Genomic DNA, 72,089 nt, shown 5'->3' on the forward strand with positions numbered 1-72,089 from the left:
GGTGGGCTTCGTGTTGCTAAATCCATAGTTTCTATGTTGTGTCTTGTGTACTATTTTTTGTCTGTTTGTATTTTCTTGTTTAGCGATACAAAACCCTAAGACTTAAGAAAATGTTGTCATTGAAAACTACGTCAATTTTTGTTGTCCTTTGAATATTCTATGTTTATCCAGACTAACACGTTAATGGTGGGGTAATCTTTATCATGTCGAACAGAATTACATTACAACTAACTTGGTGACCAATTGTGTTTGCGTAATTATGTTAATTAATATTCTTATTCATTTATCCAAAAAATAACCCTGTCACCACTATAGAGATCTCTTCGAGGCAATTTGTGTCATATCATAAGATGGACCGAACTTAAGTTACTGATACACACAATTAGGCATCGTGCAATGCTGTAAGTACTGTTTTATTGAATACTCCTGTTACATTTGTGGTATAGGTATATCAATGTTTATACTATATTTTATAATATTTTTTTCAGTCTGTGTTGACAGTCCGTTTTCCCCCAATGCAGTCAGTGATGAAAAGTTTGGACCATATAGAAATATTGGAGCTGCAATCAAATTCAAATGTAAACATAACTATGAAATGAATGGAAAACCATTCTCAGACTGTCTGCCTTCAATGCAATGGGAAAGCTGGTTTTCTTGCGTTGATAAAAGTAAGATTATAATGTTATGTGTGGTGAAAGATAAAATTGTAATGCTACATGTGAAGAAAGTTAATTTTATAATTAAAATATTTTTAAAGTTAAGTATTTAAAATCAGACTCCTACGCCTTTACAACAAAACCATAAATACATGAAATTAAAAAAATAAGTAGAACCGTAAAATGGTAAACATGGAAAATCCTAACTTTTCTGAACAGTACAACAATGCATTACTTGTGAACACGAAGTTATGTTAAATGTTGTATTAAAGTGTTTACTTGTGTTTTAGGGGAAGTCTGTTGTTTAAAAAAGACATAACAGAGCCATTTACAAAATTAATACAAATAACATGATGATAAATAAAATTTAGCGGATAGCATGTTGTATAGTTAGTTGAGGACCGAGTGGTTGTGTTTGTGTAGTTTTATTATTACTCGGCTTATGTATGTGTATGTCATATTTGCTCAAATTGCTCAAATTGAGTAAAAAGAGGCAGTAATATTATAAAGATACACAAATTTACAAGTCGAAAAACAAACAGACAGAGTTACAGAAAGAATCACGTTTTGTTCTGCATGGTTTAAATGTATTTCTATACTGTTTCAGAAAAATGCTTTGATGGCTGGACCTTTGTTTCAGACAAATGCTATCTATTTGTATACGAAAAGGTTAATTGGAAACAAGCTGTGGTATGTTTTGTTTTCATAAATGGCAAATTCATTCCATAGAAACGTTTATAATACATACTATAATATGTTCTTAAACTTGGTTCTATGTTATCATATATTAGAACTTTAATAATGTAAAGCGCTTATAATCGATTTTAAAATCATAGGTGTCCAATAACGTAAATGTGAATCGATTCAACCTCAAACGATGCATGTCCCTTATGCCGTTTTTCATGTAGGAATATCTTGCTATACAATAACGTGTATCGCTGAGATGATTTGAACTTGAATTTCCAAATAGTAACATTTCCGGTAAAAAGTTTTGAATGAATACGCTACGCCCCGGCTGGAAAATATTCATATACGCAATAATGATAGGAGGGTGTTATTATCCTATTGTTCATATCAAAAGCACCTTGTTGTACTACCATACGTCTTAGAACCCGTGTACTCTTTTATGAAACCTAAGATATGTTATATAGGCGTTAGCACAAGTCAGGCTAAGGAGGGTTTTTGATTTGATTCGATTACAATTTAATTTGAACTAAAAACACATAGAAATGCTTGCTTGAAATGTTAAAACTTATTATAGATAACATTGGGGCTAGATAAAGGTTGTGTTCCTCCTATATCTTAAGATGCATTCAGAATAGTTGTTTTGGCATTCAACGAAACCATGAGAGTCCCTTCCCTGAACGTGATATCACATGTAAAAATAAGTGGGAATTTTCTACACGAATGTAATCGGTTTATCTGCTATTGAGTTCAAGCGAATCTCTAATGTTTGTAGGGTTTAGATGGATTTTCTCTTTGTTATCGATGTAGAAGATTCTGATATTAGTAGACTTTCGTCGAATTATTTTATAGTTGAGGAGAATTCATGAAGATTATTGGTGAAAAGGTATAAGTAAAAGAGATTAAACAAAATATAAACGGACCTACTTCATTTTTCACTGAACATAAGAGTATATCATTTGCATAATCATGTAGTTCGTTACTATTTGAGGAGTATTTTGACGTGAAAGTAAATGTTTAAAATCTTAGTATATATAAGTATTATTGTAAAAAAAATACGGCGCTTTTAAATGTGTCCTTATTTTGTAGCCCCTACCACCTGAAATAAATGTACAAATCAAGCATGTTAATATTGCTTCACATGGTAACAAATATTTAATATCAATGAATTTGTGAGGTTTAATCTGTATTTTACGATACTCTAGTGCAAATTGAGTAGATTGAGATCGTTAGGTATTCAACAAAACGTGCTAATCACGTATTGATCCAATAATTAATTTAATACACAACTCCGCTTTGCGCAATATTGTACACGGACATTGCTGATGTGTTTTATTTTTATTTTACTTTTATTTCATACATCAACGATGTATTTACAAACGAGTGAGTGGTTTGTTGTTCAATTCTCTCAAATTAAAGTAAAAATAGAAAATCCCTCCGTGAGCTACATTTTTATTGTTGCAGATTAACTGTGAAGAATATGGAGGGCATTTGGCAAAGATTGCGAATGAGTTTGAAAACACATGGTTGATATCTCAATTAACAGGTATAAAAAAAAATTGATCATAAAATAACAAAATATCTTATACATGTTTCAGTTAAAATCACATATAGAGTTCATCGTGCGCTAAGATCAACACGTTAACAGCTGGTCTTAATAAACTAAACACAAATATTTCAATAGTCTTTTAATTTTTGAGATCTTGATATACATGTATCATATATATAAATCATGTTTGAGACATTATAAGAAAGATAAATGATAACTTAAAGTTTATCTGAGCAGCATTCATATGTTATATAATATGTAATAGTTTGAGTCCTTGCCAACATGGATAAAACATTGTCGATAAATAGTGTTATTCTTACAACTGCCGAATTAGCTTTATTTCACACAATGTTAAATTGTATGACGTATCGAAAATATTACCTTTTCTATTATCAAGCACTACTTACAGGTCTCATTCATTCATAAATAAACACCATTTTGTGAAAGCAAATATTGAAAAAAAAAAGTAAATTGTACATCTTACATTTTACTTATAAATGTGCATGTCCTTTTGTAAAAATTACTCCAAAGGCTCCTATCATAACTCAGTACCGCATGTACATGTATCAACCATGTTAATCTTTATTTAAGATGATGCATGGATTGGATTAAATGATATTACAAATGAAGGCCAATGGAAATGGATTTCAGACGGTTCTGGAACTAACTATACCAACTGGTTACTAGGAGAACCTAACGGGTTTTATAAAGAAAATTGTGTCAATTACTGTAAAGAGTATTGCAGAAAGACATTGTATGGATGGAATGATGAAGAATGTCGCTCGTTGCTAGGATATGTATGTGAACGTTGTATCTATTGAGTGTTCGTCTGTGGTCAGTATTTTGAAAAAAATAAGGACTTCTTTTTCAGAACGTAGAGGCATTTTAATGTGTATCAGCTGTGTACAATTAAACATTTTTTGTCTCCGTTTCAAGGGGACCGTTTAAAATTTTCATTGTCATTTTAAAAAACAGTTTATGATTAGAACAAATGATTGGTTATAATCAGGTTCATTCTCATAACAATAAAAAACGTTGTTTTAGAATGTGTGGGCATAGGACAAAAACAAATGTAGGAAGCGCTTAACTTTCTTTACCAGTCATGGAGGAATATCTTCTGAAAAAAGTTATTGCACTGTAAGAGTTAAATGAACATGAAACGCCTAGTCGTATCTTAAATAAACTGATTGAGTTGAAAAATGTAATAGCTACATGAACGTCATTTAAAAATTTGGCATGGTTATTATAAGCAATCATTTTAAAAATACATTTAACTGAATGTTATAGTGTTTAAATGGTCTATATATTTGAGTTATAAGAAAAGTATAAACAAAAGGACGAATATCAATAATACCATTCAACCGTTAAGCACTAAAATTTACCGAAGAACGGGACGCATGGAAAACAGATGCCATATTTTTTTTACTTAGAACAGATACTTCCAGAAGGAAATGTTGATTAAACCTCGTTTCAGAGCTAGAAGAACAACAAACATGACTAGTTGTTGTTTACTATATCTATTTGATTACAAAATTTTGTGAGAACTGACCCAATTTGTTAATGTTATAATTTTAATTTAGCTTTCTAGGGTATTGACGTTTTACGTTTTTTGTCGATTAGTGGTGTTATTTATATTTGTGCTTAAGACTATAAGGTCAACAATGCAAATATTCACTCGTTTAAGCAGATACAGTGTGTGAAAGGTATAATACTTCATAACGCATTAATGTTGAGGAAGTGTGTTTATCTCATCTTTGAATGTACGTTAATCTCCTTAACATATTTTAAAATTCTAAAATTCTGATAGACATTTGTATATTTATTTGTTTGGTTTTGATAGCACTGTCAACATTTTTTTTATAATTGTTTATTGTGTCTTTTTATTTAACTTATACATACACAACACTAATATATTACGGTATGCATATATTTGTCATATAATTGTTATTCGGAAGAATGGCCCAACTTTAATAATTTATGTTAACACTGTGAAATGGGTATCACTGTTCGTATCGATAACAAGTGATACTACTTCTACCACTACTACTACTATTGTTTCATTTAACGTGGCTCGGTACTTAGACATCCCGTCAATGTGTTTGTATTATCTTTCATTTTTAGCTGATGTGTTTTGTATATTAAGCGACTTGTTTGTGTTTCGTTGGATCTTATAAAGTGACTGTGTACTTTAAAATATCCCGTCAGTATGATATTGTTCTTGTATATGTCATTATGATATATTTCTATTATGAATTAGAAAATACGTTGAACCACAAACGTCAAAATTATTCAATCGCGTAGTGGAACGAACTACATGTGGATTCTCATAAATTCTATATAATCGATGATGACTGCGGTACCCATAGTTTTACTATTTTATTTAGTATGCCTGTTTAGTTCACGCATCATTGTAAATATAACGAAATTTGATGAGACTGTCATCAAAGTGATAGGTTTAGCGCTTTAAAGTCAGGTTTAATTCACCATTTTTTACATTTTAAAATGCTTGTACCAAGTCAGGAATCCCATTCGTTTTTTGATGTGTTTTGTCATTTGATTTTGCCAAGTGATTATGGACTTTCCGATTAGATTTACCCCTGAGTTCAGTATCTTAGTGATTATATATTCTAATAATAATAAACAATTATACCTTTTATATGAGGTCGATACAAGGATATATGACCTGACGGAAGTATATTAACTGAGGACGAAGTTAGAGATTGACATTATTCTTTGGGTCGGTATATCCTGTATTTACATCATACGAATGCTATAACTTTCTGGCCATATTTTTATCAAAATCTTCAGTTCCTTAATTATATTTTCTTTTTTGATATCATTTTCTTTTCGTTAGAAATTTATAGGTTTCATATTGGCACTTTGATAATAAAAAACATTTTAGCAGTTATTTCAATTATTATTATGGCTTATTATTTGTTCGTATACTTCCTGTGTATTTTATTCAAATGATCGATCATACATACATGTATTTAAAACTTTTACCACTAGTATGACAATCACACAATATATCTGTCTTCAGATATTCTAGAAATAACCGTGTATAAACAGTTTTTCTTTCCGCCGTTTTCTATGTACCTTCGAAAATATAGACAACATGTGACTACACTAAAGCGACTCAAGTGTCTGTTTGGTCTTTTTTTTCTTCATTTTTAGCCATAGCGTTGTCAGTTTATTTTCGATTAATGAGTTTGACTGTCCCTCTGGTATCTTTCGTCCCTCTTTTGAGCTACTGGTAACCTACATGTACATATATCGTCATACTGATGAAATATTACCAGACAAACTTACAAAGCAAAATATGAAAATAAAATACATGTACATAAAAAAAGTCATTATATAAAACCAATTCCAATGCATCTGTTACACTTAAATGTATTTTTAAAAAATACATTTATGAATATACGGATATACATTGCTAAATGATAGACATCAGTTTATCTGTTTCAATTCAATATAATATTTTTTTCACAAATATCATGTATAAAATCGGGGGGGAAATAAGACTGTCCACGAATTAGTTTACATGTTCCTTTGCATACAATAAAGTTTCAGACATGTATTGTAACGTTTTTTCGTATTTCTCCTCCTAGTCATTTTCAAGGTATGTTGTCCCTGTAACCATTTTTGTCAGACATTTCGTTGTCCTTTTTACTTTTTTTTGGCCATGTAAGTCGTCCCTCAACTGATAGAAAAAAAGAAAAAAAATATCGGTATTAGTCCATTACACAAAATGAAAAAATATAAATGTATAGCAACAAAACAAACACGCATATACAAGAAAGAAAGAACAGCGCTTTTTTCTGATCGTCATACTTAGGCCTTCAACACGGAGGAAAAAACTTTCATTTCATCGAAAAAATACATCACAAAATATTCGTATCAGACGGTCCATATAATGGGTTTGATCGGAATTATTTGCAAACAATTCAATATAAAGTGAGAGTAGTAGCGCCACCAAATAGGCCTGGTTTATGTAGTATAATGCTAACATAAAATCTTATGCATAGGCGTACATACAATACTATGTAGACTGTTTTTATAAATTTGATGATTTTATGAAATATTGAAATTGCAATATACTACGTTGGATAACAAAACAAGACGATGATACCTAACTGACAATAAAAACCCACACTTTAAAGATAAATCTGCCAAAATAAACCCAACTAAGACTACGAAATATTGAGCAACTCAATCCCAACAAAAACAGAACAAGGGAGGATGGAAGATGATACGTATGGAACTAAGTTATTATGTAACATAAGAATAATGTAACATACAAATGAGAATATCGTTTTCAACACGAAAAAACCATACTGTGTACATATTTAGTACACTGTATCATAATGACATACATAATTCAGTTACAACTTTTATCTTACATGTTCAAATTTCACCGACTTGAAATGTTTAGATCATTGGCCTACTTTAAGAGTAAGTCATTTTCCTAGTTCGAGTGAATACAATATGACTTGGAAGGTTCTCTTGATAGTTTGCGTGTTTCAAAATAACGTTACTTACCAAATGTGTTTTATATAAGGAAATCAACAAACACAATAACCCGTACCTACAAAATATCCGTTGATAGATAAAAGTTATTTTAACTTCTTTACATTTTAATACAAACACAAAAAAGTAGCATCAATACGTGGTGACTGCTTCCGAATACATAAGTCTTCAAACTATAATGTGTGTTATAGAAGTGTCCTTACATACGGAGAAAACTAGTTCAATATATCTTTTGTCTTTGTTTCCATGTTTTTGCGTCCCTTTTTTCACGTTTTTTAATTAATTTTGAGACATGAAGGATTCGATCAAAGTACTGTGTTGATCCATTGTGTGCATAAGTGTATTTAATTATGATCAGAGATGGAATTTATTGACTGGGTTTTGTTTTTGTCGTCGAGCATATCCATGTTTCATTACGTTTTCAACATCGACTAAAACGTTTTGTGTTAAGACATCATCTAAATTGCTGCAAGTTTGTAAAGGATAATGTTTTATATTAGTATTGTATTTCTATTCATCGTTTAGCTTAAATATGGGGAAAATGTTAACAAAAAATTCAAATATTTGCATGATTTGGTGGTTTTCACTAGTAATTTGTGAGACCCTAATAGCTTACTGTTCGTTGTGAGCTTATGCTCCGTTTTGAAGATCGTCAATTGACCTATAATGATTTACTTGTACAGATTGTGAATAGGATTGATTGTTGTTTCATTGGCTCTCGTACCACATCTTCTTATATCTATATAAGATGCTTATTTTTTTTGTCTTTGCTAACGTATTTCTGACAGTGGCTTTATGTACTGAAAAAAAAATTAAATATAAAATTATTCATAAAAATATTAATACATGTATTTAACAAATTGAATATTGATCAATTGTATAATTAACAAAATGCCATAGTAATAACACAATTTGTTTCTTTATTTTGAACCTCAACAAAATAATATCTAATGAGGAAACATCATATAAAGTAAATAGATTTAATTTCACGTTAAAGAACACATCAAACAAAACTTAATTATTATTTTTTACGATCTATAATAATAGAAAATATATCATTCTTGATCTAAAAATTTCAATTACGACACATTAAATTATTTTTAGATCTAATTTTTAAAAAAAAGGAACGCATACAAATAGTTATTAAGTTATGTAAAAAGATATTAACATGATCAAATTAGAAATTGTATTTCTGTATATTTTAGTTTTGTAATATAAAGTAATATAACATGTCTTTTGTAAAATATTATTTGATAGCCATGATAACAGCAACATAATTAAATACACGAGACATTACAAATAGTTATGCATAGTACAATCAATACCAGATAACATACTTAAGTCATCAAACGCAGCTTAAATCATTAATCAAGCATAAATCAAACTCTAATACTACAACAATGCATTAGGTGGTTAAACATAAAGCTACGACATATAATAAACACCAAACATAAAACATATAGTAACAACAAAATCAATTATGAAATGAAATATAACAATATTGTTATTTGTAGATGGTGAAATGTTTGTAATAGGTTTCACATAGTGTTAGGAGATAAGATAAAATATTTGAAAAACAAACTTTGAACACACCATTATTTGAAAAATGTTTATAGTTTTAAATTTGGTTTTACTAACTTGATATCTCGTATTGTGACATTATACTTTAAAACTATAACTTTCCATGTATACATAACATTTTTTAATAATAATAAAGGATTTTAAGAAATTTCTATATATTTACCAGTGCACTTGATGTCTTGTTCGTTCCTGCATATCACTTCTCCAGTATAGTTATAATAGCAATCGTTCTGGTTGCATACAATCGTCGAACATTGAGGTCCTGTTTAGTTATATTTTGATGTAAGTTAGCTTCTACATTTGTAGATTATAGTATAACATGTAAATATGTTATTTGTCGCTATCTTTTCCATATCAACTGTGCATATGTCTTGATAATGTTTGCATGTAGTTGTTATTATTACAAACGAAATATAAAAAAGAAGATGTGGTATGATGCCAATGAGACAACTATCCACAAAAGACCAAAATGACACAGACATTAACAACTAGAGGTCACCGCAGATATGGCATACATGTTTGAAGACATGAAAAAGCAGTTGTTTAAAGATATGTGTCTACCGAAAACACATGTTTTTTAGAATTTAACGTTGGACCAATAAAAGTTATCTCATTCATGCGGGTCATATGTATACAAATAATTTAAGAGAACATTTGCCTAAATATTGCAAGAGTAGGGTTCGATTAAAACCGATTTACTTTTTACAATGATATCTGTCACTTAGACTTGTTTGGTTTTTTTTTTTAATTCTACACTAAGACACGATCCTAGAGGACATTTTCACTTTTAAATGTGTCGATTAATATAATATCTGGTTGTAAGTTATAACATATGTTTGTTTAAAAATATACTTAAAAGTATCCATGATTTACCATTGCATTTGTCGAAAAAACAGGAAGGCAAAGTTGTCAGAGGAGCATCGTTGTAATCAACACAATTAATAGTGGACTCGTACTTTTCGACAACATTTAGCCAATTCAGGAACGTCTTTATGTTGCAGTCACAATATACGTCAAGATTACTGTCAATAAAAGGTATAAGTTGTAGTATGTTCCATCAGTTAAAACAAGGGTTATTCATTCCTTGTAACTGTACGCAACTTTTTTTTTATTTAGGCAAAAATGTTTTCATTTTGTTTGGAGTTCTAAGCAAACTGTCGCTTTTGTGTGATAGGTGTCTGTGTCTTTTTTTTATTTTCTCATTTGAACATTATGTTTTCTGTCGCAAGACAGAAAAATAAAGGAACGAGCTAATATGAAGGTTCCTTCGAAACAATGTTACGACAAAAGGCACGCTAGTTTTCAGCGATTGATGGTATAGGGTAGATATTGTATACTATTGAAAAGTTAGGATAACGTATAAAAGTGTGTCAGGTTATCAATATAAGCTAGTATTTCTTGCGAGCATGTATTCGTTGATTGTGGAAACAAACTGTTTAACCAATCGCTGCATCCAAATTTGATGATTTTATGTCTTTGCATTTTTTTTTCTTTTGAGAATATTTTATGCAATGTTGTTCTGTTACGGTATGTCTTTTAGTTCTGTTTTGATCATCTAAGCGTTCATATGAGTAATTAGTTTTGAAACATTTTTGTTTTATTCTATTTCTACACGTTATTATTAAATGTTGTGTTTTATGATTCGTTATGCGTCTTTTTGTCTTCTTATTTCAGCCTTGACGATGTCATTTTCTCTACGATCTATGTACTGCTCGTCATAATATTATTAATTATCAAGTTTGTCAGTTGATGACGTATTTTATGATTCACGTTTTGTTTTTTTATTTGTATGTGTGTGTTTTTTGTTTTTTGTTGGTTTTTTTTTAAAGATTATTAGAATTCGTCTCACTGAAAATGTTGATGTCGATAAACAGCCGTCTTATTTTTTGCAACAACCAGGTTTCTTACTTGAACTTTTAGGAATTTATGGCCCTCAACATGCTGAACGCACTTCATCTGCGTACTTTATTTGACCCTTTTAACTTTTTTTCTATTGGAGCGTCACTGGTGAGTCTTTTGTTGACAAAGAGCGAGTCTCGCGCGAATACTGATATCAATCCTAATATCTAGTAGGTATGCTGTGCCAGTTTGTATAAACATATATGTATAAATAAAAGAAGATATGGTACGATTACCAATAAGACTCCCCAACAAACATCAAATGACACAGATATTATAAACTATAGGTCACCGTACGACCTGCAACATTGAGCAAAGCCCATACTGCATAGTCAATATAAAAGGCTCCGAAATGAAAAGTAAAACAATCTAAACGAGAAAACTAACGGGCTAATGTTTGTACAAAAATGAAAGAAAAACAAATAAGTATGTAACACGTAAATAAACAAGAACCAATGAATTACAGGTTACCGAATAGGGACAAACATATACATACAGAATGTGACGGGGTTAAACATTAAGCGGGATTCCAACCCTCCCTATAACCGTGCACAGTGGTTTGACAGTACATTATAAGAACGAACTATACAAATCAGTTGATACTAAACTCATCAGATGAATATAAATACAAATATTACAAATACAAGTTGACGAGGCCGGGTACTTGTACATGCCATCAATAAAAATACACTAAAAAGAGATCTGCGAGTAATCGCAATTACTGACAACTAATAATAAAATCATGCATCTCAGACTAAATGTGTTGGTTTTTCTAGGGATTAAAAGTTTAACACAATGTTGACTACTCTACCTCAATTTTTTAATTTCCTTTTCTATCATGTATGTTTTGTTCACATTATTCAATCATTCTGATTGAAGTCGTGCGTCTGTCGTACAACTAAGAGGTTAAGCTAGCTATAAACCCAGGTAAAACCCAACTTAGTCTAAACAGTAAAATCCAAGTACCAAGTCAGGAATATGTCATGTGTTTTTGTTCCATTCGTTTGATTTTTTTTAAAGTTTGATTATGCGATTTAAATCTACCATGCAGTTTGCTATTTTTGCTATGTTGATTTTTGTAGTTTGTTATCTTGTGTTTTTTGTTTAACTCAGTGTTGACCTGAGCATAATGTTAAACTTCTATCGCCTCAAACTATAATGATGCCCATAGCTTTTTTTTACCAAGAGTAATTGTATACACATCATTTGTATTATATTATTTAAACTTACAGAACAGTTAAGTTCTTCATATCTTGAAACGTTTCTCCGTCAACAAACGTTAATTTATTTCCAGACATCAATCTGCATGTACAAATACATGTAATTTTATATATGTCGTGTACTAATATTGAAAATGTTTCATTAATACATTTACACTTTAATGTGAAAGAAACTTAAACTGAGGGTCAGGTGTATCGTATATATCTACGGTGGAAGTATGTATATACATATTTATTTATATTTGTATTTCTCAATTTACGCTATACATAAAAGAGACAGCTTTCACCTATCAAATACTTATTGATCGATTGTTAGTTGCTTATCGTCAAGTGGCAAGTATTTCATGATTGTTCAGAACGAATTAAGTATTACATTTCAATTGGCAATGTGTTCTTTTTCAGTTTAGAATGACAGATTTGTTTTTATCTAAAAATAATAACAAAATTATATATTCGCAAAGGCAAAATTGAAATGTCAGTGTAACACTTGTGTTTAAAATATCACACGGATGATATCCAAAAGTGTATCAATAAAAACTATACATTTTACATGTCTTATTCTTGTGTGTGTTATATTTTCTATTTTTAATTTTCTTTTTGTATTAGAATGTATTACGATCTATTTTAAAGAACTCCCTTGCTTTATCAATATATCTAACACACTAATTAATATTATGTATGGATAACTTACATTTCTTGTATATTGTCTAAGCCATTGAAATAATCCTTTTTCACATCATTAATTATATTGGAGGATAATTTTCTGTAAATATTTGAAATGTAAGAAAATTGTTTAAAATAATACGAAAGGATATTGGACAATAGTAAACGGTTGATCATCAGGCTTTCAGGTGTAAATTTTGATCGGTTAAGAAGAAGAATATAACAGAGCGTTGTACATGCACACAGAAAAAAACAAAATAATTATTGAATTTTAAAACAATGCGTTATTATATGATGCTATTTTTTTTTCATCATCTGAATTTTTTGTTTATTAAACAATAAATACTAAGGTCACATCACTCTAACTAAGATGTATCAGTCTTGTCTGAAACACGACGAATGATTTTTTTAAGTTGAATATTTAGATGTTTTGACTTAAATTATACCAACTCATCAGGCTATATTGGATTAATGTTTTTAAAGCGTAACGCAAAAAACAATAAATCTTATTTTATGATTGTTGTAAAGTGGGTTCACTAAATATTTCCTCGTTTATTGATCATTGTTCTGATGTTATTCCAGTATTTCATATGTATTGTATCACACTTTATAATTATCAACAAGATTTAACGTGTCAACAAACTTACAAAATACCCAAATTTGACAAGTTGGAAAACGCATTTGGCTGTATAACTGCTATAGTATTATAATCTAAATCCCTGAAACAATAAAAAACATGAACACATTATTTTACTTGAAAGTCTGTATTTCTTTATGGTTTTATCTTTCACACTAAAATGTAAAAATACATTGCATTTTTTCTGTTGATGTTTTAATATAATAATAAGAGTGTTTTAAGGAAAAACCATGGTATATTATCTACAATTTGATGTTGTACCATAATTTGCTTATTTGATATGTAACTCAATTTGAATCTAAAGGAAAAAAGGCGTATACATGATTTAGTGACTTTTGTAAAATAATGAAAACAAATAAATGTTCATGTCAGATCGTTAGAATAAATCAAAAGCGGAGATCTTTCAAAAAATGGGGTACAGCATATTTTTATGGCAATCCATGGTTGAAGCTACGCCCAATTTGTTTTTAAAGATATCCGCCTCTGACATATTTAAACGATCTGACATGAACATTTATTTGTTTTCATTCTATAACAAAAGTCAGTTAATCATTCTTCGTTTGTTTAAATTTATTTTACAATCGTAAGAATAATGGTACATATAGTACTAAACTAAACGTGGGAGAAGACTTTATAAGTTTGATTAACTTGTGTGTCCTCCCTTTTGCACATTTAGTCAAACAAAATATGTTCAAACTACTTAACGTTCGATAGCGTCTACCTTGTAATTGTGTGTGCACACTTTTACTGTATTTGACCTAAACGTTGATGTAATTTGAGATAGGATTATGCTTTATTATAAAGATTTTTGACATTTGAAATGTTTATGTTATCTTACTATGAAGAAACTCTGAACCAAATAATTTGTACCATCGATTTAGTTTTGCAATTTTCGCATGTCAAAATATAACGCAACAAAGTAAAACTGTAATCTCTCATTGTTGATCAACATTCATGAAATAAATGTAAGTCTGGAAAAATTATGTCGCTGTAAAATGTCCAACACAACACAAAGCGAATAAAGAATCTGCAAAAATCTTACATTGTCCCCTTCCCGTTTCACCAATGAGACCTACCAATTTAGACGTTGTCGGATGTGTTATAACAGGAGCAACCCGACTGTTGACACATGTGGAGTAGGATATTCTTAACTTTCCGAATCACCTTACATTACCCTCCGTTTGTGGTGGGGTTCGAGTTGCTAAGTCGTTAGTTTACTATGTCTTCTGCACTATTGTTTGTCTGTTTGTCTTTTTGTTTTCATTTATTCATTATTATTTGTATTCTTTTCCCCCTTTCCCCTCTTTTCTCCCTTTCATCCCTTTCCCTTTTTACAATGTAACTTACCGAATTAGACTTTTGACTGTATTTATAATAACATTTGCAACACGATGGGTGCCACATGTGGAACAGGATCTGCTTACCCTTCCGAAGCACATGAGTTCACCAAAAGTTTTGGTGTCTCTAGTTTTTTATGTTGTGTTTTCTGTACTATTATTTGTCTCTTTGTCTTTTTATTTTTAGCCATGGCGTTCTATTTATGTTCTATATATGAGTTTGACTCTCTCTCTGGTATCTTTTGTCCTTTTTTTCAGTTCTTCAATACTTAATCAATTTATATTCTCCACAATATTCTGATCGAGATGATTGTTTTGTCATGAGCAAACTGTGTACACTGACCAGATTTTCTTAAGCACACAATAGTATTACAATCTACAAACATTTTTTTTACTTACAGAGTGAACAAATTCGGTAAACCAGCAAATGTTGTATTTTCAATAACTGATATAGAATTTCTATTCAGGTCCCTGCAATAATCATTTAGATTTATATACCTATATTGAGTTATTTTCTTTCAGAACGTCAGGTCATTCTTTTTCAGAATCAACCCGGACGATACCATGTTTCAATGATATATGTTCCAAGGCATAAAATAATGACCTGTGTAAGCCGGTCATTATTTTCCTTGATAAACATGCAATCTATGATTTACTTTATTGGTCTAATAGTTTTTTGTTGCCGATTTGAACATTATTTTTTGAAGTTCAATCGATGGTAGATGTAAAAGAAACCGTCATTGTAGTCCCGCATTTTAATTTTAGAAACAAATAACGTGAAGTTTTGTTGATTTATCGCTATAATAAAGAAACATTATCATATATGTCAGATGAATTTTAATGTAGACTTTCATAAAATAAAGATTTAACGTATTCGTGTGTAAGATTTTGAAAATCTTATTGACTCAAACTGAATAGGTTGATTGATTTATGGTTGCTTGTTTAACGTCCAGTGGCAAATATTTCATACATGTTCAGAACGATACACACTGAATAGGAAATCATACTGTGACCTACAAATATTTATATGCGTCTTCGTGTCATTTCTTAACTTTTTAAAATTTATGTATACCTTTTACTCTATCAAATAATCAACTAATAAGATAATCTCATATTCTATTGAATAATCTTAACGTAACTCACGACAGGGTCGGGTGCGGAGGGTATATAATCATATCCTGATTATCTTTTAATAAAATGTATTGCTATTCAAAAGACAATCTTTCTGAATTTTTCATTCGATTCATGTAAAATTGCTAAAAAATAACCACTTTTCCGCGATAGAATGATAGAAAAAACATAACAAATAGAAAAAAACATACCCCTCCCTCTTTTCCTTAAGCTAAGTGGTAGAATAAATAACTTTCAATGTGTCTTGTATTTGTCATACACCGTTATCGGATGGTAACAATACATTTGTGTCTTACTTCATGCAGTTACAGTAATATTTTTATTGTGTATGGATAACAATTTTTAAAAGGTTTATATCTAAATTATTTAGTGAGTTTTATTTCATATTTTAAATGAGCCGCAGGGCGTATTAAAACCTGAACGCATTAGAAAGGAATATCCCACTTTAGTGTTGTCGGTTAAATAGGATACTAAATTTTGCAAATCTTTATAAAATTAATATTTTTTGACGGTATATAAGTCAGATAATGCATATTTTAAGGTTTTTCTTGTCGTAGAACACACCTCGGGGTGTCAGGATTGTTAAAAAAAAGACCTCCCTCCCGTCGGTCTTTCATTTGAGCAATCATGACACCCCTCGGTGTGTTCTACGGCAAGAAAAACCTTAAAATATGCATTATCTATAACATAAACGCGCAAATGCTGTCTATCCTTTTGTCATGATATTTAAAACCTGAATTACTTTGAACATCTTGTCGGACTAATGTATAAAAACACTTATAAATGTTATGAGAGAGAGAAATAATGTTTGATGCACTAATGGATGTTTTATTTCAAATGATTTGTTCTGAAAAGTAATAAAATAAATCTCACCATTTTGATACAAAACCTACTTTATATGAATAGAATACAAAACAATATTGCTGCTAAGCATCATTTGCCACCAAAATGCAATCTCCACATGCATATTTATTTAACAAATCAATTTTGCCGGTTTTTACATTGATGACAAATTTTTAATTGTATTATCGACACACTTAATTGCATTCAGAGATCACCGATTCAAAACTTATTAACTTATGAATGAATCCGTTGCCGAAGTTAGATAAATAATGAATGTGTGTGTGTGGTAGATTCTTGGAAGTTTTATTAAAGCCATCAAAATTACTATTGTTTTTAGAATAACAAACACCAAAATCGCATGAAGTGGTAAAGTAGTATAAATTAGAAATTATAACTTCCGTTTAGACTTTTTCAAAACGTAGTATATACTGAGATATATTAAACAAAAGTGTTATAAAATTGATAGGTCCTTGAGCATTTTTTAAAGGTGATGAAATTACGACAACAATAATGTACATTTTTGTACGCTTGGACAAATATTTATATGTATGAGCTAAAATAATACTTGAAATAAAAAATAGCACTATTAGCAGGTAAATAATTAAAATTCCTCAAAAAATGCATGTAACTTTTTGGTCGGTTTGCTGTTTGTTTGACATATTCCCGTTTCCATTTTCAATTTGATATCAATTAATTGTGCTCTTACCTATTATTAAAACGGTTTTTTTTTCAAAAGTGATTATTTTCGAAGGGTTAAATATTTGAAGATGGCGTCTTGCCATGGCTTTGTTTAAACTTGTTTGTTTGCTGTTTGTCCCTTATATTTTATTGACTGCGCATTTGTATTCAGGTATCGCAGATCTAATTTGTTAGTGCATAGTGTGTTAATTTACGTTTTTTGATTGAGTTAAGCCATTTGATATTTTATCGTATGGTTTCTTTGTTGTGATGTTATGCTATTGTTTAGAAGCTTTGGTACTATTATAACGTTTAATCCCCCTTCAAATGTTTGCACCTGTCCTAAGTCAGGAATCTGATGTACAATAGTTGTCGTAGGTTTATATTTTTACGTGTTTCTAGTTTCTCGTTTTTTATATAGATTAGACTGCTGGTTTTCCCGTTTGAATGGTTTTGCACTAGTCTAGTAATTTTGGGGCCCTTTATAGCTTTTTGTTTGGCTCTTTGTTGAAGGCCGTACATTGACCTATACTAGTTTACTTTAATAAATCGTTATTTTGATGGAGATTTGTCTTATTGGCACTCACATTACATATTTCCATATCTATCAACAGCTCTTTCTCTCTCTCTCTCTCTCTCTCTCTCTCTCTCTCTCTCTCTCTCTCTCTCTCTCTCTCTCTCTCTCTCTCTCTCTCTCTTATTTGCTTACAAGGTTTTTAAGCTGGAAAGATTTTGGAAAGCATTTCCCTGAATATCTGTAATACCATTTAAACCAAGATCCCTGCAAAAAAATTCTCAATGTTTTAGTTATCGGTAAGAATTTCATGCAATTCTTTCATTTGTAATTTAAGATATTATTTATAAAGAAATATATATACTGTACTATGTTTACGGTCAAAATCAAATTGATATATGTATTATAATATAATATAATTGAATCAAAGAATAATACCTTTCATATTCAACTGATGTAATGCCATTCACATTTGTAATGAAATAGTTTTATATAAACTTTAGGAATGTTCAGTTTAATATTCAAAAATAAGAAGATTCAAATAACTTATCCTTGTAGCTAATCCATGGGCAATAATGTATTACCGTGTAATTAACAAACATATTATGTTTCTAGCAGTTGTGCTGAGTAACACAAATTCACATATACATATTTTTCCACGAAAGTGCTTAAAAAATTGATGTTTATGCTTATATCGATTGTTTCTGCATGATATCTTACAAATATGATAAGTTTGGCAGATCTTTGAATGCTCCACTCTCTATCCGTTTAACTTGACTCTGGTATAACCTTCTACGTGGTGTTCATTATGAAAATCATACAATAAACATTTAAGTTAGTGTAGTTTTATCAAATACAGCTAAGATATCAAAATATCATTTATAACAGGGACACCTGATTTCTGACTTCTGAATTTTTTAGATATAAGTGTGGGCGATTCCCTTCATTTGAATAGTCAGGCAGTTTTTTTCTCATGTGTATATCTAAAAATTAATCATAATATCATAATTCTGAATAAAAATCAGTAATCAAGATCCTTTAAGGTACATTAATTTGTATTCTGTTTTTTTCTTTGAAATGTGCTTTGTGTTCTCGTTATTTTTTTTCTTATATATATTTTGATCAATAATGTTTATATACAACTATGATAACATGCAAATAAGAACTCCACAAAGAATTCAAATTTGTTGAGAATTATTAATTTAAAATAACAGGAGGAAATATTATATATTTCAAATACAACATTATATAAGACGATAACATACATCGTGTTAAGGCTTTCCAGTTCTACAAACGTGTCTGCTGATAGTGTTCCTATGTTGTTATAATGCAGATCGCTGTCAACAGATCAAGACAAAACATTTTTAACATTGAACATATTGAACAAGGACAGTTATTTCAGTTACTTTTTAACGCATGTGAATTATATGTTAGAATATTTCGGACGTCAGTTGCAAGTTAAAACAAGAAGTTTATATACATTTGCTAAAGCTACTTGTTGTTAATCAGAATAAGAAAGTTTAGATAGGAAATAAAACTGTATGAACTTGTAATGCGAGTCTTCATTCATTAAAATATTTCACTCCCTGAAAAGGGATGTGTGCTTGAAATTTTGGTTTGTTCAATAAATACTGAATATCAATATAAACATAATGAACAAATATGCTTACATAGATGTAAACTTCGACAGATTTCTAAAAGCGTTCCCTTCAATTTGTGTTATCCTATTACTCCACAGATGTCTGAAAAATATCAAAACAATGTTCACATGCAATTCATAATTGTTTAAGTGTGTCAGTGATTATTGATAATTATATGAGATTCATCAAAACAAATTGATCAGCATAAGTGACAAATTATGTAAAGCTGTAATATTATTGTATATAGTATGCAAAAGCAACAACAAAAAATCCAAGCGCCATCTAACATACTTTTGTGTATACATGTTTGACTACATTATGTTGTATAATGTGATTATAGTATTTATATTAAACAATAATGATGTATAATATAATCCTAAGCAAAAGACACGAAAAAGAAATCCAGAAGGTTCTAACAGACGAAGAAAGTGATACTTGTCAGTAATGAACGATTGGAATTAATGCCTGAAACTAATTTAAAGCTAACAAGTGTGTATTGTTGGTATTATTTTTGTATATAGAGACACATGGAAGAAGGTTCTGAATACTAAGTATTGAAGACTTAAAATCTTTGATAGACCGCTAGTCTTTAAACCAATGTTAAGATAGTCAGTGGAATAAATGCATTACACGTTATGATAGAGCTTTCTTACAAATTGACGAAAGGTACAAACGAACGCAAAGGGAGCACGTATTTCATTTCTACAATAACAGTTAAAAGAGTCCTTGTTTTATCCAGTAAAACAGCATTCTTTACTAAATCAAGTTTCTTTTAAAAAAATAAAAACATCGCAAATAATACACGATTTTAATATAATCAAACAGAGAAAAATAGTGTTAAATGCACTAACGTCCGATACGTTACTTACGTAATCCACCCCGAAGTACAGACATTTCCGCGGGAATTTTTCAAGCACGAATTTCACGATTAACATTTCAATGATATTATTGAAGTACGACAGTCTAAATTTAACGAGAAGATTCACATTTATTTTTATTTGTTACAGTACACTTTCAGCAAATTGTCAAAACGGAATATCGAGATTTGCTAAAAACTGATGCTACAATGTTTTTAAAAAGTAATGTCGGATAAATCTAGAAAAAAGACTGTATATTAAGAAATTAAATCAAAAATTTTGAACCATATATATTATGGATTTTATAATGACGATGTTTGGAAGATAGACGCGAAGTTGTCACTTATCTTCCAGTGGCTTATATTTCACGAATGTTCAGGACTATAGGTAAAACGCAGTTATTCGCTAAAAAACGTCCGTTGCTCCGGTGTATCATATATACACATTTTAAGGGGGCAATGAATTTTACCAGGGGAGAGGCGATGATTCAAAAGTTATGAAACGAGCATCAGCACATGGCATAGTGTGAAGATCATCTTTTTTTCTTCATTTTCATTTTATTATTTTGAGTGTTGCAAATTTTGAATCAAGGAAATATTTATGTTTCTGTTAGGGAAAAAGATAATGTATTTGCTTTAACATTTTCTCAGGGTGAGCAGTGCAACATTGTTATATTGAAGAGTGGGGGAGGGACCGGTTTTTAGTCTTTTAAAAGGGGCATTTTTTCGTCTGACTAATCTATATTGAGAATATTTTGTAGTGTTCTCTCCTCCGACCTGGTGGTATCAATAATCATATTCTAACCTATCGTACGTCCCAAAATCCTAAATATATCTCAAGAAAAATCTAATTTAATAAGTGTCGTTGCATGTACGATAATTGTCCGAAGTTTCACGACTATTATTTAAATATGTCAAAATAAAGGATCCCTAGAACGAGTCTTACGTATGATTCGTCAAGCATACGTACCTTTCGTCAATTTGTAAGAAAGCTCTATAATTCGATATATATGAATCAAATTAATTTTGTGAAGGGATTCGAGCTTCGCCCTAGCGCATATGAATTATACCGACCTCATATAGATATATAACGTAGTAGGTCACTAAAACGTCATGTAACTAATATTATTTTATATTTACTATATAAACATTGAATATAAATAAATTCCGGGCAAATGTGGGTTGTATATTTAACCCTTCTGCTTCTTCTTTTTTAATTGTAATGTTCCTTTGCTGTGCGTTATTTACAAATAACTATTCATTCATCACAAGATTCGTCGTTAAACACATCCTGTATATCATGATATGCTAATAAGACGTATCCAAATGCATTTAATTAGGGAGTTACTTAATGCTTGCAAAACTATTATGAAATTGAACTACATTTGACAAAGTGAGAAATGCATATTTAACAAAAATATTTTAGCGGCAGAAAGTATTAATGACTATGTTAATTACACATTGCATATGCATGGCAATTGCATTTAAGTAAAACAATACTTGTATATGTATTAATACGTATGAACTATCATCAGTTACATCGATCCTAAAAACTAAATATGCTAACAGATGAAACAACTTACATATAGTCTAAACTAGGCAGGTTCTTGAATGCTCCAGTTTTAATTCGTTGTATATTGCTTGAGTATAGTAGTCTAAATAGTTCAGAAAGGGTCATGATCAACAAATATTAAAGATCCAATTGTTAATGGCTTATGTTAACATATAAATATAAAACACGAAATAGCTTTGTAAATCGTTTTCGCTATCTTAATGAAAAAAATCATAAAGTGAAAATTCATAACCTTGATTGATTAGCAGACCTGATACAAAGCTTTGAATATTTCGGAAATTTTGAATAGTTATTTAATTGTATTGTCTTCAATTAAACCAATATGTTGTTTTCCATTTGGACCTAGATGCAAATATACCGCCATGTATGCATCCTGCACAATATCAATTTGTTGCTTGGCGTTTCAAGAACCCCTTGTATTCCTTACCATTTCATCTCAAGAGTTGAGCCTTAAATCGTTTGAATTAAATAGTTATCAAAGGTACCAGGATTATTATTTGGTACGCCAGACGCGCGTTTCGTCCACATAAGACTCATCAGTAACGCTCATATAAAAAAAAATATAAAGCCAAATAAGTACGAAGTTGACGAGCATTGAGGATCCAAAATTCCAAAAAGTTGTCCCAAATATTGCTAAGGTAATCTATGCCTGGGATAAGAAGAGTAAACCGTGCATGTATCAGTTCTAAAGAATTAAAAACTGCAAACAAGATTCAGAAGGGCGCATGCATATTTAAAATGTAACAAACGACGGTCAATGACGATAGACGCAAAATTTGGATGGGCAATCGATCTCAAAATCAATTACAGGTTCTGTCGATTACGATTGTTGAATGTTGAAAGCGAACCTTAAATGTTGAAAATGAATCTTAAATGATGAAAACGAATATTGAAAGTTAAAAATGAATGTTGTTAAAGAATGTTGAATGTTGTTAAAGAATGTTGAATGTTGAAAACGAATGAAGTATGTTGAAAACGAATGTCGAATGGAATGTTGAAAACGAATGTCGAATGGAATGTTTATAACGAATGTTGTATGGAATGTTTATAACGAATGTTAACAGTTAAAAATCAATTGTTTAAAGCAAACGTTGAATGTTGAAAACAAATGTTGATGGTTGAAAATCAAATATTGGTAGCGTTGTATTGAACACATTTACATAAATATGCATTCCAAACTGCGTTTTTTACAAACAGTTAACGTCCATTAACTGTTTAAAACACATATAACATGCGGCTTTGTTTACGTTCACAAGGAAGTAAACGCGAAAGTAAACGCGCGTTTACTCTTTACAAAAATGAACCACGCAATTTTTCGCGTTAACGCGGATGTAATCACGAAGGTAAACGCTCGTTTGTGTTATGAGTGCCAAAGATACAACTCTCCATCCAAGTCATAATTTGTAAAAGAAAAGTACGGTCTTCATAACGCAGCATTGGCTCACATCCAACAGCAAATAAGAAACATTCATGACCCACATCAACAAACGACAACCACTGAACCTCGGGTTCCTTTTATATGTTGTTCAGAAAATATTACCGTTTCAGAAAGATATGTGTGAACCTTCAACAATTCACAAAAATATGATGGTAAATAGATAAAAACATACATTCCATAAAGGTCATTCAGATCAGCAAACGCTTCAGCTTCTATTGTTAGGATGCTGTTGTAAGACAGATCTCTAAAACAAAAACAGTAATGTTGTGCAATTGAAATTATAATTACAATATTCGACACATTCCCCGTTTTATCGTCAATTGTACCCTACAAATGTTATGTTAAATTATTAGATCAATACAATAAAAGCTATTATTTTCTTTTATTAAATTTGTCCATGAAATATATTTGTAGTAGAATTACCTAGAAAACACAAACCCTAAGCGATACATGAAATTTGACTCATATTCCATTCACGAGCGACAACAAATATATCATCTAATAGTACTTTAGCATGTATAATCTCCATGAAATCGTGCATTTTCACATACATTCACTTTAATTAAAATTATAAATAGCTATATCTGTATGTTTTTATTATTTTAATTTTTCAACATTTGAACTGTTTACGGGAGTATCCAACAATTTACACAACAAACACCTGTCTTTTTTTTTCTCTAATTGATAAACTTATAGCTTAACATCTAATAGAAATTCCAACACATTTGAATCATTGGTTTAAAAAATTTGGCAACTCAAATGTGATTAATTCAGTCAATCTTTGAAGTTTTAAAAATATGGGTATCAGGGTATATATGTTTAGATTTTAAGAAAAAAATTAAAATCACAAAAAAACGGAACTCAGAGGAAAATCAATAGGAAAGTCCATAATCACATGACAAAATCAAATAACAAAACACATCAAAATCGAATGGACAAGAACTGTCATATTCCTGACTTGGTACAGGCATTTTCAAATGTACAAAATGGTTAATTAAACCTGTTTTATAGCGCTAAACCGCTCACTTTGATGACAGTCTCATCAAATTCCGTTATAATTACCATGATGCGTGAACTTAACAGACATAATAAATAAAATAGTCATAATATGGGTACAGCACTCGTCATCGTGTAACAATTTTAAAAGGAACAATTTAACAAAACCAAAAAAAACATCTATCTACAAACATATGTATTGATTCGCGTGTCTGACGGTCAGAAAATTTGTATACATCACATATTTTTTGTCTTTCACTGTTTATACAAACAATTTTAATTAAATTAAAATTTCACATGGGCAATGTCAGCATACCGGGTTAAATAATCAAGAGTATGTAAGAATTAATTAAGAAATAGACTGAGATTTAAAATAGTTCAAAAGTTATATAGAATTTATGAGGATCCACAAATAGTTCATTCCATTATGCGATTGAATAATTTTGACGTTTGTGGTTCAACGTAATTTCTAATTTATTATAGAAATATATCATAATGAGATATAGTAGAACAATATCATACTGACGGGATCTTTTAAAGTACAGAGTCACGTTATATGAACCAAAGAAATACAAAAAGTCGCATATACAAAACAGACCAGCAAAAAATAAAAGATAATACAAACACATTGACGGGAAGCAGAAGTACCAAGCCACGTTGAATGGATATCACATAAATCAATCCAACAGTAAAAGTAATATTAAATATAAATCAATTGTTTAAAAACAATTGTTAACGGTCTTTCCACTCTGTAACATGATTGATTTTTATTAATTGCTTAAATGATTGATTGATAGATTGGTTGGTTGGTTGGTTGGTTGGTTGGTTGGTTGGTTGGTTGGTTGATTAATCAGTTGATTGGTTGATTGATTGATTGATATATCGATAGATTTAAAGCCTCACGGAACACGTTGAAAACGGCATTGAGAGCCTAGTGCCCGTGTTTAAACACTTGAGACCTAGCCTCTGTGAACACTTGAAAACGGCATTGAAAGCCTAGTGCCCGTGTTTAAACACTTGAGACCTAGCCTCTGTGAACACTTGAAAACGGCATTGAGAGCCTAGTGCCCGTGTTTAAACACTTGACACCTAGCCTCTGTGAACACTTGAAAACGTCATTGAGAGCCCAGTGCCCGTGTTTAAACACTTGAGACCTAGCCTCTGTGAACACTTGAAAACGGCATTGAGAGCCTAGTGCCCGTGTTTAAACACTTGAGACCTAGCCTCTGTGAACACTTGAAAACGGCATTGAGAGCCTAGTGTCCGTGTTTAAACACTTGAGACCTAGCCTCTAGGAACACGTGAAAACGGGTCCGTGCAAAACTTTAGTTGTATTTAAATTATGATATTTGTAGGAACATGCAAGGATATATACACGCCTATAAAAAAAAAATATTTGCATCTTCCTTTATAAATGGTTTTTTATAGGTTTTTTTGTGTCTTTTTTACTTATTAATCTTATTGTGTGTGCATTGTATTCAATTTTGTATTTAAAGTAAATCGAACCTGATCTGCATGGTTTGAAATGTACGTGCACATTTTAATTTTTTTCGATAGGGGAAAAACCCTTTTTCATTTTAGGTAGTACCGGATGCAGCGATTGTGACGTCACCAAGCTGATATAGTCAAAGAGATTTATATTATAATCCTTTGCAGAGAGAGACGTCGTCCTGATCACAACTATGTATATAGAATGTGTAAACGGATTTAATTGTCTTTCACTTACAGTTCATTGATGTCGGATCGTGCATGCTTTTTTTGTACACGTATCAACGGGAACACAGATTTTTTATTTTTAATACATGACTTTTTGTTTAGAAGTTTGAATCTAGGATTTTACTACTATTTACGAACTTTGAATTGATTTCTACGTCATTGTTTTTAATTTCTTAATCCAGATTGGAACGTAAAGCGGACTGCACGTGAATTATACTGCTAACGGAAAATATATTTTCTCGATTTATTTTACAGGTACATGTAGACTATTGTCCAATCACTGACCGCTGACCACTGGTCGACTCATTCATTGCATGCACACAAATATAATGCTGGTGTTATATAGTACTTTAACAAAACGCTTATCGATTAATTTTCAGAAATACATGTACATGATATGGAGCAGATATTTCATTTTGCAGGAATAGATTTGCATTTCGGAAAGTAATTTATTCATAAAAAAGATGGATTAGCATTTCTATAATACATGTAGAATAGAAATGGGATTCCTAAACAAAAAAAAAGGGGGGGGGCAAATGGGTAGTTGTGTGTGGGCAGTGTATGATTGTATGATTTACAAAGATACATTGCATGTACGCATCATGAGAGCTGTAAAATTTGGAGCTATAATTAGTCAATATGTTGATTTTCCCATTTCAGTGGCATGAAAACACCCAAAATACTACTCGTATTTTTTCGAAAAAAATTTACGACATAAATTATGTCGAGACTAACATTTTGCTCACATTTTTTTCAAATTTATCCCTAACTTTTTTCAAAGAAAAAGAAGTTTGAAGTGAATGTCAAAATTTAGATCATGATCTTGACCTTTGATTTTGAACTCATTTTTTAAGTTGGGACCCAAGGACACCAAATAAAGCGATTCTAGGTTTATACGCCAAAAGGTTAATGAGTTCATATGCATATCACTTATCACAAATGCAAAAGGGGAAATAACTCTCATATGGAGTCTCTGGATAGCTTCGGTCAATTTAAGATCCTAATCCTGAAGACGTAATGAGCAAATTGGTAAAACAAATTTGTCGTAATCTTTTACGGTTACGGAGGAGTAGTGGCCACAAGAAAAACAGTGTTTGGGGAGGTAACTCTAACAACGTAAAGTATTTGGTTACACAGTTGTCAGTTTTTAAAGCGCATACACTTTACGATATCATATTCCAAATATCTAAGCCACATCTTGTGAAACAACAATACTACGCAAGAAAGAAATTAGGCGGAAGAAAAAAAAAATAATAATCAGAACAAAATCAATAGGTATTTCCACGGAAAGGTGGAAAGACCTAATAATAGAACAAAAACAAACGAAAGAACAATATAACTCGTTGTAAAGATGATAAACAGGATCAGTACGCAGAATCTATACATCAAGACCATCATGTATTATTTGTGAAGTTGATACGGAATATTTATCAACAAGTTCTTGGTACCTTCCGATGAACTTTTTTAGAAAAAAGGACGAGACGTTCTTTGAAATACCCCTGGTTAATCAACTTTCTACACAGATACTGATGACGTTTTACAAAGTCCGAGTAGGAGCTGCAAGCTCTTGAATATCGAATTAGTTGGGAAATATATATCCCATATGCAGGTGAAGTTCGTATAATGCTACTAAGGTGGGGAAATTTCTAATTTAACATTAAAATCGCTTGTTTGTCATAGATTCTGGTACTCAGATGACTGTGTAAGTCAAATTCGAGATATAAGTCTAAAAATGAGGCGGTGGAAGCCGTGTATGTTGTTTTTAAAGTTCTAGTTCTTGGGGATATATTTATGGAACCCAAACAGAAAAGTAAGGATTGTTTAATGAAAGAACATAATCAATGTTATTCTAAATTAACAATAGCATAGTTTATTTTGAAAACTGAGTCGAATTTTAGATCACCAATACTGTTAAATTAGAAGTATTTGTTTTTTTCTAGATTTAAATTTGTGTCCGAACTAAAAAGGTGGGCATCGTGTTCAGTCGTCAAAAGTTACTATCATGCGTCAAGCATTTGAAGAAAAAAATAAGAGATTAAAATATCTCGTTATTTTTATTTAACACTAATCATGTCATTCATTTGTTAATATGCTATATCAGCATTGTACTATTGTAAATTTGTGTTTTCTTGTCTTAAATATTTGCTTATATGCTTGGTGTATATGCCATTCTTTGCTTGGTGTTTATGCCATTCTTTGCTTATTTGTTACATATTTGTTTGTTTGTTTAGTAATTAAGATTACAACACAATGTTGACTGCTGTACACTGTACACGTAGCACATAGAAAAATATACGGATACTTGCTAGATTCGAAAATATATCGCGATTTATAATAATCAGTGCGTCCCCTCTGGTTACCTCAACGATAACGAAAGAAAAAAAAACGTTGCAGGCTTAAAAATTTTAATCCTGCCAATTATTGCAAAGAGCTGCTTCAAAATTATAATATTGTTTTGAAAATCAAAATTATTAATTTGTGTAACTTGAGTGACTTTCTATTTTATTCTGGTCTTGTTCGACGCAAGAAATATAGTAGGTATTATGTATCGCGGACTATTTTTACCGTATTAGTTTAAACATATTAAAGGCTTGCAGAAATTTGGATCTAGACAGACGGAACTGTACACACCTGTGTTTTTTGAAGACATTTTGTTGACCTCTCGATTTTGTTTTGATTTAGTTGAAGGACTTTTGTGTCATTGAAATACCCATAAAACTTGTTTTCTACTCTTTAAACAGCTTTAATTCCACATTTGTACTTATAATTAAACTCATTAAAATATGCTTGATTTCTTTATTGACAACATATTTGTTACGTTTGAAGGACATGTTTTTGAACTGATTGTTGGCAGTCCCATTTCGAGCGGGAAAGATTAATTTCACTGAAGATTATGTCATGGTCACCTAGTGGTGGTAATGTTTCTACTCTGTTTACTAGGGATGGATTTGACATGCACAGTAGATCAAGTGTGCGGTCATTTCTTGTTGGTTTGTCGACTACCTGTGTGAGATTGTGATCTTGTAATATGTCTAGTAGGTGTTGATGAAGAGAAGGATCTGATTTGCTAGGTATTACTGATGAATTTGACCAGTCAATATTGCCTAAATTGAAATCGCCACTGAGCATGATATTTGCACTGGATATGTTGCATATCCTATTTAGTGAGGTACCTAGATGTTCTAGTGATTCCCCTTTGTCTGATGGTGGTCTATAATATGCTCCAAGATAGGTGGTTTTATTTTCCGTTGGAGTTATATCCTATCGAACTAGATATATATATATATCCTTTTATCCTGAGTTACAGCTAGAACGTGACAATTAGGGTCGGTTGAAAACAAAACTTTAGAACAAAACAAAATGATTTGAACTTCCGAAATGTGATTTTTTTATATCTATGTAGCACCATTCCAGAAGGGCCTGCATATGGAGTATATATTCCCAAATTGATACGATATTCATATGCTTGACTTTCCTATTTTGATTTCTTGATAGATAGTTGCTTCTCGCAAGTAGGCTATAAAAACAAGAGTTGTAAATGGTGAATTTGAAATCATCCTTTAGTACATTTTTCGGAATCAATCACGAGTTTGTTGACCGTAATGGAATATCTGTTTCAAAGATTATATGGGATCCGTTACTTATGTTGTAACTACAAGCCTGTTCTTTTTCACTTTGGTTACCTACCAAATTACCTATTTACCGGCTGTGTGATAACATGCGCAACACAACGGGTGTCACATGTTACGGAGCTTATCTGCTTATCCTTCCAGAGCACCTGTGATCACCTTCAGTTTTTGCAGGGGTTCCGCTTGCTTAGTATTTATGTTTCTATACTGTGTCATGTGTACTGTTCGTCTATTTGTCTTTTTATTTTTAGCCATAGCGTTGTCAGTTTATTATCGATATATGAGTTTAACTGTTCCTCTTGTATCTGTCGCCCCTCTTCTAAACAAGTCAATGATAATCTTCATTATAGTTTTAAGAACTGCACAAAATTTTCTATGGCATAATAATTTCAATTTATAACTGAAAAAAGGTTATTGTTACCTATACATGCATACAACATAATTTTGGTTTTGGTATTTGTGTCCTATTGATTCAACCGCCAAATATCAAACATATACTGTGGATTCATATATTTTCAAATGTACCAATTTTCGTGGATTGCGGAAAACTTGTCCTTTTGTTGATATGAAATTTCGTGGTTTTGCATATGTCGTATTCACAAACTGATAGAAAATTTGTCATTTGTCGAATATATTTATTCGTGGTTCACCTGTACCCGCGAAAACCACAAAAGTTTATATCTAACGAATAATAATGAATCCACATAACTGCCCGATATTAAAATTCTAGAGCAAGTTATTTAAAGCATTTGATCAATTCTTGATAATGACTGTGTAAAAGTACAATATATGAATATAATGATTTCTTTTTTTGTTATTTTTTTTAAATCGTGCATTTCTGTGTTGAAACGGTAACTTTAGTTTTCACAAGTACTAAATGGGGTCTCACACTTTATTATGATTAATTAATATACAACAGCAAGAACAGAAAGTTTGTTGACGTTTACAAATTAATCAGGTTGAATCTTTTGAATAATTATTTTAGTTGGACTAGCGGAGATAGCAAGGCATGATGTATGTCTCAAAACTAGAGCAATAGTTTAAATTATTTATCTTCTATGGATGTTTCTCACGTGGTGACAATTACTTTCTAGTCACCACTCTGCTAATTATATCATCATATATCTAGCTTTGTGTTATAAAGACTGAATTAAAACAAATGTAAGCTATATATAAATTCCTCAAACAAAAAACTACTCACATAATATACACATCACTTGGAATGTCCAGTGGTACTTGCGTTAGCCCTCTACTTTTACAGAATACATTTAAATTGCCACTCGGATATGAACAGGTACAGTTATCAGGACACAATTCCACTATGGTAACATGCATAATGGAAATCAACAGCAACGTTGATATACAAATCATCTTCATCAAGGTTGGACTATTACTAGAACAAGGATAAAGACTGTTTAATTATAGTTGTTAGTCCCATATTTCGGACATTTTTTGGTGCTTTTTGATTATAGCTCTTCATCTTTATATAAGCTTTAGATTTCAAATATGTTGGACACGAGCACCATTGAAAAGACATGTATTGTCGAAATGCGCATCTGGTGCAGGAAAATTGGTACCGTTAATGTTATTCCATTCTCAATTTCATGTCAATGTAAGAAAATACCAATTATTCAAATCGAGGTAGTCTACAGTTCTTGCGCGACAGAAATCAGATCCATATTAATTTAAAATTAAATCAATACATATGATTAATTACATCATATTTTCCATGTTTAAAATAAAGGTGTTGGTCAGAACAACCCGTCTTATTTTATTTAACATGTTGTAGAGACATGCAGATTCGTTAACTGTGAACAAATTGTCACATCACCAAAAGTCATTTGAAATGAAGATATATATCGTTGTAATAAATATCAATGATTGTAAAGTCATGTGAATAGTGTAAATAACACTAAAGTCCTATATTTTAATGTCCTGTTGGCATATTGATTGTTTATACTGTTGACATATTGTTTTTTAAATGAAAACAATCATGTATTACAGATCAACAATCAATTTTATCAGACTTTTAAAACATGTGTTATTATTGCAGGAAAGGCTGTATGATTGTTTTACCACTTTTCAAAATAATACGGTATAAGATGTTAAGTTCTTTTAATTCCGCAAATTCGTGGTTATTAATACATGAATTAATCTTGATGTGCGATGATTATTAAGAAGGCTCGAGGGTACAATAATTGTAGCAAAAATTTAAACTTTCTTTTTCATTATCATTATTTATATATATTACACTATTAGGTGCACACAATTAAAAGGAAAATCTATTCGTTTTGGCCCCAGATGACTTTAAAAATGTTTATATCATTGAAAAAGCTCAAAATGTTCTCCCTTTAATACAAAACGGTTATTTGTGTGCATTAAAACTGATTAATTACTCATCAGTGAGATTTATTTTATTATAATAATTATTGTTTTTAAATAGACTGTAATTAAAACCAGATTATTGTAAAATTAAAACAATGTCTTCACCACGTCGTAACATTTATTGTATAGCGGTTATCTCAACTTACAACGACAACCTTGTTATCATTCAAATATTGCAACCATGATAGGTAGAACAACAAAACGAAGGGTGGAATTTGATCAGGACTAAACCACGGTTCGTTGTGTCATTCAAATCCAAAAAAATCAACTATTTATTGTTAAGGTTGTGCCCATTTGAAAATTAACCAGTGTCGGTTATTAAAATAAACCTCACAAACAGTCGTTGCTACCTATGATATTTACCAATGATTATCAATTCATGTATACATGAAAATGACTCAAGGTCAAAGGTAAAGGTCATGACATAGATTTTGACCTTCGCTTGATATCGGATTTACTAAATAACCGTAATAGATGGCTGATAACATATAATAAAGACAATGTGTGTCTTATCGAATTATACGTGTGTTATGTTGGTTCCAAAAAAATATTAGACGAATCATTATGGACCTTGGACACCAAAACTGTTTTTAGGTTCCGAAATGAAGACTGTTTGCTTATAACTCAAACAAGCTATGCACATTTTATACAATATTAGGTCAAGGTCAGAGGTCGATGTCCCTAGCAACGACATAAAAAACAAGAATCAGTTGACCGAAATCCATCTTTTGGTTAGGGAACTATACAGTAACGATACTGTGTAGCAGTTGTCTCCCCTTACACCGAAAACTGTATTATGGCTTTGTTCTAAAACAAACCATTACAAATACAAAATCGAAAAAAATCCTTGGGACATGGCGTAACTTTAATACATTTATGTCGAACTTATCAGTTGACTATTAATACAAATTATATCAAATTTAAATAATTGCCGTAGGTTGTATGTTGATGAATCTAATAAGCCGTTAGTCTTTAAGGTACCCGTCTAGGACCTTTTGATTTGAGCTTTTTGATATATGATTATAAAATTGATGTCAATTTCAAAGGTCAAAGTTATGATTGGTCATAAAGGGTACAATTGCTTAATTATTTACAATGCATTATCAATAGGGCACATTGTCTGTTTGAAATCTTTTATTATGAAAGGTAAAAGATTCTGTATAAATTCTGAAAATAAACAGTTCATCTGCTGAAAATACATAATAAATCATTTCAATGATAACACTATTACTATACTAATGCAGTGAAAACATCCTCGACAAGTAGTGGTTAAGGTCACAAATTCTTAACTCATTGAAACTGCATAATTGTCAGTCAACGCAGAAACAAAACTATTGTCATCTGAAAAGCTGCTTTTCCATTGGTAGCAATTGACTGTTTTCCGCCGTTTAGACCTATTTCCAATCTCAATTAGGTTGAAAGGGTTAAACTAATGTATTTTCCTTGATTTTACTTATTACGTATTTTGTTTTAATCAGAGGTCTTTGTGTTTTATATTCTTTTAAGACATTCATAAACCAACTAGTGGGGAGAAAAAAATAACTTTTCAGTCACTGGTAACAAACAAATACAAAACTTTCGTCTTCTCCGTTTGCATCCAAGCCATAAAATTACATAAAAAATAAAGGCTAAGACAAATGCAGAACTCAAATAAAATTATGATTTACTCATGTACACGATTGTCAAACTCTTAATGTTCTGTAGAAACTAAGTTAAAAGCTGGTATCACATATACCATATATACATATAATAATTATGTTTTATGGCAAACCACTGACATCTTTTCAATTCATTTTTAATATTCTATATTGACATGACGTCGATAGACAAAATAAAAGTTGAAACACTTACCCAATATAAAGACGTCATCGATTAAAGAAATTTGTGTTTAAATGAATAAAATGTGCAAAGTTTAAAGTCTGTCAGCGTATTCTATTGCTTACTATAAGAAGACCCTTTGAATTGGTATAATGGAACATGCTCTATTGATTAGTAAACGCTTCCTGGTTCACCTTTACCTATTTCAGGTTTTTGTTCCCCAGAATATTGTGAATAAGTTATCATCCGTATTTTTATTGACTATTTGCCATATTTAAGCTCTATGTGGCGACTTTGATTTTAATTTGAAATTCATTTAAAAAACCAGTAATTGGATATGATATGACCACTTGTTTATTATAATTTTACAAAAGAATAGTAGATGAAGGTTAATTTAAATGATTTTGTGTATAGCTTCTCTTGTAAACGTTCATAATTCGCGGTCGTATTTTTACAAACACATCTCACCTAAATCATTTCTCGTTGTAATAATCACGTATAAGAAAAACACATCATATATTTTACAGTGCGTGTTCTAAAAAAGTATGATTGATATAAGTAAAAAAATGGTGTAAGGCACAAAAAGGTACATTTATTGATAAAAAAAGGTTTTAATCGAAAATTTCGTACTTTCTTACATTCAATTTTGAATATTAGAATTAAATCAATGTTCTTCAAATATTATTTGTATAAAAATCAAAATCCTGTTTTAACATGTTTAAGACTGCTATTTTACCGTTCTAGAATTGACCTGTTCTATAAAAATGTAAAAGACCGAACAAACCGATTTAGTTTTTGTTTTATTTCGGTCAATGACCAAGGCTTATCTATTTATAAGTTCACGGCTGTTAAGACCATTGCTTGCAGTCCATTTCTATATATTTAGTCAATGTTATCATGTTTCATGAGTAAGATCATTTAATAGTTATTATCTACATTTAAACATTGATAGCATACTGCTTTGTCCAACCAGATACTGAAATTAGTGTAAAACAAAAGAAGAACGGAATTGGATACATTTTTAGGTCTCAAAAAGTATGATAATGAAATCGAGAGTGCCCACATTGTTTTGTTAAAAGTCTACCTCAAAATTCATCGAATATGTAAATAAGAAACTCCTTCATAGTGTATCTTGGTGCTACATGTTCTACCTCTTGCTTTATTATTAACATTATAATTTGTAAATGTAAACAAATGTCTCAATGTGAAACTTACATTTGACCATTTCTACTAATTAGTTGACAATTTGACATGTTACCGTCGCAACGTATCAAATGTATGACCCGTTATCCTCTTCCCCGAAATTTAACAATCAATAATCCTTAACCAGCTGTTTACAAATACAAGCTATGTCATTTAATTATCTTTTTATAACTTTCTGGGTTTTTTCGTTGTAAAGAAAATCTATGTGTATATATACTCCCTTATTCGTTACTTCAAATTCACAAGTTAAACACTTCTACAAAACGTGTTAATGTCAAAAATAAAACAAATGTAGAGACATGTTAATAAGAATAACTCACCCATATAAAAAATATGAAAAAAATGTTGAGAATAAGGATTAAGACTTTAGCTGTGAAATGTAGCATGTATTTATACAAAGATAAATATCGTACTTTTATAGCAAGATAAAGTCATTAATTTGTATACAAATACTTTCACCACTTAGACTTATAGAAATTTGGGATCATATTTGTAACATGTAATGAAAATATGCGTCGCAGTTATTCGAAACTTTTAATTAAAATGCGTATATACAATTATGCATACACCCTATAATTACATAATGATGTATATAGTTACGAACAAAGTCTTTTGTAAGTTAAGGTGTTGCCATTTCAAAAGATGTCATGTATTGAATGAACATTATGAATAACGTTATAATCCCTGTGTGGAAAGTTAACTAAGAAGCATGTAATTTTTCATACAAAGAAAAATATATAAAGTTAACTTTAATCGAATATGATACTTCGCATTTAGTTTGTTATTCAGTAAAATGCCTCACCGCACTTACAATTGTTTATATACTAGCTAGGTCATTTAAGCACAAAATAATCGAACAACACTTCAGATATAAAATACAAACAGGATAGTTATGATAGAAATAGAACTATGCTTTAAAGTGTACACCCAATATTGAATTTGTATTAGTTTTATTTAAATTGAAGAGAATACATAACCCATGATTATCAAACACATTAGCAAATACATTCGCGTCGTGTTTTACGATGTTAAATATGATGTGAACGTGTTTCTGCACAAGATTAAGACAGTTAAGTGGTGAAAGTACTTTTATACAAATTAAGGCCTTTATCTTGCTTTTATTATTTACAGTGCTTATATAGCGCTTATCTAAATAAACATTTACTCTAAGCGCTTTACAATGCATAAAAACAATGAAACAAGTACATTTAAACATATTTAAAAATCAAATACAAATAGAAACCATAAAAAATAAAAATATACGACTAAATATATGAAAATTAAAACTTATTCATCAAAAACGATTTAAAAAAAATGAAAGCTAATTTTGAAAAAAAAAAAGTATTAAAAGCAAATCAACAGGAGTGCTTCAGTTTAAAAAAAAAAAAAAAAAAAAAAAAAAAAAAAGACAAATAGCTTTATGTCTAAAAATAAAAAGAGTAAAGGAAATAAAAAGGAAAAATACGTAGGTATGAGAAATATCTTAAAAAATAAATAAATTAAAAAATGTAAAGGTAATAAAAATGCAATAAAAAGTTAATATGATACATAAAAATATAATCTGAGATCAAATAAAAGTCTACAACTGTCCGAGTATTAATTATGTGGAAAAGCCTGTCTGAATAAATAAGTTTTTATGTTTTTCTTGAAAGCATTCACAGATTCAGTGTTTCGCAATTCTTTCGGCAAGTCATTCCATAAAACGGCGGCCGCTCTATCAAACCGTCTCTCTCCGTATGTTTTTGTTCTTACTATTGGTTTGACTAAAAGCATGTTGTTTTCTGACCGAAGAGTTCTTGTTGGCTTGTAAATGATAACTAGATCTTGAAGGTACACGGGTGCTTCTTGTTTCAGAGCTTTAAACACATAAAGCAACACTTTGTATTTGCATCGATATGCTACCGGCAGCCAATGAAGAGATTTTAAAATTGGACTTACGTGTTCGTTTTTCTTCTTTCTTGTTATTAATTTTGCGGCAGTGTTTTGGACACGCTGTAATCGTTGGATTGCATTTGCGGGAAGTCCATATAATAACGCATTTCCATAGTCCAATCGAGACGTTACTAAAGAGCAAACAAGTGTCTTTGCTGCATTCTCTGTAATGAATGGACGAATCCGACCGATATTTCTGATCTGATAGAAACAAGATTTTGAGGTTGCACTAATCTGTTTGTCCATCGCCAATGTTTTGTCAAAGTAAACACCAAGGTTCTTGACGCATGCTGAATTGCTAACGATGTTTTTACCAAAAGTGAGATGGCAGTCTGAAAACTCTTTTAATCGGTGTTTCGGTGAGAAAATTATCAGCTCAGTTTTATCTTCATTCAATTTTAGCTTATTTGAACACATCCAAGAGCTTATGTCCGCCATACAGGTTTCAAGTCGAGCAGATATATTGTTCCAATTGTCAAGGGGTTTAATAACGAGATAATAAGATAATAAGTTATTCTAAAATTGTTTATCTTTGTTTCTAGCATTTGATATTGTTGGTTAAGGCATGTAAACCAGTAACTTGTAGTTATTTTCCCAATTGTTCGTATTCTCTTTTGCCTTGAAGTTCTTACTTCCCATAAATACTTAGTAGTAAGAATTGTAAGAATTATTCTAATATTGTGAAACTACATGCAACGGTTTAAGATATAAATTTCCTAAGAAGTCTTGTGTTTACTTTCTAATCTCATCAATCGATTAAGACTATCAATCAAGGTACCAATATAGAAGAAAACAAACATGATAGAAATAATTACTGGTAAAGTATGCAGAAACATTCACTCATGCCAAATATGTCTATATAATTGAAACAAAGATAATGTTTGCACATTTTGTGTTTAAAGTTCAAACTAAACAAAGACTTATAGGAGAAATTTGTGGTATTTCACCTGAAATGGGAACCTGTTCATGCACTTTTGACCTTATAAGCACTCTCATGTGTTAATGTTAAAATTGCTTGCAATTAAAGTGAAATATTACAAGAAATTCAATATTCTGAATGGATTCAATCTTTTTCAATTTTTGAGCCAGTAACAAATTATTCACTACAAGAGAAGCCTGTTATGTCTCACTGTGGAACGCGGCGTAAATTAAATTTTACGTAAGGACTTATTGAAACCTACTTGGAGGCAGTGAATTTTCATAGAGATTCTGTATTCTGCTTAAATACTTCACATACTCATTTTTTTATAACATATATTTGCGAGAAAAGTTGAAATTTGAGGAAATTAGATGTATAAATGGACCAAACTAGATTAAATAAAGAAGATAAAACGCATTTTTGGTGATATTTATTATCCTTTAGTCATATGTGAAGCAAATTCAACTATTTGTTAACAAATGAGATAAGTATTTGATAATTTATTGGTGCACACGATATTCTATCATGATTCCGCCGTTAATGTTGTCTTACATTATACTAGATGTTTGTCAAACTATGAAACTGATTATGACAAAAATGTCAGAAATGCTTGAAATAACCAGAAGTTCAATGGAAGAAAAGCCACATTTAGTTTACTCAACAAAAAGTCTTTTTAAGGTGTAATTCTACCAAACCATTGTACGTCACATCTGTTTGCATACGAAAATAGTTTGAAAAAAAGTATGCCCATGAACTAGATAGTTTAGGTAATTAATCCTGCACTTTATTCATGTTATTGCAGTAAAACATTTCTGGGACATAAAAATATATCTTAGGTATTTGAAAGCACCATTACTTTTTTGGAGGTGGTTTCTGTCGAATATTTCGATGTTACATTGTTACTTAAGCTTGTGCCTATGTTGAATAAGGGATAACATTTGTTTGGTAAACTTCCATTGAATTTGGTTTTCTTATATGCAATAAATGATATGTGAAATATTTTGTATAGTACTGGACAAGATGAAACTTTACTCATGCCAAGTATTTATCTCTTTTAAACAATGATAAATTCTGCACATCTTTTTTAAAGTACCAATTTAACAAAAACTACTGATGAGAAATGGATGATGGTCTAACACCTTAATTGAAGAGCCCCAACCTCATACCGCACCCTCATATATACAATATTGAAAGAATAAGAGCTTTAATATTCTGACTGTTTTCACAAGTAATATTATTTTTTTTTGTTTATCTAAAAAAGATATTAAAAACAATGAGTATTGGGCTTTCAAGTACATGTAGTGATTTAATAAAATAAAATGATGTGTTTTTTATTTTAAATATTCTTAAACATGTTTAATGTAAGACATTTATATATTTTTTTCCACTCCCTTTCCATTATTCCCAAACGGACATCATTTAATCCTGTTTACTAGGACTCTTTTTTTAGCATATATAGTACGTTTTCGCGTCCTATTTCTTTTCACCTATTTTGGCAGGTCATGGGAAATCGCAAAAGTAAATTCCCCGAATATGTTTGCATACTTTTTAAAAGTTGAAGTGTGTTTCGAACTTTCTATGTTTTTTTGTTCGACCGATCAATAACGGTGTTTGTTAATTGAAACAAACATAAATGTCAGGTGTTAGTTATTTTTGTTTGGTTATATAAACGAATGATAAAAAATAGTGTAAGTAAAGCATAAGGTAACACAATATTGTGAAATAATTTGTGCAGAGTTTAAGCCCAAGACGTAGTCGAGGGTTTTAAATCTTCATAAAACAAGACCAAGTTTTGTCTGAATAATTACGAACAAATTCACTTTTTCGAGTGACCTTAAACATGTTTAACAATTATCCTTTCTCATTGTAAAATTCTTACCTTAAAAATCCATTACATTCACTTGTTTAAAAATTGTAAAAAGATGATTCAACCAACATCTTCGCCCCATTTCATTACATTTTTGTTTGTAATATATATGAACCATTATGCATATGTACATTTTAAAGAATTTTCATAATTCTTTTATTTTTTATCTTTAGTTAGTAGGCTTTTTAAAAGGAAAATGTCTCAGGGGATTGTACACTTCATAAGTGTAGTTATTAAAAGTTCACTTTCATTAATGAACCTCACAATGAAAATTCATTTATGAAGAGCAGTTTATAGTAGTAACTACATGAAAAATACGTCCTTTGTAAAGTAGAAGGACAATACAGTGACTTTTCATTGGATGAGAATGGATGCGTATGTTTTAACGTACAACAGTAGTTCATGATATTTTAATAATCTTATAATTTAAGTAAACCACAGGTCCGACAATCTTTTACCTCATCAACCGTAAAATTTACAAGAAGTTTGTTCACCTATGACTAATAACTGTTTCCTGATATTTGATTGATTTACTGTATCAACATATAATCAATCAGGGAGACATCATGTGGTAAAAAAATAATTTAAACATATTCGAATTCATAGACCTTTGTTTGTCAATTTTTAAAACTTCATAACTGCAACCATTATTTATGGCTAAACCAAGATGCTAGCTCAATTTGTATAAATAACATTAAAACTCGTATTAAAGATCAATAATTGTAGAATTGGTCAACTACTATTCAAGAATGTAGTAAACTGTCTTTTTATAGTACATTTAAATTAACTTTTTTATATTGAAAAATATCTGTCTTCTAGCAATAATGTTAATCTGTTTACAAAGTTACGTAGTGGAACATTAAAGTTAGATATTGAAGTTGGTCGTTATAATAATAGTACTAGAGAAAATCGTTTATGTGAATGTTGTAAAATGTGTGTTATTGAAGATGAATACCATTTTGTTCTTGTTTGTCCATCTTATAGATCTGTACGAACACAATTTTTACCAAAGTACTTTTGTCATTGGCCTAATAATATTAAATTATTAAATGTACTACAAGCTTCTAGTAAGTCTCTTACGATCAAATTATGTAATTATGTAAAACCTGCATGGATTATTCGATCTTATATAGTCTCATAACTTAATTTATATGTCATTGTATCATACTATAATTGTTCTCTGTTGTCTATTCATGTTTTATATTATGTAATATATGTTGTTAATTTTGCCATAGCATGTCTATGCTTTGCAATAAAGATTCATTCATTCAATCCTAATAAATCTTATTGAAGGTTTGTTTATATCGCTGTTTTTTTTACAGATACTCATTCTTGAAGAAAAACAATAAAACATGATTACTTAAACAAGCCATAAAAGCATCCCTCGCTATAATAATTTGTTGGATTGTTACGTGTTTTATATATTATGTAATTGTTAAATACTAGAAGTGTTATTTATAGCTGACATACTTTAATGCCATGCATGTCTCAAGTATACATATACCAATATAAGTATTTGTATAGCTGTCGAATTGAATGATATACTATTGGTACAATATAAATGTTGAGAGTCGTTTTAGTGCGCAAACCTTTTGAACAGCTGTCATACATGTATATCAAATATACATACTATTGATATGACTAAAAAAAATTGACAGGAAATAGGTGTTTAAGAATTTAAAAACAATATGAAAATAAACAAACAAAAAACGAGGATAAGCAACAACAAAAACAATAACAAATTACCCAAACATTTGGAAAAAATAAAATAACCAATAGATACAGTTACGTCTCAATTTTAAATAGGTTGGTAGGCATAAAAACGATACAACAAGTAGGTCAATGTACATTAAAAAAATCAAATGGAATTGATTATCGGTGTTTGCACCGAAATCTAAATTCGACGTCATTTACCAAATTTTAGGAATTTGGTTGGCGAGATCGTATCATAAATGTCCAGATTAAACGTTCATATCATGTCAAAGTTCGTGATCAACAGCTTATCACGTACCTTGTCATAAGTGTTTCGTCACGTAGACACAGGTTTAAAAGATGGACACTGGATACCAAAGGGACAGTCAAACTCATAAATCGAAGTTGCTTGCTGCATGTTAACATTATTCATCTCATAAACTATATACAGATATGCATTTATTAGACATTGGGATATACAATTAGTTAAAGGTATACCCTATACGCTCATATCTATTATAAGGCATGAATGAATACAATATATATAGTATTGCCGATAGCCCAGCAAGCATAGTGGACAACGGAATTTATTAATTTATTTACATACATGTATCTCAATAAATATATATATATATATATAAACATTGGAAAACAACAATAACCAAAATGACTCCTAATAGCAAAAAAACTTGAAATATCCTGTTAGGTACAACTTAGCTAGAAAAAGTAAACCTTGTACCAACGAGAGCTAAAATATAGCCGACATGAATGTAAACATGTAACTAAATACATACATAAATAACTCGATCATCAACGACCTCGCCAGCCAGGAACAACCAAACAAAACCCATTAATGGGGTAAACTGGAAACCTGGGTCCGACCTCATGCGACAAGTCATCTCACGAGACATACTCAGACGAATATATTGTTTTGAAAAATATATATAAATGCATGTATCAAATTATATACATAGTTTTACTGGAACTTGAATGTTGCCCTGTCTGTGGCGGGCTAGAAAGTGATAATATCAGGGAAAAAATTTCCCGCTATAAAATTAGTCACGTGTCTTATACCTAGTGACTTAAACTTATAAAATTACTACGCTAGTACCGTATATACAATAATTTCTCCCTATACTACGAAACGTGAGAAATTATACGTATACCCTATACGCTCATATCTATTATAAGGCATGAATGAATACAATATATATAGTATTGCCGATAGCCCAGCAAGCATAGAAATACCAAAGAAATGGTGGAGTGTAGTAAAAATAATAGATATATATATCAAAGACCCAATTTTTGTGAGACTGAAATTCTCTTTTCTAAAGTATCTTCGATATAACCATCTTTGGAAAAATCTGTCTTCCATCTCCCATGTCGCTTTATGCATCTTTCATTTACATTAGACTTAGCAGCTGCAGTTGCACCACCCGATCGTAAAGAATGAAGACCAAGATTTAGACTTGGGGCTACCTGCTTAAGTCTCTTTACAATGTTTTCTTTAGCTGCAGTGTAGCTAATAGATTTATTCTTATATATAAGTTTGGCTACGCCTTTGGATCTAAATATAGGTTTAAATATGAATTGTTCAGATTGTGCGTCCAAACCAGCTAAAGACAAATATCTTAAATACATGTTAACTGGACAAGCGATAGAAATACCTTTAGAAATAAGAATTTCATTCCCTTGTCTGTATTGATCCGTTTTGCTATGAGAAATAAAAAGTTTTAAATGATCTTCGAAAATACTAACATCTTTGCATCTTAATTTACTAATCTCATCGAACCTAAGAAAACCCGAATAAGACAACAAAATCATAGTGAGATCCCTAACTATAAGTAAATCTGAACTATCTGTGTACATAGAGCATAAATCAATCAACATGTCATTGTTAACTGAATCCTTTTTGTTTACAGGCCTTCCATTACGTCTTTTGGCGGATTCTAAAAGATATTTTACAAATGAATTTTCTGTCGGATCATTAAAACCGTTAATATCATGGGCCCATTTGATTGAATATACAGCTGAATTTACAACACTTGGAGAACATTGTTCATCTATCAATTTTGTAATGTAAAGAGCTACATGAACAGGCTCGGCAGGCAATTCATTTAAACTGTTTTCGATTGCGAATTTCTTCCATCTATTAAAACTTGAATAGTACTTTTTACAGGTATTCTCACTTCTCGAATCAACAAGGAATGTAGTCATCTTTCCAGCTAAGTTGTAAATGTTACAGTTCTCTGAAACGCCACTCTCTACTAAAGCAGCTTCAACGTTTCGTCTAAGGTTCACGCCTGCAAATAACAATTGTATTATTAAAAAACTATTCTCAAATCTAGCATTCTAAATTTCATTGGCAACTTTGCGAAAACTCCGTTTTTGCCTGCTCCTTTTACTATCACCCTTTTTCCCGACAAATATTCTATGTCTTGTATATAATGTGCTATACCTTTTGATGTGAAAATCAATGGCCAAAAAGGAGCCGATTTCCATTCAGGAATAACTAAGGTACATGCAGCCTTGTCATGCTGAATTTTTTGTAAAACCATAGGAACAAGAGATGGTGGTGGAACTAACCAATTTGTGTCTTTACCCCAATTTTGAGAGAATGCGTCTATGCCTTCTGAACCTGGACACCAATGCTTTGAGTTGAAACGTGTGCATTGTGTATTATAATGTGTAGCGAACCTGTCAATGTTATATGGTCCCCATGTACCATTGAAATAATTAAACAATTCGCCATGAATACCCCAATCATCGTTATCAGTGTTTCTGCTCAATTTGTCTGCATATTGATTATCTGCCCTTGGTAGCCATTTAGAGTTTAAAGTAATGTTCTTTTCTGAACAAATATTGTGAATATCTACTGCTATGTTTTGCAGTATGCTTTTCTTACTGCCGACCTTTAGTATGTGTGGAACGTTTTTATTGTCCGAATTAATGCTAACTGACTTGTTATCTAAACTAAATTTACTTTCATAAGTACATAATATTCGTCTTGCGCATTCTAATTCGCGCCACGTTGAACTTTCCAACTTTTCATCACCTGTCCAATTACCTGACATTTCACTGTTGTCAACACAAGTAACAACGCTAAACTGAGTGGATAAATAACCACCGAAGCCTACATCTGAGGCGTCTCAAAAAATGTCAAAATCTGACACAAAATCATGATCAACTCTGCAAATGTCAACACCCTGCTCATTTAATTTTCTGAGCGAGCTTTCCCAGAATAAAATTTCTGTAAGAGCATCTGGGTTCATCTTTACAGGAGCATCCCAACTTGCTCGTCCCATGATACAATCATACAAGTATCTGGTGTGCAATCTCACCTTGTCACCAATAACAATCATCATGGAAATGATTTGACCCAAAATACTGGCTAAAAATCTAGCACTGAATAACAATCTACCGTTTGTAGCTTCTCTGCATAATATGCGAATACTATTTTCGGCTTTCTCAATCCTTTCTTCCTTAATAAAAACTCTACCTATTATGGTATCCCATGTGTAACCTAACCAATCCATACTCTGACTAGGTAACCAATGACATTTTTCATGAGCTATTAAAAATCCTAATCTTTCGAGTGTATTCTTAACTTCAAAACTACTATTCATACAATTTTCAAAATCATTGTCCCCTCCGAGACCGTCATCTAAAAACATGATGACACGTTTACCTTCTGCCCTCATGTGTTTGACCACTTCTCTTAGCACTTTGGTAAATATATACCCGGCTGTTGCAATACCAAATGGCAATACATTAAACACAAAATAACGCATAATGCCGTCGAAAACAAATGCAAAACCAAGAAAAGACCTGTGTATTTCTGTGATCTCAATATGGTGATATGCCGATTTCAAATCATAGCTAAATAGAAAATCACCCTTTTTAAAAAGGTCTCGTGCGTTTTCTGTATCTTCGTACTTAAATCTAAATTTAAATAGATGTGGGTTCAAATGCCGACAATCTAAAACCAGCCTAGGTTTGTTCTTATTGTAAGCAACTGTAAGAGTGTTTACAACAAACGGTCTTTCTTTTACTTCTGAAATACATTTTTTCTCTATTAATTTTCTTATTTCATCTTTAACAAATTTTGGATTATCAAGTGAAGATCTGTTATTCTTCAACAATTCTGATTTTGGTTCTGTCTTGAAAGGTATCTTGTATCCGTTTTCGATAACATCCAAAATATGTGTATTGCTTGTAATTGATTTCCATTCAGGTAATTTAGATTTTAACTGACCAACAGGTGAGAAAATACCTGAAGGCTGACCAACCGTGACATTTAACGGCGATTTAAAACTGACCTTATTATTGCAATAAACTGTCATGTGACCATCAGTTTCTATTGAACTATGTTCAGTATCATTTAAATTTGAACAAATACTATTAGTCAAGATTGGCAAATTAAATAAAGTTTTAAAAGTACTTATCTTCTTCTTATCCGGACAATTGTCCGTCCAATGGCCTCTCAATCCACAGTTGAAGCACCTGCCAGGTTTCCAAGAAGGGTTGGTATTCTCTGTCTTCTCTCTTGTGTATGGTGCTTTTCTTGGGACAATTTTCTTAGATTTCTCTGCTTTCTGTTTTCTTTCTGCTCTGTTTTGTGCCCTGATTATTTTCTTCTCATCTTCCGAATTGTCGGCGATAGGATTTGTCACATATTCACTCACAACCTTCCAACCCAGTTCCGAGAAATCTGCCATTTTAATCAGTTTTTGTCTTTCTTTAACTAATTCCATACCTTCTACTATCTTTGCTTTAGCTGTTTGTACGGAATCGACGCTCAAATCTGGCCCTTCTAAGTTCACGTCTGCTTCTTTCAGCTTGGAAAGTACCCTGCATTCATGTTTAAACTGGTTCTCATTGCCTTTTCTCTTGAATGAGTAATTGTCGGTAACGGTCTGCTCGATTTTGTACATTTGAGACTGTGAAATGTCCTGTTGAGATTGTCTTATGTTGGATTGGAAAGACGATAATCTGGAATCCATGATAGAAGAAATGCTATTCAATATGTCTTGTTGAAGGTTAGTAACGGCATTCTTCACTTCATGCGAAATGGCGTCTTTAATTGAACTAGATATTCCGGTGTCCATACTTGAATGTTGCCCTGTCTGTGGCGGGCTAGAAAGTGATAATATCAGGAAAAAATTTCCCGCCATAAAATTAGTCACGTGTCTTATACCTAGTGACTTAAACTTATAAAATTACTACGCTAGTACCGTATATACAATAATTTCTCCCTATACTACGAAACGTGAGAAATTATACTTATAAGCAGAATCTAGACGACGAATGTTTTTATGCTAATTTAAGTGCAGATTATTTAATTCCACGTACAGGTATATCAATTGTGTTACTTCCATTATATTACTAGTAAAAAAATCTGATAAGGTTTCATTAATATGTCTTCCTGAACATATAAAAGAGAAAACCACCCATACGTTTCTTTCTTCAATTTACCTAGAATTTGACCGCATCGATCATCAAGTACCTGAATGTATGACACTAAGGCGATTTCTATTTAGAAATTGAGTTTTGCTTAACTTAACAGCACGACACATTATATGCCAACTTCTTCAGCGTACTCAGAATACATTTTCCATCTCATCGTATATGAAAGAGCTTTCAGCTGATATGTAGATTTTCAAAAACGTTATCACAATAATTGATATCAACCGTCTAGTTAACAATTAATTTCTAACAATAGATTCGTATTGCTTAAGTCGTGTTATCATTGATATATATGGTCATACACATAAATTAACAATTTTTTTTAAACTGTGAAAGTTTGAAAATACTAAGGCTTTTCTACTTTAGGAATAAATGACATTACCTGAATTTGGCTAACTTTAAGGAACTTTTGGTCGTCTATACTCCTCATCTTCGTGCTTTATATGGCCTTTTATTTATTTTTCTGGTTCGAGCGTCTCTAATGAGTCTTTTGTAGAAGAAACACGCGTCTGACGAAAATGCAAAATTTTAATCCTGGTATCTATGATAAGTTTTCATCTAATGTATTTTATATGTCTGCTGTAATTTTTCTACTTTTGTCGAATCACTTTATATGTATGCATTCCTGTATTGGATATTTTACTTTTTAACTTTGGGAAGTCCTGTTGTGTAGACTTAAAATTGTCATGAAACGGGATTCAGACACATATTAATCTAATGTGTTGTTTCTACTTTGGCCTATACTAGTTTCTTTTACAAATTGTGACTATGGTGGAGAGTTATCTCATAAGCACTTATACCATCTCTCCTTGCATCATTTTATTTCGTATCTTAATCAAATTGCAATGCGTTGTATTCATTGAGCATCAATGACTGTCATTTAAGGATATAGTTTGATAAGTAAAATTCTTTTTTTTTAATTTTAATTTTATTTTATTGTTGTGAATAAGGTTCTTTTTCGTGTCTTTTTCAAATGGAAACAAAAACAAGTTGTCATCTTTAAAAAAGAAAATCAATACGTGTACCTAAGACCACTAACTCCAGGGTCACCAAAACATTGTTCCCGAATTTGTGTTTGCCTTTGAGTTGAAATAATTGACTGTGACTATTAGAAGCCGGTTAAAAGTGTATCATTTACAGTTACTATTTGAATATACATTTTAAAGCTTGACTAACTTATATTTTCCTTTGGAATGTACATACTTTTTCCTATGATACATGTAACCCTTTTGCAAATCCCAATTTTTACAAACCGGATGACTTATGCAAACTGCACACACCAATCGCAATTTGAATTTATTCACTCAGTTTGCTTTATAATCTGAAGTTCTTGATCATTTCTTTTATCTATTATATCTTTATATTTTTTTTCGTGCATGATGTCTTCTCAACTCGTTATTGAAGCTGTCTTTGATAATGTTAGATATTGTATAGATAAAAAAAAGTCTTGTGCAACCTGTGGCATGCAATTAATAGGAACTTCTTATAAAGAAACTTATTTTGGTCCCAAGAAATATCTGAAATTTTAAGAATTTTCAGATTTTACGCAAATCAATTAAATCATTCTACAGGGAAACTTGATTTTGCCAAAGGATATTGTAATTTAGAAGTTTTATGAATACCTGATCATACTCTCAAAATAATCAATTGATATAAAGAGGTACATGTAGGTAGATATACAAGATTTCAGAATTTAAACGGTGTACAGCAGACGCGAGTTAAGTCTACAAAAGAGCTAAGGAATCTATTTCTTGAGTAGACAATCCTTATCTTTTCGAAAAGGTAAAAGTTTATATTTTAGTTGTGTTTTTGTTGCTATATAAGCAAATGTTTCATGAGAAATGTCATAGTCAAAATTGGAAGAATTATTTAAATTATTTTTATTTTCGGAATTGAAAAACGACATCTAATAAAAAAAACATCTTAACTTCTGAAAGCAAAAGGGAAGCAAAAAGCTACATTAAAAACAGTGAATGAAGTATACAATGTTAAGTACATTGAATCAAGTATATAATGTTCAGTACATGTACGTAACGTATAATATACCATATCATGTATATGAATTGTCTATACAAAAGTGTATGTTCTTATAAAAGACTTTATAAAATTTGTGTTTGAATAGACTTCATTTTAATTGTGAATAGTTAAAACAGGAATAAGAAGAGGTACATTAATATGATTGCACATGGTCCAATTCTCTACCAGATACCACATTGAATTATAAGTTCAGGTCAACATCTATATAGACCACCGTATCCACTATCCAGCAAAACCCATACCGTATGTTCATGTGACAATTTTACAATGGGTACTTCAACATGTGTAATGGCTAGTTGACTATAATATATTGTCTTTGACAACAATGATTTTAATTAAGTTACAATTACTTGTATATTTTTTTACATATTTGATACACCAAACCTTAAAACGATGTTTATGATATTTTGTCTCTGTGGGTATTCATTGTCCGTAAATACTAGTATTAGGAGAATTCAAATAACAATGTGTAACACAATATATAACATCATTTTAACAATATTATTCGTTGCTTATTTAAGTCTGCAATCAACACAGATTTGACAACAACAAACGAGTAGCTATGTTACATTGTTACTTCGTCGTGTCGTGACCGTTAAATAAATCTTTCGACTGGCATTTCAGTTTCGTTGTTTCCAATTTCAATCAGTGGTCTTTAAACTAAAAATAAACATGGATTTTAATTGTATTGAAAATTGTAAGGATTGTAAGATCTGAACACATTGTATTCTAAAAGTTATCATGAAATTTGGAATGATGACTTAACACGATAAATAAATTGAAGGCTGTACGTTGACCTATAGTTTTTAAGTTTTGTTTCAATTAGTCGATTGGAGAGAGTTGTCTCGCTGGCAATCGCACTGCATCACACAACATCCTTTATTGTATACACACAAATGCATAATTGTGTTGCAAAAGTTCCGTTAAAAACAATGATCCAATGAGAAAAGTTCAATAATTTCAATAAGTTTTGTCATGTAAAAGAATTGGGTATAACGGAGCACTCAGGTAATCCCACATACAAAGACATATCATTTGACAAGGATGAGATTTTAGCAAATCATAAGTCCTTCATGGCTTCAATAAACATTACACTGAACACCAAATCGGAGGACTTACCTTGTTTGTATTGGATACCAAAGCTTTATAAAATTCCGTACAAGCAACGGTATATTGCTGGCTCATCTTCATGTTCAACAAAAGAATTGTCTATTAGATTGACTAAATTCTGTCCGCAGTGAAAGAGAGTCTTCAGAAATACTGTGAAACTGTTTACTCGCGTAGTGGTATTAACCATATGTGGATTCTTAAAAGTTCTAAAGAACTTCTAGACAATTTTAAATCTCGGTCTTTTTCTGAAATTAGTTCCATCAAAACTTTTGATTTTTCAACCCTGTATACCACCATTCCCCATGTAAAATTGAAAAAATCGCCTAAAAGAAATTATCCACAATGCCTTTCAACATAAAAATGGTAGCATACGCTATAAATTTATTACTTTGGGATTTCATAAGGCATATTTCGTTAATAGTGACAAACAAAAAGGTAAAACATGCTACACAGAAGAACAAGTAGTCAGTATGCTAGAGTTTCTTATCGACAACATATTTGTTGAGTTAGGAGGTAGACTTTTCCAAAAAATTGTCGGCATTCCTATGGGAACAAACTGTGCGCCTCTTCTTGCCGACCTCTTCTTATATTCATATGAATCGGAGTTCCTCCAGACACTTGTCAAAAACAAGAGGATCAAAGAAGCCAGATTATTTAATTTCACTTTCAGATATATTGATGATGTTCTTTCCATAAACAATCCGAACTTTTCTGATTGGGTTCCATTGATATATCCCCCAGAACTAGAGATTAAAGAAACAACAGACACAGCTTCCTCCGCCTCATTTTTAGACTTATATCTCGAATTTGACTTACATAGTTATCTCAGTACCAGAATCTATGACAAACCAGACGATTTAAATTTTGAAATTATAAATTTCTTCCACCTTAGTTGCAATATACCAACTTCACCTGCATATGGGATATATATTTCCCAACTTATTCGATATTCAAGAGCTTGCAGCTCCTACTCAGACTTTGTAAAACGTCATCAGTGTCTGCGTAGAAAGTTGATGAACCAGGGATATGTCAAACAACGTCTCGACCTTTTTTCTAAAAAAGTTTATCAGAAGGTATCAAGACCTTGTTGATAAATATTCCGTATCAACTTCTCAAATAATACACGATGGTCTTGATGTATAGATTCTGCGTACTGATGTTGTTTATCATCTTAACAACATGTTTTATTGTTCTTTCATTTGTCTTTGTTTTATTATTAATATTACTTTTACTGTTGAATGGTTTTATGTGATATCAGTTTGACGTGGCTCGGTACTTATACATCTCGTCAATGTGTTTGAATTGGCTTTCATTTTTTTGTGGTTTGTTTTGTATATGCGACTTGTTGTATTTCTTTTGTTCTTATTACGTGACTCTGTAATTTAAAAGATCCCGTCAGTATTATATTGACTTATTATATTCATTATGATATATTTCTATTATGAATTACTATATACGTTGAACCACAAACGTCAAAATCATTCAATCGCGCAGTGGTATTAAAATTTTTTGAATTCTCATAAATTCTACCTATAACTTTTGGACTAGTTTGAGTATCGGTCTATTTCTGTAATTTATTCTTACATACTTTTGACTTTTTAACCCTGTATGCTTACATTGTCTATGTAAATTTTAAAACTGTTTGTATGCACATTGAACGACAAATTTATGTGACGTATACAATTTTCTGACATCAGACACTTAATTCAATTAATGTGTTCGTAGATAGAAGATGTTTTTGTGTTCGGTTAAATTGTCCCCTTTTAAAATTGTTATACGATGATGACTGATGTACCCATATTTTGACTATTTTTATTAATTGTGACTGTTTATTTAACGCATCATGTAAATATAACGGAATTTGATGAGACTGTTATTAAAGTGAGATGGTTAGCGCTATAGAACCAGGTTTAATCCACCATTTTCTACATTTGAAAATGCCTGTACCAAGTCAGGAATATGACAGTTCTTGTCCATTCGTTTTTGATGCGTTTTGTTATTTGATTTTGCCATATATTATGGACTTTCCTAGTAATTGATTTTTCTCTGAGTTCAGTATTTTTGTGATTTTACTTTTTGCAATATCAGACTTGATTTCTAGTTATATCAAGGAAACATATATTGCTATATTTTAGAGTCTTCGAAAAACGATATTAGCATTATACAGTACATGAATGTAAATAAATTTACATCCGTATGGCTTTATATTTGGAGTGAAACATCTAGGTTTTTAATGTTGCTTGTCTCTTTTGTTATGTTTTGACTAATCAATCCGATGAAATTTCTAGTCTACAAAACATCAACAAACTGAAGAATTATTGTTGTATGTTATCCTTCGTCATTTACTTTTATCAAAACAGTTTTCGTTCTATCATTAATAGCATAGCACTGCAACATCACTACGTGCTGGATGACCTAAAGACCTACTAAACAATATATATAATTTTTGCGTCATCGAAAACAAAAACACGTATCTAAATATTTAGCGATGATAACATTATACAATATATATTTTTTTATATTCAAGAACGCAGCCAGATATTAAGAAATATGTACCTTAAGTGTATTATTTTAACAGTGTATTAATGGTGCTGGTTCGGTCATGATACGGAATGTGTTCCTTCACTCTACATGATTAATAATAATCCTGTCAATGAAGACAAGAATAATTAGGAATATGATGTTTTATAAGTTCTTCTTTTATGTTTTTTCCAGATAACTTTTTTCTGGTTCGGTCAAACGCTGCTTGTTTTAAAAGAGAACACGATTATACAAACAAAGCAGTCTGCTTCTTGCTCAATATTTTATGACATATATCAAACCTGGTCACTGAAATGTTCCTAGTATCTGGAAACATTTATATTTGTATTTCATTTAATTTTTTATCGGTCGACATAAGGAATAATTCAAAAGAGAAAAAAATGCAATGTTATACAACTTACATTGTTTTCAAAGTCGCAATTAATTTAAGTTGCAATTGGTTTTATATATATATATGATAAAGTTGACGTACGTCTACCCTTTGCCTTCGTGAGAAATCCATAAATATAGACTTGATATATCCACTAGACACGTCTGCAAAAAGATCAAAATCATTAAAATATTCAACTCACACCATTTTGAATGCAAATGACATCAGTTATGTAGTGTAAATGAGATTGAAAAACTAACATTTACAAGTTTAGGAAAAATAGCACAAAAGAAAGATAGTGAATGAAGACAAAAATGCATTCTTTGCTGACTTATTTTGATACATGCGTTTGCCATATGTGTTATGTTCGGCCCATCCGACCCCGTCATTATTTTTTTATTCTAAAAATCACCTTGCCATATACATGTTGATGACCGTAATGATTGACGTACCTGAGTATAAAAATGTGGTTAGTCATGAACTTCTCGCTAACTACCTGGCAGACAGAAGAGGCAATATTCCTATGCAAAACAAAACACATTTATTAACGTCTTGTTAAAATAAATACACGAACAGATATAATGCCTAGTGAAAGTTTACTTGAAATTAAGATACATTGCGCAAGTGTCTCTACATGGTTATTTGTACTATCTTCTACCTTTTCATGATTGTCAATAAAACGTTAAAACATAAAGAATGTTAAAACTAACAAGAACGCTAAATAAGGTGGGATCAAATTAAGCAGAAAGATACGACACATAATGCAAATTGAAGAAAGACAACACTTATCAACTATTTAATAAACTTTGGTGGTTATTTCGGTATCTAATCATGATCATTGAAGCTGTATTCTGAAATAGAAAAGATCATGCAATTAGTTCTTTAAATGTAAGTGTTTTTAGTTTACCACCAACTGTTTATCAACATATGTTTCTAAGTATTTATTAAGTAATCAAGGTATTAATGAATTGAACAACGAATGATATATCACCAGGAATAATCAGTTGATACAACTGTCGGATGTTATCGACATACGGCAGGTATATATGATATATTATGACATATATAACAAAGTAAATGAAGTACATGTTATTTATAAATAAAACAAAACATTGCAACAGAAATTTAAAGATTATTTTGAATATGAAAAAGAAGATGTTATATGATTGAAAATAAGACAACTCTCCACAGGAGACCAAAATGACACAAAAATTAAAAACCAAATATACGTCACCGTAAGGCCTTCAACAATGAGCAAAGCCCATACCGCATAGTCAGCTATAAAAGGCAATGTATAAAATGACAATGTAAAATAATTAAAACAAGAAAACTGACGGCCTTATTTATTTTAAAAAAATATTATATAATGCTATCTTATAACATGTTTTGATTCTTCTTTTCAAAAGGCAAATTTAACAAAATTGATCTATTGTACTGTATTCATTATAAAGCTTAAAATATATAATGAGATTAAATCTGAAATTATGGCATATGCATTACATCTTGTTCAATTTTTAAAGTTGCATTGGAATATCAAGACAGCATTCATTGCAGCCAAAAGCACACAGTACATAAATATATAACAATACCAATACTATGTTTGCATTGACTATGGATAAGCTTGTACGCACTAGCTACTACATGCATCATGTAAATGTTAAAATAAATTGCAATCATAGTAAAAAGTAAAAATACAATATAAATATTTAGTTTAGAAAGAAACTGTTTGCTCAGTATGAGGTTATTATTCTTTAATTTTGAACGTTTTTGTTTTGGTAATATTAACTGCGTATTTGTGTATATTAAACATATGAATGTCGCTAGAAAATGAAACTCTCTGCGTAGATGTTACATGTAAGTACAATAATTGTACGGATGGTTATCATGGTTATATTGTTTTAACTTATATAGAATAATTTTAAAGCACATATCATAAAAAATTCTCGTATGTTATATTTAAGATCACATTTTCAAATCACAGATTTTACCAACTCAAATTAACTCACCTGAGCAAAGCATTTCTTGTAAGTTAAGACATATTGACGCGCCGGTATCGTTATAATAACACATGCTTTGGTTGCATAATTGCGTTTCACATGGACTTCCTGCGAAATAATAACAGATATATGTTTCTTTATATCTGCAAAAAACTTTGAAAAAGTGTCTAATAAAATTTAGTCAAATGCATGTTGAATGATAGTACACAATATGTTTTTTTTTTTAAATGTGCAAAACTTTGTGAAAGATCAAGCATCTCCTATTGTTTTATATGCATTTAACTGTATGTGTTTTTACATGTAGGAAACCAGCAACATTTAAACGTGAAATTTTAGAAGAACAAAAATCATTTTATGAAACATTGTACTCCTCAACAAATCCTACTGTTCATCAAAAACATAAACATCTATTTTTTTATGAAAATATTCCTTTTATCCGCAAACTTTCTGATGAACAGAGGTTACAGGCAGAGGGTAATTTGAATACTAATGAATGCTTAAAAATCTTGAAAAATATGAAAAATGGTAAATCTCCAGAGATGGATGGATTAACTATAGAATTTTATAAATTCTTTTGGATAGACAGCCATTAGTTTATTATAAAATCTTTGAATTATAGCCTAGAAACTGGATCTTTTTCGGTTAGTCAGAAACAAGGAGTTATAACATGCATTTCAAAAGAGGGTAAATCAAAATTTCAATTAAAAAACTGGAGACCTATCACCTTATCAAATGTTGATACAAAAATTGCATCAGCTGCATTAGCAAATATAATACAACTTTGTCTTGGGGATATAATTAGTGAAACACAGCAAGGTTTCATAAAAAGTAAAATCACCAAAATACTGAACTCAGATGAAGTTAAAGGGATTGTATATTGGAGATTGTACCAGGCTTATTTTTGACATTATGGAAAAGGCAAGATATGATAATCTACAAGGTATTTTACATTTATTAGACTTTGAGAAAGCTTTTGATACTCTTGAGTGGTCATTTATAGACTTGACTTTGTATTTCCTAAGATTTGATCCTTTTTTTTGTAGATGGATCTAGACCTTATATTCAGAATCTCAGAGCTGTATTATAAATAATGGACATAGCTTTCAATTTGTTAATATTGGTCGGGGTGTTAGACAAGTAAATTCTCTATCTCCATATCTCTTTATATCATCTTTAGAACTTATGAGTGATTCACTTAAAAATAACCCAGATATAAATGGTATGAAAATAAATGATTCTGAGTATCTATTAAGCCAGTATGCAGATGACTCATGTCTCTTATTAGACGAGAATGATCAATCTTTAGAAAAGGACTGAGGTAACTATTGACCTCACTATACCAGGATTCACAATTTCAACTATAGAGTCAGGTCTAGTAAGATAAACGATACTACAGTTCAATCTGAAAAATGGAGGAGTAATTCGGTTTGACTGATGAAGTAAATCGGTTTAACTTAAGAAGTAAATCGGTTTATACATGTATGTTACAGTTCATAAATTGACAGAGTCACAGGCCGACAGTTTTACACTAAAAAGGTTCACAATGTTGACAAGTGTTAAGTTCGACACGTTTAATATTCGATAAATGCATAGGTTGACAAATGTAAAGGTTAACAGTTTGACAGGTCGACAGGTTGACAAGTGTAAAGGTTAACAGTTTGACAGGTCGACAGGTTGACAAGTGTACAGGTTAACAGTTTGACAGGTCGACAGGTTGACAAGTGTAAAAGTTAAACGTAGTGTGAGGTTGAGGTATGTGTAACTTGCAAAGAGAAGGGCTGGATTTATAAAAGGTCCTGATGAATAAAAATGTTCATACAGTTGCAGAATACAGTCAAGCAAGATTTGTTTAACTTTCGATCTTAAAAGATAAAATTGTCACCATTTATACCTTTTTTGTCCTTTTTTAAAATAACAGTCCGCGTGGTTAATTAAGTAAGGACGGATCCTTCTCATTTTGTTATACCAAGTCGTGTAGGTGAGTGAGACTTAAACAGACTCAACTGGTATACATTACGGCAAGGGCTGTGTCAGATCCGAAAATTGGACTGTATAAACTAAACAATCTTTGTTTTTCAGTTCGATTCGGTCGTTTCAGTCTTATTATTAATTAGTGGCGAGTGCTATGTCGTCACTACGAAAACATTTATGTGCATCAAGTTTAATTTAGCATAAACAAGTTGAATAATGTAATCCTTTGTCTCATGATTATATGACTTGAAACACAATAATTGTTAGATACATCGAGAAAAGATGTATACTTAACAATAATGATATAATATCATCTATTAAATAAATTGTGACTCAGAAAAAAAATGAACTTAAAAACTAAAATTGAAAAAGGTCAGGGTCATAAAATTCTGCGCATTAATTTCAGTTAAACAGAAGAAAGACAAATATCGTTGGTCATACTCGGTAGTTTGCCTGCAGACCATACAAGCCTACCATGTACTACAGATAAAAAGTCACAAAAGGTTTACTCAGTGGCTGTGTCAGGGGTGCAGGTCTTTGATTGGATAGTTTTGTCTTCGGAAAATTGAAAAAAAGGAAACAACAACTGTTTTTTTCATTTTTATTCTGAGACCCCTCTTTTAGAAATGTCTAGATTCGCCTCTGTAACTATGTACCGACATAGAACCACAATTGTGCTATATATCCAAGTTTCTTGCAGTTTGTGTGATCATGATCCAGATTTATGAAAAAGAAGATGTGGTATAATTGCCGATGAGACAACTGTCCACAAAGACCCAATGACGGAGAAATGAGCAACTATAGGTCACTGTACAGCCTTAAAAAATTAACAAAGCCCATACCGCATAGTCCGCTATAAATGGCCCCGAAATAACAAGGTGAAACAATCCAAACGCGAAAACTTACGGCCTCATTTATATAAAAAAAAACGAAGAACAAATATGGAACACATAAATCAACGACAACCACTGAATTACAGACTCCTGACTAAGGACAGGCACTGTACATACATAGCCTTGGACATTGGTATAACAGTACAACGTAAGAACGAATTATAAAAATCACTTGAAAAAGTATATACTCATCAGATGGACAAAAATACAAGTGGACGTGGCTGGGCAATTTTATTTCCCAACAACAAAAAAGACACTAAGAACAGATATGAGAGTACTGAAGGCTAGTTCAAGGCCACTAACAACTAATAAAATAATCATGCATATGAGACAAGTCTAATAGCTAACCGAATGAAAGCAACAGAAATTTTAAATAAATCAAATATGCTGCTTCATGCAGGTTTGATTGTCACTTATGCATAATATGGTTCCAATATTTCAGGCAATGCAACAGGAAAAAATATATAAAGATTACTTTTTCCAAAAACCTTAACGGCATGGTTCACCTGTCATGGTTATGTATTAGTTTGATTGACAGCTCTGCTTGTACAACAATGCCATGTGACAGTAAATTTCTAAATTGTATGCGCTGAAACATCTCAAACATTTATGTCAACGAAACATACCTTGATTCTAGGAATATTTGGTCAACGGGAAATAACAATGAACATATCTTTGAAATGTAAAGATTTGTTACGTTTAAGTACGTCAAAAACGTAAACTTCTCTAATAATGTTCTTTGTTCACATTTATAAAATCATTAACTTGATCAAATTGCATAAAATGACATTCAACTTACTGCATTGAATAAACAATTGAACAATAACTTACTTTCGCAGAATTGCCCCGTCCAGTTGCCATAACAATGACATGTTGCAGATTGATAACCGTCCATTTCACAAACACCGTTAATACCACATGGATTATTATAACATGGATGTACTAAAATAAACAATACGGTTAAAGGAAGACAAATTCTACAAATTTTACCGTTTCAATATAATATATTCTAATAGCAACATCAAGTATTGCAATGTATTTATAGCGCGTTAAGGCCATACGATATAGTTACAGAGGAGGTAATGACTTTGCAAACATAAAACGTTGTTTTCGCGAACGTCATACTGTGACATATCGGGAAAAGATGCATTTTCGACTGATTGTTATCAGTCAAATTGTTTAACTTTAAAACGAGTTCATGGACCCCTCTTTTTTTTAAATGACATCTGGTTTGATAACATGTGTATGTATGAAAAGTATTTGTACCAATTTTCATACAAAAAAGTCAATCATGCAATTTTTTAAATTTGATAAATATACAGCAAAAAAGAAGATTTTTTCTTTATTCATGAACATTTGATAAACATAAGTCATTATTAAGTAAAAAAATGCTTAATTTTATGGGAAACTTATGTATAATAGATATTATGAATAATTTAACAAAAAACATCTGTGTTTATTTTTTAAAACAAAACTGAAGATATTTTTTTATTACATATTTGACGTAATCAGGTAAAAAAAATAGCCTAAAGGTATAGAAATTTTCATCAAAATTTCAATATAAGATCAGAACTGTATCGTTTGCCCTGAAAGCAGCATATAGCCAGGTATCTTAGAACTCCATGTAATTGAATAATGAGTATTGAACAGCATGATACTACGGTTGCCTTTATTCAGCCATTATCAGCAACATATACGACAGTTATCAGAATGATATTGCACAACAAATCTAAAAAGAAAATCTACATAGAAAAGATGACTTGCAAATATGTATTCAATTTGTTCATGCAGTTGGTTTATTGATTAGTATGCGTTTCGTGTTTACATATATGATGATGAGTAGAAGTGAATGAACAAAGTATGATAACACCCCGTCTAAGAGTACGTTATATTTGTGTTACCTCGTTAGTTTCTTTTTATGGTGATTATTTCCATAAAAAATTGTGTAAAACATATAGTCTTTAATGTTTCGTTATACATTACTTTACGAATTTACCATTGCATTTTGCACCTGTCCAATCTCCGGGACAAAGACAAGAAGGGTCTCCAAACTCATTTACAAAACAGGTTCCTCCGTTGGTGCAGAAGTTGTCGGGACAAATAGTTCCTATGGCAATTGACGAGTAAAATCAAAAATGTAATAGTTGTCATAGAAATTTGTGAGTGTGTTGATACACCACTCTAAAACAGTATTTTGTGAAAAATTTCGTGCTTTAAAAAATATTTGTAAATAATTTGTATTTGTATTACGATTGCTTAAGCTTGAAATAGTGTAAAATACTATCAAAACAAAGTTGAATCTAATCTGTATGTAAACCAACAATTTACCAAAATTCTAGAACATGTCGACCTGTTTATTTGATTTTTTTCCCTTTTTATTATTTTTTCAGATTTGAAATATTAGGCTTTGTGTTTGGAACCTCGGGATTGCATTATCAAGCATGTATTCTTTTTCACTGTCAATAGCGAAAATTCTTTTTTGGAATCCTAAAAGTTATGTTATTTTTTTAATCCGGACACTGATAGTTTTTCAATTAGGCGGTTTTTATTGGTATTATTTTTTTATAAGTGGTGATACAGATACTAATTGCTAAAGCTCATAATAAATTTTTCATAGACAATCTTGCAAATGTGTTATTTACCGTTACATTTGTCGAAAGCGCAGCTAGGTAAACTTGGCAAAAAGGCACCATTTCGCTCAAAGCAAGTAATAGTTGACCCGTACTTCCCTACTAGTTTTAACCAATTCCAAAACGGAATTATGCTGCAATCACAGTACAAGTCCAGAGCACTGTAAATATGCGTATAGAATACAATAAACAAAACATAAAAATTGTAAACACTAGAATACAACATGGTACATTCACCTTCACTTAACTCTTCCAACCAAAAGCAAACTAACACATCAAGAATCCTAATGTTGGCATGACTTAATCCTGTGCAATGCTCAAACACCTGTGTTGATGTCAATAATTTTCAAAGATCTAATACAGTGTTAAATAAAAAGAAAGTTTACATGAAAGGTTATATAGATATTGGTCATTTTTTTTTCTGAATCGTATCTTACATGTCTTAATTAACAGGCTGAACAAAATATGCATCATATACATATGATGTGTTATCACGTTTAATATAATGGAACAGCAACCCTTCAACTCTTCCTTGTTAGAGTCACTTATTTTGCAATCAATATAATATATGTTCTATTTAAAAAAAAAAAACTTACAGCAACCTTAAAGCAGGCATATTTTGAAATACTCCCTCTTCTATGTATGTAACATTATTTTTATTCAACCATCTACAAAAAATATTGAACTGATTCGGAAATCATCATGATAAATACATTTTTTTCTTTTTAATCAGAAACTTTTTTCCAGAATCCTCGCAAATGTATTTATTCGCTCTCTGAAAACTTTGCAGTATTTGCTATCTATGAAAGTTACGTTCATATGATTTAACTATGGCTTTAATATCAAAAGAGACGTACGGATAAACGTCCTATCATATCTTAAATGAATATTGATCAACTATTGCATTGTACATTTATTTTATTTATGTTTACTGGAAAAAAATTATCCAACATGATTTGGTTTTTTTCTACAACATTTCTTAATCAGCTTTGATTTCACTCACAAACAAGTGTGGTCTTGTATAATGTTGTACTAGGTATATATTCAGAAGCTTCAGATCAGCCCTTTCCACAAACAAATCTTAAGTGTAAAATTTATCGTAAGTCGAAAATATTCCTTAACAGTTCAACTAAATATTTTTATCGTAAGATTAATTTTACACTTATTTTTTTGGAAAAAGGGCTACTGGCCTTTATTAGTCTGGTATGATTTTTAATTTACGTTTCTTGTGTATAATTCGGAGTTAAGTATGACGTCTATTATCACTGAACTAGTATGTATATGTGTTAAGGGGCCAACTGAAGAACGCCTCCGGTAGTGGGAGTTTCTCGCTTCATTGAAGACCCATTGTCGACCTTCTGCTGTTGTCTGTTCTATGGTCGGGTTGTTGTCGCTTTGACACATTCCCCATTTGCATTCTCAATTTTATAGTGTTGATCTATAATGATTATGTCAGTTGAAAAATGTATCTTAATGCAAAAGACTTACATTTCGTAGAAGTAAGACAATCCACTGAAAATATCTTGCTTCACATTGCTGATACTATTGTTTGTTAGTTTTCTAAAAGAAGGTGCATATGATGTAACAAAGATATACAAGTAAGATACTAGTATTTAAGAGTTCTTGTGAGTTTGCAACCGAAATATATTTTTTCTGTATCGAAACCAATACATAAGAATCTACTGACGTATTCGTAAAATACCGATAGATTCACGTAAGTCATCAATGGGTTTTCTGAAAAGAATAACTAAGTGTTGCAAGCAATGTAGGAGCGGTCTACAAAATTAACATATTATTACGAGTTCAGTCCTTTGGACAATCAATTGCAGGTTTTTGAACAGGTGAAAAAATATGCCTCTCCCCTCATGGATATTTGTGAGTTGTGAAAAATTATCCAGCCAGTTATGTATGGATAATTTCGATTGTATACGAGTTGACGTTCCGTACTGACTCGTCTGAAAATTCAGTGTGTGCGAAGAAGTCATCAGTTGTAACAGTTTGTCAGTATATAATCATTGTCTGATTTTAATTACAATATGATAGGAAAATAAATTGGATGATTCATGCTTTAAAATAAATGTTTTAAAGCACATATATTTTGTTGAACAATAAAGTACTTTTAAATCATAAATCATTTCATTAATTCTCTCATAAGATTGTAATTGTCACTAGTTTGGTCTTATATGAATATTGGTTCGTATGCGGAATCAGACGTCGGCGATTTTATTAATATATGGATTTAAAACACTTAATGTTTTGAAGCTCAATCTGTTATGTTGAATAACAATGTCCTTGTTTCTTTGGGGGTGTTTACTTATTATGTTTTCGTCTTTCGATTTTGAAATTCGGTCCATTCTTAAAAACAAACGACGTGATATTTTAAGGGGGCGAAATCAAAAGATCAATGTTGGATAAAAATCTTCAATCAAATAGTTTGAGGAGGATGGGAGTAAACAAAGTTTTGGTTATCCAAAATCAATTTTACGTTTTTACTCAAACTATGTTAAGAGGAGGGCAGTCAGTGCAAATACTATGTAAATAAAGTTTTGTGTTCTTCATTGAAATTGGATGTCGTCCGTAATTTTACACAGATCTTTTAACATAGACAAACTTACAAAACTCTTAAATTAATCAAATTGGTAAAGGAATTCGGTTGTATTTCTGCTATTCGATTGCTACCCAAATCCCTGTAAACGAATAAATTAACTTTAGTTTTTATTGATAAATATGGCAAATCAAAGGTACTTGCTGAATGTGAATTATGTTAAATGTATGTATTATTATCAGAAACATTCTACACTATTAAGAATAAACAAACTTTCGGCACTTTTATTAAAGAGCATACGTGCCTAAAATTTAACTGAAATGCTAAAATTTTGAAGGTGTCAGTCGTTAGCCTGATTTAATGAGGCTAGTACATAATGTATGTGCATTGTATTGTAAAAAACACAGCCAAAATGTATGATCCAAAGAATTGTACTTTCCTATTAATAGCTTAACCTTTAACAATTGTGTGAATTTGATATATTATGTGGCCAAAAATCTTGACCTAATCGTTTGAACATTTAACGGTCGCCTTGAATTACGTAAATTTTTTCACTTTTCGTTTTCTACAAATATAAGTTGGAAAACAATTTGTGATGACATTAGTTTAAGATAAAATTGATACTCGTGCTATTATATAGCTGAATGATATTGAATTTTACAATTTACTCATAATATTAATCCCAGCTTATTAAGACAGTACATATCATGTCGGTTATGTTTGCCTTTTGAACAGATTATACGGAAAAGAGGGTCTAAATATACCAGATGAACATTCAAATTTATAAATAAGCGGACAATCCTTTGTCTAAAAAGGAAATACACAAAACAAAAGTACAACAAGAATACAACAGAGCAGAATTAAGACTGCACACGAAATGTGACACAAAACTTGGGGGAGTGGATGATCTCAGGTGCTCCAGAAGTACTAGCAGATCCTTTTCCACGTATTGCATCCGTCGTGTCATTTCACACCAGGTAAGGTAAACGTCTCTTTCACTTATTATGCTTATTCTTAAGTTAAAATGATATCTCAGTGAATGATATTTTCGTAATTTATACATGGCATCTTGCAATATATAATTCACGCATTTCACCAATATTTACTGCATATGTAGAATTGTAATTTTATAATCACTGCTGGCTGATCGCAAAATTTCAAAGCGTTACTGATAATGGTTAACCCAAAATAAACATGCTTTGGACGCACTGAATTAAAATAGTATTTAATTCATTGAGTATACAAACTAAATAAATGTATGTATAACAAAAGTATGTAGGTCGTATACATAAAGAAGGACAAAGTTATAATGAGTGTTATTTTTATACATACTTACAAACTATTTAGCCTTGATAAATAGGAAAAAGTTGTATTGAAAATCACTGCTAGGTCATTATTTTGCAAGTACCTGCATATAAAACATCATCAATCAGTGTACGAGTTTAAACAAGTTATGTTTATTCACTCAATTTTGATTAGAACCTGGTATAAAGTTATGATTATTGTTAATATAAAGACAACAGTTGTAACTTAGTGAACATGAATGCATAAAATAAGATACATAAGATAAATATTAAATATTTAACATAATTTAGAATTATAGGACAGTAAACCAAATCACATTAATTTGTTAACCCCCAACTTGTTCTAAGACAACAATACACATACAACACAAGAGTCATGTATGAATATATATGTATTTCGCATTGGCATAAACCATCTGCTACACACTAAACAAACTGCCAACATAGTCCAGTTACCTTAATAAATGAGCAGTCATGATATTGCAGAAATCTAATTAGAGGGGATACAATAACAAAAAAATGTCAAATAATGTTCGCTACTACATTTTCCTATTTGCGAAGACACCATTGATGTTGAAATTATTGTAACTTTCCAACTTGTTAATATGTCATGGTTAATGTGTTGTTAATATATTTAGCCTCTGGTTTAGCAAAATATGTGTGACTTTTTAATTGTATTTTGTAGAAAATAGGTGAACAACGACTCGGGTTTGAAATGATTCCATCAACACGTGTTTGCATAGAATAGATTTTCATTTATGGTTTCTAAAAATTTCGGTCTTAATTATTTGACAAAACAGAGAAAAAAACAGAATTAAAATAACATTTAAAAAAGTTGATAAAATGCCTCCCCAAAAAAAAATATTATGAAGAAAAAAAATTAAAACATTTTCTGAATTTTCCCAAAAATTAAGAAAATTTTTTTGACAATGCGCAGCAACATCGACGTTGAAGAAATGTGACAGAGGAAATGTTCCTTACCATTTTTTCTATTGATTTCACCATGTTCAACAAGTTATTGTTATAAATACTTGTGTATATTAGGCCGTGTTTACATCAAACGCCGTGTACAGTAAACATGTTTACATTTGGTTTAATGTAATGCACACTAGTTTCACATTAAATTTGTTCACATCTTTACACCTCGTTTAGCTACATGTACCTGTACATAAGATTTTTTTCACACTTGTAAACTTTATGTCATTCAAATGTTTATTACGTAGAACCATATTTTCGAACAACTTTTTAAGCAGTTAGGGAACCACCATTTGACTCCAAAAGAAATATGGGGGAATGGATTTTTCCGCAATTTGATTTTTTTTAAATCTGGTCATACAGATGATTAGGATGAACAGATATTCTGAATCCAAAGTTTCCCAATACATTAAAGTGTTAAATATTGAATCGGTACCATGGAAACTTTCGCGCGAGACAAAAATCTGATTCAGACCCCCCCCTTTTTTTTTTAAAAGTAAACTGGTTGCTCCTTCTTGAAAGTTATTTTGGATGATTTGCAGTAGTTTAAAGATGTCTAGATTACGCATCAAACACATAGGCTGCATCAGCGTGCTAAAATACGATAAAAGAATTGCGATGTTAAGGATCACTACATTTCTATCTTTTCTGTTTTATAATATTATTTTTTTATTTCTAATTGTATTTTAACGGATCCGAGATACTACACAAACAAACAATTAACCTCAACCTTTTTTCAGTTATGTATTGATGAGTGAATCGTTGTTTGAGTAAATACCAGTGGCAAATATTTCTGCCAGTGTGTCCGTCCAGTCGATTCGGGAAGGTCTATTCAAATGAATTATGTGTTCGGCAATAATGATGGTTGAGTCTTGATAAGGGGTTAATAAGGCTGAGTAAAGTGTTTTATAACAAATGAATATATCAAGTTTAGACCAATATTTCGGTAAAGAACTTTATTTATAAGTGTTATAAGTATCAATTTTATATAAAAATCGTTTCTTTTTAAAATATACACGGGGAAATGAAAATTCTGAATGCCTAGTTTAGTGTACACTTAACCTACACAAGGCCTACATCGACTATCGACTGCATGTAGACAAAACATGATTTAAACTACATGTAAACATTGGGTTTTATCAATGGGAACGTAATTCTGTTTAGTTTACGTGTGAGTTTCACTAACACAACACAGAGTTTAGGTCAATGTGAACACGGCCTAAGTCTGAACATTTATCTCATACGTCTACGTGTTATATGTGTATTGAATCTGTGCACAATTTGTCAATGATTTTTTTTTTTGCATACTTCTGAAAGCTTACAATGTATTCACATTCTTTAGGCTGACATTGTTTGTTATTGTTACTTAAAACCCAGCATATCGTTTGTTATTTTTTTTTATTGTCTTAAATCACTTTGCATTATTTGATAGCTTACAGATAATACAGGCGTTGCATGTCTCCAATTGCTCCGTCTTCAATCGTAGTCAATCTATTGTGTTGCAAGTTTCTAAGCGTGATATATATTCAAATATGTAATGAATAAATATGTAGTGTTTTATTATCATGTATTGAGGATAGAAATATAAAGATAGGAAAATAATATGAAATAGTATTGATTTTTCAATTTAAAAACTTTTCATTTTTAAATATCTTCATATGTGGAAGATATGATTTGATGCATTTTTTAACGTTTGATATTCATCAATTTATGTTGTAATGGATTTTTTTTCTCGATACAACTGATACAATGCAGCGCCTTAGTGGGACATTGTGATACGAAACACGCGTTTGACATACCAGCATAATAGTCTTTAAATGTTTATAGCTTGAAATTTCTAGGTAATTCTTAAGAAATATTTTACCAATTCATTTATAACATCTTGTTTAAATAATCGTTACTTTGTGACGAAAGAGTCTTTATTAAATGTATTTTTCAATGATAGTTCAATACATACATCGTCCTAAGATATCCAAGTCCAACAAATGTACCTGTCGTTAATGTACTGATGCTGTTATATCCAAGATTTCTGAGAGAAAAAAAACAAGACCTTTAGCATTTAGAGTAATAAAATTGAGAATGGAAATGGGGAATGTGTCAAAGAGACAACAATCCGACCAAATAAAAGACAGCAGCAGAAAGTCACCAACAGGTCTTCAATGTAGCAAAAAATCCCGCACCCGGAGGCGTCCTTCAGCTGGTATACATATGTTCGCTGATGTAAGATCATCTTGAGTTTAAAATCATAGACCGTAACATTACTTATACATAAACAGCTTTGTTTCCATTTTTTCACGTTGCTGGTCTGATATATACGTAAATGAAAATTCATATCAAAATATCCGAACTTGATGCGAAAATTGTGTGGTTTCCTATCAGAATAAAGAGTGTGCAGGCCATTTAATTTTATTTTTTTAAAGATAATTTTAGAAAAAAAAAGAAGTCATTTACAGAAATATTGTTTCTTTTAATGCAAACTTCAATGTACTATGCATATATAGAGCCCAGGTGGTCGTGTGGTCTAGCGGGACGGCTGCAGTGCAGGCGATTTGGTGTCACGATATCACAGAAGCATGGGTTCGAATCCCGGCGAGGGAAGAACCAAAAATTTGCGAAAGCAAATTTACAGATCTAACATTGTTGGGTTGATGTTTAGACGAGTTGTATATTATATATTATATATAGTTTAGTATTTTTGTGATTTTCCTTTTACAGTGTGAATTCGAATCTATTACTAAATGTCAGAATATAATTCAAAACAGTGAGGAAACACAAACAAAGAGCTTTTAAGCAAAAACAAATTACAATTCTGACAGCAAATGTATTTTGATTTAACAGCAAGCCAATTCTAATAATTAATAACCGCACATCCAAAAAAAATGTTGCGCCTTAGAAATAATCATTTTGATATCAATATTGGTAATACTGATACGATAATAAAATTGAGAATGGAAATGGGGAATGTGTCAAAGAGACAACAACCCGACCAAAATAAAGAAACACAACAGCAGAAGGTCACCAACAGGTCTTCAATGTAGCGAGAAATTCCCGCACCCGGAGGCGTCCTTCAGCTGGCCCCTAAACAAATATATACTAGTTCAGCGATAATGAACACCATACTAATTTCCAAATTGTACACAAGAAACTAAAATTTAAATAGTACAAGACTAACAAAGGCCAGAGGCTCCTGACTTGGGACAGGCGCAAAAATGCGGCGGGGTTAAACATGTTTGTGAGATCTCAACCCTCCCCCTATACCTCTAACCAGTGTAGAAAAGTAAAAGCATAACAATACGCACATTAAAATTCAGTTCAAGAGAAGTCCGAGTCTGATGTCAGAAGATGTAACCAAAGAAAATAAACAAAATGACAATAATACATAAATAACAACAGACTACTAGCAGTTAACTGACATGCCAGCTCCAGACTTCAATTAAACTGACTGAAAGATTATGATTTCATCATATGAACATCAGGCACAATCCTTCCCGTAAGGGGTTTAGTATCATACCATCATAACATATATGAGAAGAACATAACCCGTGTCATGCCAACAACTGTTTTTAGAATAAATGTGTTTAGTTCCGACGCAAAGACCTTATCAGTGACTCAATATTAACGCCAAAATATGCAATCTTTAATGACTTGACAACAGTATCGTAATTATATCCCTTCTTAATAAGTCTATTCAAAGGTTTTGTAAGTTTATGAGGTGAATACTGACACCTTTGTGCTTTATAAAGAATATTTCCATAAAAAATTGGATGTGAAATACCTGAACGTATAAAAAGTCTGCATGTTGAGCTATATTTACGAATGATGTCTTTATACCGATGATAAAATTTAGTAAATGTTTTGACTAGTTTGTGATATCGAAAACCCTGGTGTAATAATTTTTCAGTAATACATAAATTTCTCTCGTTAAAATCTAAAACATTGTTACATACACGAGCGAATCGTACAAGTTGAGATATATAAACACCGTAAGATGGTGACAAGGGAACGTCACCATCTAAAAACGGATAATTAACGATAGGAAATGAAAAATCATCCCTTTTATCATAAATTTTAGTATTCAGCTTTCCGTTAGTGATATAGATATCAAGATCGAGGAAAGGGCAGTGGTCATTGTTAGTATTAGCTTTATTTAAAGTGAGTTCACCAGGATAAATTTCATTAATATACATACTGAAGTCGTCATTATTGAGAGCCAAAATATCATCCAAATATCTAAAAGTATTATTAAATTTGTTTATCAGATGTTGTTTTGATGGGTCTTTGCTTATTTTTGTCATAAATTGTAACTCGTAACAATACAAAAAGAGGTCCGCAATAAGTGGTGCACAGTTAGTCCCCATTGGAATTCCGATAATCTGACGATATACGGAATCCCCAAAGCGAACAAAAATGTTATCTAGTAAAAATTCAAGGGCATATATAGTATCAAAGTATGTCCAATTAACATAGTTTTTTTGTTTATTGCTACTAAAAAATGACCTAAAAGAGTTTGAACATATATATTCACATTCTGATTTTTTGAATGCCCATTTAATTAGGTGTGTGAATTTTTTCTTAATGAGAATGTGAGACAATGTGGTATACAGGGTAGAAAAATCAAAACTTTGAACAGATTCAAAATCACCAATATAAGCATGCAATTTATCAAGTACTTCCAACGAGTTCTTGACACTCCAAAAGTAATTTATTCCACTATTTTCGAAGGCCTTATTTGAACAATTTATTATAAGGTTTTTAATTGTACCAAGTGTGCTGGTAAGAATAATAGACAATTTAGTAGTTGAACAATGGCTTGAAGACGAAATAAATCTATATTTGTAAGGGGTTTTGTGTAGCTTCGGAAGCCAATACATAGTTCGAACTTTCATTGTATTTGGCTCTGCTTGTAAAGCGGTGGCTAAAAGTTTATGTTTGTTACAGATTTCGTTTTCTGAAAATGGAGTCAGTTGGAATGTTGGTGAATTGGTGATTTCCTTTTTCAGAACCTCGATGTAAAATTTACGTCAAACAATAATAATATTATTAGCAGCTTTATCGGCCGGGACAAAAACAAATTCCTTGGCTAGTTCTTTTAGTTTATGTTTGATACGAGAAATATGTTTATTGTGGTTATTGTTAATAGTAAAATGATCTTTAAAATGTTGAATACGTATATCAACTATCTTCATTACTGAATTAAAAAAAGAGTCCAAAGATTTTTTGTCAGCTTTTTCCCGTTTTATCCATTTCATACAGTAAGTATGGAGTGAGTCGTGGATGATATTACGACACTCGTTCCAATTAATAATTGACGGGGGACGATATTTAGGTCCTTTACTGAGAAATGATTTTAACTCTCGGTCTTGAACGATGTTAAGATCTCCTGCTAAAATATGTATGACAGTGTAATAACGGTGCAACATTAGATCAAACTAATAACTGATATACATTTAAACACATCTGATTATTATACAGTGTTTTTTCTGTAAGCTTCAATTCTAAGTAAACATATTTTAAGAAAAAAAGAACAATTTGTTTGATCGATAATGAGAAACCTCTCATTGAGTGACCAGATACAATGAACGTTAACAACTTTGAGTAACTTTCTATGATTAGCAAACCCTTTACCGTATATTAAGCAATTTGATGTTAGTATCCCAAACGATAGTTACAACGAACCGATTGATGTACGACCTTAAACAATAGCATTAAAACAAATATAAATGCTATTTAGTAAAAACGACAACCTCTTGATTAGTGTCCCGATTTGGGACGGTCAATAATATAATGTGGCGAGGTTCAGCACGTTCCATGGTGGCAAACCCTCCCGCTAAAATATGTATGACAGTGTAATAACGGTGCAACATTAGATCAAACTAATAACTGATATACATTTAAACACATCTGATTATTATACAGTGTTTTTTCTGTAAGCTTCAATTCTAAGTAATACCTTTTAGAAGTGATGTGTATATGGAAAAGACAGCTTATAATGAGTATCATAAATGTGCAGCCAATAAAAATATAACTTAACCAAATTTACTTAAAATGCTTACAACTCATACAACCGAAGCATCCCTAAAAATGTCGTTGCTGATACTTGACTGATCTTATTATATTCGAGATATCTGCAATGAAAAAAATCAAATTATTTATTAACTGAAACAACGTGCTTTGAATCGAAACATAAGTTGCAATATGACATGGATTTATACAAAACTTTCTTATCTATTGTTTCTACATTTAAATGGTTCTGTGGGTTTATTTTCTTTGATAATCGAAATTTCAGTTTGTTCCAATTTTATTGAGTAATCATTGCTTAAAGGTTCAGATCGAAAGATAAATGGATACATTTCGTGATTCAGTAAAAATCATACCCCAGAACACTCAGAAAAGAGAAACACATGAACTATTGATATAGCAGTACATAAAAACATGTAAACCACTGAAAAAAATCTTCTATTGATTTACGACAGTAAACCAGTATATCCCATTAAAAATAGAATATAAAATTAGGATAAAGTTTGAAATGTTTCACTTTACGTATTTTCTAGCGTATAAGAGAATATTACTATGGAATTGTGTTTGTAATGGTGTAATTATTTGTATTTTCTAACCATGTCGGTTTTTTCCTTAGTCAAGACTGTATAAAAACCATATAGTTGCT

General features: G+C 31.1%; 2 protein-coding genes and 3 long non-coding RNA genes across 5 annotated transcripts; 1 reads left to right on the forward strand and 4 right to left on the reverse strand.

Moving 5' to 3' along the window:
- Positions 1–1,260: 1,260 nt before the first annotated feature.
- Positions 1,261–3,736, forward strand: LOC134695805 (uncharacterized). Its single transcript, XR_010102851.1, has 3 exons — positions 1,261–1,346; positions 2,805–2,886; positions 3,481–3,736. It is a non-coding gene; the product is annotated as an uncharacterized LOC134695805 (long non-coding RNA).
- A 953-nt stretch (positions 3,737–4,689) lies between these two features.
- Positions 4,690–12,882, reverse strand: LOC134696042 (uncharacterized). Its single transcript, XR_010102888.1, has 6 exons — positions 12,811–12,882; positions 12,130–12,201; positions 9,874–10,022; positions 9,164–9,262; positions 7,432–7,477; positions 4,690–6,592 (listed from the first exon to the last, which is right to left on the reverse strand). It is a non-coding gene; the product is annotated as an uncharacterized LOC134696042 (long non-coding RNA).
- A 553-nt stretch (positions 12,883–13,435) lies between these two features.
- Positions 13,436–18,183, reverse strand: LOC134696409 (uncharacterized). Its single transcript, XR_010102945.1, has 3 exons — positions 18,118–18,183; positions 15,156–15,227; positions 13,436–13,501 (listed from the first exon to the last, which is right to left on the reverse strand). It is a non-coding gene; the product is annotated as an uncharacterized LOC134696409 (long non-coding RNA).
- Positions 18,184–42,876: 24,693 nt separating this feature from the next.
- On the reverse strand, positions 42,877–44,660 carry LOC134697917 (uncharacterized). The gene is made up of 2 exons (XM_063560203.1): positions 44,654–44,660; positions 42,877–43,889 (listed from the first exon to the last, which is right to left on the reverse strand). Exons 1-2 carry the CDS (start codon positions 44,658–44,660, stop codon positions 42,877–42,879), a joined length of 1,020 nt encoding a protein of 339 aa, XP_063416273.1.
- On the reverse strand, positions 44,650–46,700 carry LOC134696204 (uncharacterized). Its single transcript, XM_063557872.1, has one exon. The coding sequence runs from the start codon at positions 46,692–46,694 to the stop codon at positions 44,736–44,738; it is 1,959 nt and encodes a 652-aa protein (XP_063413942.1). The 5' UTR covers positions 46,695–46,700; the 3' UTR covers positions 44,650–44,735.
- Positions 46,701–72,089: the final 25,389 nt, after the last annotated feature.

Source organism: Mytilus trossulus, chromosome 14 (assembly GCF_036588685.1).
Source record: "Mytilus trossulus isolate FHL-02 chromosome 14, PNRI_Mtr1.1.1.hap1, whole genome shotgun sequence".
Taxonomy (NCBI): Eukaryota; Metazoa; Mollusca; class Bivalvia; order Mytilida; family Mytilidae; genus Mytilus; species Mytilus trossulus.

Excerpts from the sequence above, each read along its gene's own strand:
- LOC134696204 (XM_063557872.1), bottom strand. The coding sequence starts at position 46,694 with ATGGACACCGGAATATCTAGTTCAATTAAAGACGCCATTTCGCATGAA.